The sequence below is a fragment of the Perognathus longimembris genome, unplaced genomic scaffold (assembly GCF_023159225.1).
Source record: "Perognathus longimembris pacificus isolate PPM17 unplaced genomic scaffold, ASM2315922v1 HiC_scaffold_159, whole genome shotgun sequence".
Classification (NCBI taxonomy): domain Eukaryota; kingdom Metazoa; phylum Chordata; class Mammalia; order Rodentia; family Heteromyidae; genus Perognathus; species Perognathus longimembris.
Genome location: NW_025956606.1, coordinates 34,504 through 99,955, shown reverse-complemented (window position 1 = coordinate 99,955; position 65,452 = coordinate 34,504). Strand labels below are relative to the sequence as shown.

General features: G+C 40.3%; 1 protein-coding gene and 1 pseudogene across 1 annotated transcript; both read left to right on the top strand.

Annotated features, from left to right (window-relative positions):
- Positions 1 to 7,378: 7,378 nt before the first annotated feature.
- Positions 7,379 to 27,013, top strand: LOC125344588 (ubiquitin-like modifier-activating enzyme 1). Its single transcript, XM_048337056.1, is given in 26 exon segments — positions 7,379 to 7,495; positions 7,630 to 7,685; positions 7,766 to 7,934; positions 8,025 to 8,159; positions 8,857 to 8,963; positions 9,212 to 9,302; positions 9,410 to 9,542; positions 12,444 to 12,541; positions 12,645 to 12,791; positions 12,920 to 13,096; positions 13,211 to 13,315; positions 13,401 to 13,481; positions 13,817 to 13,972; positions 16,880 to 17,045; positions 17,174 to 17,370; positions 19,291 to 19,355; positions 21,143 to 21,237; positions 21,240 to 21,337; positions 21,905 to 21,979; positions 22,416 to 22,605; positions 25,117 to 25,205; positions 25,399 to 25,491; positions 25,605 to 25,796; positions 26,251 to 26,352; positions 26,445 to 26,545; positions 26,878 to 27,013. Coding segments are annotated over 26 exon segments (3,171 nt in total).
- Positions 27,014 to 32,456: 5,443 nt separating this feature from the next.
- On the top strand, positions 32,457 to 33,158 carry LOC125344589 (annotated as a pseudogene).
- The last annotated feature ends 32,294 nt before the right edge of the window (positions 33,159 to 65,452 follow it).

The window sequence follows — 65,452 nt, the reverse complement described above, 5'->3', positions numbered from 1 at the left end:
TTTTTTCTGGTTTCAAGACTTAACAAGACAAGACCTTAAGTACACTAGGGTAACTTAGCAGGCCCTTGATTGCATGAGCCACACCTCTAACACCTGGCCTATTGCTGGTTAGGTTGAGATGGGAGTCTCATGTACTTGAAACTGCCAGGCTCCAGATTTCACCCACTTAAGTAGCTAGCATTACAGAAATGACTCACCAAAGTCCTGCAAGTTTTACTTGTTTGAAAGCTAACATACTCTTCAAGGCCACACTACAACAGGAAAATGAAACAACTTCCATTCCCAAGATTCTCATTTGTGCTCCTACTAGGACTTGAACTCAGGACTTCTAAGCTGTTTATCAACATTTTCTAAAGTGTAGAGCTCCAATCCTTATACCATTTCTGGCTTTGGCCAGAAATTGGCCTACGAGATAAAAGTAACAAATTTCATGCAATTCCAGTAAATTTATTTAATATAAAATATGACTTTAATATTTAAATGTAGGGTGTGTCACTTTTTTACATATTTCATTAAAATACAGTATACATTTGTATAGTACAACATACAATAGTAGAAATTCTCAAGTAAAGTAGCAATAACATACACACTATTCACATATTTAATTTCATAATCAGAATCCATGAAACTGTATTCACAATGTAAGATATAATAACTCATTCCCTATCAACTATATTTTATCCTCAGTACTGGGGCTTGGAGTCGGGGCCTGAGCACTGTCCCTGGCTTCATTTTGGTCAAAGCTAACACTCTACCACTTCAACCACAGTGACATTTCCTTCTTTTTCTGTTATGTGGTGCTGATGAACATAACCCAGGGCTTCATGAAGGCAAGGCAAAACACTCCATGGCAAAGCCATATTGCAGGCCCTGCCTACAAACTTTTAGAAGTGATATTTTTAAACTCAAAAAGTTACAGAAAGGGAAATATTAGTAGTGGAACGTATGTAAACAGTTACTCTTGTAAGGTTTTTAAGATGAACACACATGTCAAGTGTTTTCAAATGTTTTTCCTCTGTCCCCAATTTTCATAGTCTCTAATAAAAAGTTCTTCCACCTCAATGATTTTCTTGCCAAACTTTAAACTTGCTAAAATGGTGAGGTATGATACAAGAGAATTTTTGCCATTAATTGACTAAATGTCAACTGTGAAGATCTTCCTTGCCAATGTCAGTATAGAGTGGTTGGATTAGCTGAGAAAACTAAAGCAAATGTACAAACTTTTGGATTTTTCTGTGAGATGGGTCATTTAGCCCACATTAAATTAGCAGTGCCAGTTGTTATGTTCAGTGTTTGTGTTGTATTCCAAGAGTGAGAATAATCCTTGGAAACAAAACTTAAGGTGGGAAGGGGTTTTATTTACAAAAGGATTTTATTTACAACCTAAAACCTGGAACCTTATCAGCCTTCCATCTCCAAATGCTAGCCTGCAAATACCTTGTCCTGGGCTAGCTATCCAGAACTCAGAACTGAGACCAGTTCTGACCTGAACTCTGAACCTCCATACCTTAATCTCTAACCACCTCAACCTCCAAGCTTCCAGAGGAGCAAGCTTCCTTCCTGTAGGCCTCATTCTCCTAAGGCTTTAAGCCTCAAGCCTCCTCACAGGCTTTACACTTGTTTGCAGACCTCAGGCTCCAACTCATCCACAGGCCTCAGGCTCCTGACTCCCTCATGGGCCTAAGGCTCTAGAGTCCTCCGCATGCCGCAGGCTCTGGATTCCCCCTTATATTTCTGACCCCTCCCCAGGTCTCACGCTCTGGTTGGCTCTGTCCCACTCCACTGGCCAGCAGGGTATGGCTCATGCTACACTCCTCCACTGGTCTGGTTGGGTTCACTGCTCCACAACTCCAGCCAGCCTGGTTCCGCTCAGCTTCACTCACCTCCTCTTTCCAAATCCTGCTCTTATCTTCCGCGCCCCCCCCCCCCCATGCCCAAGCAGGCAGCCTATTTATACACTCGGGGCAATCCAGCCCTGCTTGCTCCAATTGCCAGACAAACTTGGAGCACCACCATGGCTGTCCAGGCCAATTAAAAGTGCCCTCCTGAAGAGATACAAAAGACCCAAGTGACTCCATCTTAAAAACGTAACCTGACAACTTCCGGGAAGACAGCAGAGGAGCAGCAGAGCCCTAGCTGAGCTCCTCCCGACATCGCAGTTTTCTCACCCCATAGAAACTTTTACTCTTAGAAAGACAGCCAGAGTAAGTTCTAACAGTATAGGGATTCTGGCCAGGAAGGAAAAATTGACTTTGCTCATCTGAAAACACCGATTTGAGCTCCGGGCGGTGTCCCGCCACCGTGCCAGTGCCGGTGCCAGCACAGCGCCTGGCACAGCAACCTGCACTCTGCACGGCTAAAGCACACAGCATAGACAGGGAAAAATCCTCCAGACGGCGGCTAAGCACGGATGACCTGAAGTCGCAGAGAAAGCGTGAGTACCCCACAAAAGATATTCTCATTCGTGCCTACAGAGCAGTTTCTGGAAGGCAGCCCTTCCCCCACCGCCAGAGCAAAGCACCATCTTTGCCACTGGCATAGGGTCAGACCAGATTTGGAACTAAAGCAGGCCTGGGGAAAGCGAGGTCAAAGGAGCCATCTTTGAAAAGGGCAAGAGGGATCCACCAGTGAGAGCCAGCTCTGCCCAGGAGAACGCCCCCTGCCCTGGCGGGAGGTGAGTCCTGGGCCTTGGCTTAGCCAGAGGTGCCCTGTCCTGCCCACCGGAATTTCTAAATTTAAAGCGAAAGTGGCTAGTAGCTACCGGCAGCACAGAAACACCAGAAGGGGGAACAAACAGTTCCTGGGACAGCTAAATGGTCCCATCACAGAGGAAGCCCAATTCCCATCCAAAACGAGCTGTATTCTATAGCCACCTCCTCCAAGGAGGCCGCCCCGCCCAGGCAGGCAACTCTCAGCCGGGTAAAACAGCCCAGAGGCGCCCCGCCCTGCTGAGTCCACAGCTATTCAAAGCCAGGCAAAGGCAGCAGCCCCACAGTAGACAGAGGAGCCACAGTTCCCGAGACTGCTCACGTCCCCATCTACAGAGGACGCCCAAGGCCTGCCTGCAAGCTGTACAAACCACAGAGACCCAGGATTGCACCAACAGGAGAGAAGGGTCAGGACAGATCCACCCCTTGCAAACTGAAATCAACTCAAACCAGCCAATCAGGAAAATAGACTGCAGACCATTGCAAGGAAACCAGAGACTGGGGAAAGACCACCCAAACAAGGAGGACTCCTTTTTTTTTTTCTTTTCAAACATTTTTAAAACTTTAAAGAAAAACATTTCTTTTTAATTTTTTCACTTCTGAAACATCGTTGGTTTTTTTGTTTGTTTGTTTGTTTGTTTTCCATTATTACCAGTTTGTTTTATCTTTTTTTGTTGTTTCTTTGTTTGGATTGTTCCTTTTTTTTTCATTTTAAATAATTTTTCTCTGTTTTGCGCATCTGTCTTCCAGTATTTTTACTTTATTTCTCTCTTTGCGTTCTCTTTCTTTAAAAATTACTTTCCTATGAAGAACACCTCCACTCTTTTCTGCTAACTCTCCATTGTCTGTCATTTTAACCTTGTTCTTTCTACTGATTGTACTCTTCTCCACATTTCCACGTCACTGAAACTAAACCAAAATCACCCCAATTCATTTTACTCTATCTCTTTACCTACAACTTACCCTCCTGACTTACTGCCTAGACCTCCAGGTTCCATTGACTCCTGGTTATTGGAAAGAGGATATCCCAGCTTAATCTGAGTGAATCAAAGGGGTTCATAGAGAAAGCCAGTCCTAAAAGAACTTAATATAAAAACAAGAATTGCATATAGGGTTGTAACAGTAAATAACTAACTACTGAATACAAGGCCCAGCATCGGTTGTTATATTGAATTGTATTCTTTAGGAACACCAAATCTAATTTTATAGACAGGTATAAAAGGTATCTGTATATAATTGTGAACTTTAAGATTTACACACCAGTGCTTGGTAAGGGCTGCTTTGGGTCTTAAACGGTGCTCACAGGTGCTGGTAGACTGGCATTCCCAATCCAAATGGGCAGAAGGAACACAAGAAAGATGGCAAACAATGAAGTCTTATCCCCACTCAAAACAAGCAGGAAGCAGAGCAGTCAATCAAAGATATAGAAGAGAACCCTCAAAATGCTCTACAAAGTCTACTGATAAACATGATAAATGAAAAGTTTGAATCTCTTCAGTCAATTATTCTAGAGCGTGAGGAGGCAAAGCAAAAAATAATGGAGAATTTCATGGCATCCACAAATAGAAAGATAAATGAACTTCAAGAATCAAATGAAAAGATAGCTACCCAGCTTAAAGATTTGAGAGACAACACTCAAAACCAAAGTAATGAAGTTAATGAAGTAAAGAAGTCCATACAAGACCTAAGAAATGACATGGAAATCATCAGGAAAGAGCAGTCAGAAGGAAAAGAGATTCGAAATCAAGTAGCTAGCCTACAGTCCTGACTAACTGAAGCAGAGGATCGAATCTCAGGAACTGAAGATTCCTTAGATTCTATGGAGAAAGATAAAAAATCAATACAAATCCAACAAAACAGATCGCTACAGGGGATTCAAGACATGATCAGGAAGCCCAATTTAATGATAAAAGGTATTGAGGAAAACTTGGAGAAAGAGTTTAATGGGATAGGCAATCTATTTAACAGAATATTAGCTGAGAACTTCCCAAGTATCTAGAAGGAAAGGCCTATACAGATAACAAGAAGCATTTAGAACCCCAAACTGACCAGACCAGAATAGGACATCCCACTGACACATTGTGATCAAAACAGGTTCAGTAGAGTCCAAGGAAAGCATCCTTAAAGCTGTTAGGAACAAGAAAACAATCACATATAAAGGAAAACCAATCAGAATTACCCCAGACTTCTCAGCAGAGACCATGAAAGCAAGGGGAGCCTAGAATGATGTATACCAAACCCTAAATAAAAATAACTACCAACCAAGAATTCTGCAACCAGCCAAACTCTCATTCATAGCCGACGGTCAAATAAAAGTCTTCCACAGTAAGGCCCAGAGGCCTGTGTAGAGGAGACTCCCAAGAGCCGAACAGAGAGGCCTGCACAGAGGAGAGACCTATGGAAGGGAAAAAGGAAAAAAAACAAAACAAAACAAAACAAAACCCCAACACCTTGGAGGCTGCAACTGCTCCTAGTTCCTAGGTAGCCCAGGACAAGGCACTAGTAGACTAATGAAACTCCTTTGCCACCATTAACTAGCCTCTGTGGATTTTCTGTAGGCCTCAGGCTCTTCAGCAGCCCTCTCCACTAGACAGGCCCAAATCTGGGCTTCTCGCATCTGCAGGCCAGGGCTGTGAGGGCACTGCTCTGCTCGTTTCTGGATCCCCGCCCTCTTCTACCAGTTGCCTTGCTCCTGCCCTCCTCCCAGGAGGGCATGTTGATCTCAGGGTGGGGCCAGAAGACCCACTCCCCTGGGAGGGGAGGGGGGGGGCAGTGACGTTAGTGTGGGTCGGCACCTCAGGTCCTCCCAATATCTTTCTCTTGCATCACTTATGCCCCAAAGGTGTCAGGTTTATGGCCAGCATGTCAGCTTTACTTAACAGGCATTACCCTCAGCTGCCAGATAGATTCCCATTAGTTCCACCCACCCATACAGACTGAATCTCTGAGGTACATGATGTCATGTGATTCCAGAGTGGGAGTGGCTCTTGGGTCTCCTGCTTCCGGCTTCCTGCGTCAACGGAAGTTGCAGCCGCCATCTTATCGTCAGTCGCGAGCCCGAGTAAGGACGAAGGAGGCGTCTTCTGCGGTAGGGGCAACGAAAGCCTCACAGCGGCCGCGGAGGGGTAGGCCCAGGCTGCCGCTGTTGGTGGGGTGGCGCGGTGTGTGGTGAGAAAAGTAGGGAGAGGGTGGCAGTCGAGCTTGATGCGGGCGACCTCACCCCGGCGGCCTCGGTACGAGGGCTTTCCTCCGCGCCCACGCCCGAGCGGGGGGTATGGGAGGCCTTGAAGGGAGGGGCCTGGCCCGCGCCGGCTCCCCTGTGGCGGTTCCCATGCTGCAGGGGCTGGAGGGGGCGAGGGAGGCGGAGTGCACCCGAGACTTGGGGTTCGCCTAACCAGCCGACATTTGAGGCCCCGGAGACGTAGTTCCATTGCTCGAGAGCCATCCTGGGAATCTTGCCACAGCCACGTGCATGTCCGCCCGCACCGTGAGCGTGCATTCTCAGACGCAGCCCGGGCGCTCGGAAACTCCGCCCACTCATGTACTTCATGTGCAGCTCCCCCCAGTGGGCTGTAGCTTCTCAGGACCATCGGCTTAGCCGACACACCTACTTGGCCATGGTAATGTGCCTTTAACTTTAAGATCCTCCCTTGAGTTAGTCAGTGGACCTGGTGAGGACACAGTGTAGGCAGGCTTTTTTGAAGTAACTCAGAGCACACCATTAATTTGTGCATTTGCAACACTTTAAGGTGTCCTGACAGGTATACCTAAAGTCAGTGAGATAAGAGGATTCACCCTCCAGTGCTTGTTTTACCCTTTCCAGGAGTGGCTCCTTAGTTAGGGTAGCCCTCTACTTCCCCTCAGTTGCCTTTTTTTTTTTTAAGTGTCTTGACTGCTTTCTTCCCACCCAGTCTATAGAAGTAAAGAAGAGGACCAGCTGGACTATGTTTATCTTTGGACTCTACCCTCTGAGCTTGCCTTTTCTTTAGCATTTTTCCTAAGAGGCCTTTTATATATGGACCCAGGTTTTCTATCTAGATGACTTCCCTAGAAATCTGACTTTTCAGAATTACTACTCCTCAGAGAGATAATTTCTCCAGGAAATGCCCAAATTCTATCACCCAGGAAGTCCATCTGTCTTTTTGATACCAGCTGTTAAACTCTTGATCATCTGAGTCAAGAGTTGTTCTCTATATACACACACTCAACATTTATTCTCATGCAGTTCTGTCTTCTTTTCATGGTCCTGAGATAGCCTTCAGTATCTCCCTGAAGCTCATGACCCAATGACCAGGTTTGAGATGAGTTACTTGAGCTTGTGGTCCTCCAGTATCACTCCTGCTGGTTCCTAAGACATCATTTCCTAACCCACCCACTTTAACAGGCTCACTTCTGAAACTTTTATCTGGGCCCTGCCCCTCCTTTTAATGGCTGTTTTCACAAGGGTTCTGTGTAAGTTGTCAGAGAAAATCAATTCCATTAATGGATCTAGCCAGTGTTTGATTACGGAAGTTGTGGGGTCTGAATTGTTCAGGCTAACCCCCCTCTTCTATATTTGTAAGGAAACTTTTTACTAGCATTAACCAGTGTCCTCACCTCTCCCAGAATTTGTGTAGATAGAAATGGTCTGTTCATGTGTACCTCAATTCTAATGTATCCTTACTTTCCAGATGTCCAGTGAACTGTTTTCTAAGAAACGTCGATTGTCTGGACCTGATTCCAAGGTGGGTTCTGACTGCTCTTCTACAAGCTTTGTGATGTTTGGAGTTGCACCTGGAACAACCAAAGTGAGTGTCTCCTGCTTGAATTCTGGCTTATGGGATATTTGAGGGGATGGCACTGATGTAACATTGTCTGACCTTCATCTATCCAAGCCATATCACTGTTTATCTCCCCTGAAGCTATTTCTCTGCATCCCTAGGAAATGCCAAAGGCCAGTGAAACACACATAGATGAAGGTCTTTACTCTAGGCAGCTGTAAGTGTTGCCAGGGATGGGATTGATTTGTGGGAGGAGGCACAGAGTTGATCTTAACACAGAGGTCTCTATTTATGCAGATATGTACTAGGTCATGAGGCCATGAAGCATCTCCAGACTTCCAGTGTGTTGGTATCTGGCCTGCGTGGCCTGGGTGTGGAAATTGCCAAGAATATCATCCTTGCAGGGGTCAAGGCTGTTACCCTGCATGATGAAGGCACTGCCCAGTGGATTGACCTTTCCTCACAGGTACTTTTTACTGCCTCTTCCCCTTCCAAAGATGCAGCCTATCATGAGTGCAGTTTCAGCTATTTCAATCCTGCCTTTGGCTATCCTCAGTTCTACCTTCGGGAGGAGGACATTGGTAAAAACCGAGCTGAAGTATCACAGCCCCGACTTGCTGAACTCAACAGCTATGTGCCTGTCAGCACCTACACTGGCCCCTTGGTGGAAGACTTCCTTAGAGCTTTCCAGGTACTCCCTTATTACAAAATGATAACCCCCCCTCTCATTCTCTGATTTATGTGTTCTCTCTTCTTCTGACTCTGATTTTCTGTTTTTCTCTCCAGCCCTTCTTGAACTCTTGCTATTCAATAGACTCCCCATTTCGCCATACCCATATGCCTTTATGTCAGACATTTGAAATTTATTCAGATTGGCTGACCCTTATTGTCCTGAGGAGGGTAGGACACATAATATGAAATTCAACTTTGGATTTGTTCTGGGGGGTTTGTTAGGAGATTCATGTATGTGTCCATATGTTGGTGGTGTATAACTGTTTATAAGAACTGAGCTCTGTATCAAAACTGCCTTGATGTGTAGTCCTGAGCTCTTGTAATCTTATGGACATGGCAAAGTCATTTAAACTCATCTGCCTTAATTTTCTACCATATAACAGAAACAAAGGTCTGCTTGTAGTGCTTTTGTGAAGGTTAAGCTAGGGTTATATTTTACAAGTGTTTATTAAATAAGTGGCATGCACAGAGGAACTGTGGGTACTTATCTGCCCTTTGGAGTCTCAAGTGTTTTATGGAAAAAGGATGCATCAACAGGCAATATCCTGGTGTTGATTTCTGTCTCCCTATCATTACCCTGTCAGTCTTCCTCTTTTTCCTTTCACTACTCGTGATCCAGGTTTCAGGTCCTCAGCCTGAGTCTCTTGTCTTTACAGGTGGTGGTTCTCACCAACACTCCTTTAGAGTATCAGCTGCAGGTGGGTGAGATCTGTCATAACCATGGAATCAAGCTGGTGGTGGCAGACACCCGGGGCCTCTTTGGGTGAGTGCCTATTCTTTCCTTTTTATCCATCCTCTGACATACTCCAAACCAAAGGCTCCCACTGCTCTCCTGTTACTTTCAGCCTGCCAGGTTTTTAATTCTGCTTGTTCACACCTCTGTGGCCTGGGTGTCATCTGATTCCCACCAGTAATGGCTAACTTTTCTTGGCAAGCATTCACTGCACCTTGATGGACCAGGGAATGCCATGTGCAGGATCTCATGCTCCAGTCCTATTGTCTCCTTTGAAGGCAACTCTTTTGTGACTTTGGTGAAGAAATGATTCTTGTGGATTCCACTGGAGAGCAACCACTCAGTGCAATGGTTTCTATGGTCACCAAGGTAAGGAGGCCAGCCATGGGAGGTTCTTGTTAGCAGGTGTATGGGAATCATTCTTCCTATTTTTTGACACCCTGTTTGCCTCTGAATGTTACTTCTTTTCCAACCAGGATAGCCCTGGCGTTGTCACCTGTCTGGATGAATCTCGGCATGGATTTGAGAGTGGTGACTTTGTGTCATTCACAGAAGTGCAGGGCATGAGTGAACTCAATGGCCTCAATCCTACAGAGATCACAGTTCTGGGTATGAAAAGCTGTAGGGATGAGAAATGGTTGCCCAAAACAGTGATAACATAATCCTTAGGTGTGGGTTGTCCCACAGGACAAGACAGAAATGTGTGTTTCTGGAATCTGAGGTAGGACATAGAGATGGATCAAGGAAAATGCAAGGAAAGAGGTATAAACTCACAGAATTACGGCCACTACTGTTTGATTTTCTGTTTTCTGTGTTTAAATAGATTTTTTTAGAGATTTGCTTTAAAATCATTAAAATGTGTCTACTATATACTTGGCACATTCAGTTGTCACTTAGTTGCTTTTTTTAAAGTGTGGGACACACCTCTGGATTTTATGGAAGGAGGATGAGCAGACAAAATCTGAGTATTGTAAATGACCTTAAAACAAAGTATTTCCATTTGCTTATTGTTCCTTTGGGCCACAAATTCTGTATTTGAACCTCTAAGCCTCAACAAAAGTTTTTTACCCACACTCCAAATATTTTTGTTCTTTTCTGTGTACTTTGATTTACATCTGAGAAAAGTGTTCCTTTAATGTCTGTCCTATTTTTTATTTACTGGTAATTCTTTTAAATTTAATATATATAAGATTTGTTTTGTCTCTCTCTTCTCTTTTCTCTTTTTCTTTATCATTTTAGCCCTCCTGGAGTTTGAATTCAGGGACTCACACTTTATTAGCATGTGAGCTACCAGTTCATGTCCTTGGGCCTGTCATACCTGTTTCTGGGTGAATTTTATTCTGGGTATATGATTCCAAGTTGACAATACATTCCTTAATTGCTATATTAAAATCTTGTTTGTATTGTCCTTTTCATTCTTATTTTTGTTCTTCTATAGTGATGATAGTTACTTTATTATCCTTCATTCTGAGTAGTGTGATTTTGGGGTATCTTACGTGTTTTCTTTTTTTGTTGTCATTTGGGCTCAGTGCAATTATTTTATCTGTGACTTAAATTTTTATATCAAGCTTGGGTAAATTTTTGTTTTTTAAGAATATTGGACATGTTTTCAGAGCATACTGAGGCTTTGGTTATTTGTTTTATTTCCCTTTTTACTTGTGTTTTGGATAATTTGCTCTATTTTGTCAAATTTAATGTTCTAATGGTCTAATAAATGTGCTAATCCTATTTAGTATATTAAATTTTAGTCCAGAAGACTTTGAAAACAGGTATTATAAATATATACCATGTTTTTAAAGTTAAGGAAAGTCATGATCATGTTAATGTAGGAACTGGACACATATTCACCTTACCTCCAGGTACAAGGAATGGAATGGTTGCCAAATGTAAAGAATCCTCGGAGAATAAGTTTGAAGTGACAAAAGGTTTAGAAGAGACAGTGTCCTCTAAATCTCAACACAAAAGCTGGCTCCCCTGAAGTACTTAATTATTGTAAATGGGCTAGTACTAGGTTATTTTCTTGGTATTTTTTTTGGTAGTACTGGGGTTTTGAATTTTACCCTCCGAGCCTTGCCTACTTTTGTTGTTTTTGAGCTAGGGTCTTGCTTCCTGCACTTGTTCCCTTTTCTGACTTTGTTCTATGGTGCTGAGTACTGTGAACCCTTAGATCCATTAGCCTCTAATTTCTTGGGACTGCCTCAACTCAAGGGAGTTTGCTTGGCTTTCCCCTCCTTCCTTCTTTCTGTGCCTCTGCAGTAATATGAGGAATTCATCCCCTTTATCTACCATCTCAGGATTCAGTATCTTGGGTTGTTTAACTATGTTATAAACTGAGGGTTTTTTTGTGTGTTTTTTTTGTTTTGTTTGTATCTAAGTTGCTAAGATAATTAGTGATCAGAAGTGGAAATTTGGTATCCACTCTATTCCTGTAGTTTGAAAAATTCAAGGTGGGCTGGGGATATAGCCTAGTGGCAAGAGTGCCTGCCTCGGATACACGAGGCCCTAGGTTCGATTCCCCAGCACCACATATACAGAAAACGGCCAGAAGCGGCGCTGTGGCTCAAGTGGCAGTAGTGCTAGCCTTGAGCGGGAAGAAGCCAGGGACAGTGCTCAGGCCCTGAGTCCAAGGCCCACGACTGGCCAAAAAAAAAAAAAAAGAAAAATTCAAGGTGCCTGTGAGCAATGAGGTCTTGTCTAAGTTGCGTTTGCCTGTTTAAGTATTGCTAAGTGTCTGGGTCTGACCTCCTAGGGATTTGAAGGTCTACTCTGAATATCAGGTTTGGTGAGGCTAAGAACTAAACAAGGCTCTGTGGTTTTGAGTTGAGCACCAGGTAGATGTTGGTAAAGAGACTATAGAATCTGAGGTATGAAGAAGGAAAGATAAGATCTGAGGAGTAGGCTAGAAAGGTAATTTTCTGGAGGTCAGACTTTTGAGTTGTGTTTGGACTTTCTGAGATACAGAAGAGATAATGCTGTCATTTGTAAAGGGTCCGGGTATCTGGGCAAAGGGAAAAGACTCTCTGGGTCTGTTAAATAAAGTCAGAATGGAGAAGGAAGAAGTTTGACCCAAGAAAGTTCTCTGGCTAGCACTTACTTCATAGGGTCTGTATGGGTTTTTGCCTAGAATCTAGGGGAGAAGTGAGAGTGTTGGCTAGTTTCTTTCCTATTGTTGCTACTAGACTTTTGATGCAGGATCTGTACATTGATAACTGTCTAGCATTTGAACCATGACCCTACCCTCTTTGCATTGTTTTTTGTTTGCTGGTGTAACATTTTAACACAGCATCCCATGGAAAAGGCCAGCTGGCCTTGAATTAAATAAGACTCAGCGTCCTGAGTGCTAGCACTGGCATTGTAGGCATGCATTCAGATGGGAAATGGTTTGAACATGCAGTGTATTATTAGATAGAACAGAATGGTTTAATTCTTGTTTTGATTTTGCCACCGATTTTACAAGGGAAAGAGTGAATAATCTGACCAGTTTTCTGTCCATTTTTTGTTATTCTCCAGGTCCTTACACCTTTAGTATCTGTGATACCTCTAACTTCTCCGACTATATTCGTGGAGGCATTGTCAGTCAAGTCAAAGTATCTCAAAAGATTGGTTTTGTGAGTATGTGAAGTGAGGATTGAAAAGCAAGATGGTGTTTTGGGCATTTCTAGTCCTTTGTGTCTTGTTAACATACTGGTCTTGATATCTCACTTTCCACAGAAGTCCTTCAGGGCCTCTCTGGCAGAACCAGAGTTTGTGATAACAGACTTTGCTAAGCATTCTCGCTCTCCTCAGCTGCACATTGGCTTCCAGGCTCTCCATCAGTTTTGTGCTCAGCATAGCAGGCCACCTCGGCCTTACAATGAGGTAAATGGAGGGTGAACCAGCAAAGCTGAAGCTTGAAGCTCTGTCATGCCTGTGCTTCTTTATTTCCTCACTATTCTTGATGCCATGGTAATGTGATGGGTTCTCTCTTGGTCTTTCTGGCCCACCAGGAAGACGCAGCAGAACTGGTAACTCTAGGGCAAGCTGTGAATGTTCAAGCTCCACCTGCAGTCCAGCAGGAAAATCTGGATGACGATCTCATCCGGAAATTGGCCTATGTAGCTGCTGGGGATTTGGCACCCATGAATGCCTTCATTGGAGGCTTGGCTGCCCAGGAGGTCATGAAGGTCAGCCTGGGTGGGGAAGGACATGACTTGATGTTATGTAAGAGCCCTCCTGATGACTAGCCCTTGTGTAGTCTACTATGTCTGTCCTTTTGACTGGATGGTCTTCCTCAACAGGCCTGTTCTGGAAAATTCATGCCCATCAGGCAGTGGCTATATTTTGATGCCCTTGAATGTCTCCCTGAGGACAAAGTAGACTTCATGGAGGACAGGTGTCTACCGGTATGTCAGTAAGAGAGGCAGTATATTGGGAGGAAACATCTCTTGGGAAGCTCCTAACTAACTTGCCTGTTTTCACATGAACCAGCGCCAGAACCGATATGATGGACAAGTGGCTGTATTTGGGTCAGACCTACAAGAGAAGCTGGGCAAGCAGAAGTACTTCCTGGTGAATGATGCTGTTGGACCTTCATTGTCTTCATCTCTCCTGATCCTTGATAACCCATTCTTTCTGGGCTTTGGTCCTGATTTGGGGGTGTCATTATAGTCTGAGTACATGGCTTTTTATGTGTGTATTTTGAGGAAAAACCCTAACAAATTCTTTGTTTTCTTTGGTCTGAAGCATCCTCTCTTTGGTAGCTAAGTTTTTATGGTACTGGCACCTACAAATATGGCACTAGATCCTCTTTCCTTCTGTGGACATCTGTAGTCGAAGAGTCAAGAGTAGTGGAAGGCCTTATGTTGCCTTCATTCTAACTAGACCCTTATTTTACTTCTTTCCAGGTAGGTGCAGGTGCTCTTGGCTGTGAGCTTCTCAAGAACTTTGCCATGATTGGGCTAGGCTGTGGAGAAGATGGGCAAATCACAATTACAGACATGGACACCATTGAGAAGTCTAATCTGAATCGACAGTTTCTGTTCCGTCCTTGGGATGTCACAGTGAGTGATGGATGATATGACAGAATCAAAGGCTAAAAGGCTTTTTTGTATTTTAGCCTTTCTCTGACTTCTTTTTCTCAGCCTTCCAGTCTTTAGGCAGATATTTATTCATTGCTTTTACATGTTTTTTCGTCAGTTTTCACAACAGCTTTCTTACTACCTGTTTTCTTGGATTTTTCCCCCCACTGCAAGTGGAGGAGTAACAGGAAAGATTGTAGCAACATTTAGGAGTCTTCCACCAAAGGAAGTGTTTTTACTTGCTCTTGATTTGTTTTACTCCACATTCTAGACTCTAGACATTTAACAGGCACAAAAAGAAGTTTGCTGGCTTTCTCTTGACAGGAAGATTGCATAATAACTGAGAAGTTCTCAAAGTGTATCCTGAGACCTGTGGCAGTTTGTAGCTCTCAATGAGTCTACATGTTATAGTGATATGTAGATTGTCAGGTCCTGCAGTCAATTGTATCATTACAGCTATTATGAGGCAGAGATAGAGTCTTGATTTGAAGCTAGCTAGCTCTGGAAAAGAAGTTAGACTCTTAACTCACAGAATAGGGCTTCTATGGTGGGGCTTAAAATTTTTGAGTCTAAAGAGAACATAGATAGTTGCATAATAGTCCAGGTTGCCTTCAGGCCCTTTTTTGAAATACAACTAAAGGAAAAAAGTGGGATGTGCCTCATGTGGCTAATCTGCTCATGCAGGTTCTGTGTATAAACCCCTCTACCACCAAGTCACAACAGAAGGAAGATAGTTACTGCTTTATCACTCAAATTCCATTTGTACAGTTGGAAGAAAACTCAACCTTAAGAAAGCATCTTGTAATCTATTACAATGCTATTTTCTAAAAGTATTAAGCTAATTTCTATTAGCATAATTTAGTTCTACAGCTTAGTTCCACTAAGTTCCACTATGCCATTTGCTGCTTACATGCATCCAATGTATCTTGTTACAGACTGAGTTCCTCATCACCCTCCATTGTTCTCTCAACCCCTCCTAAAAAAGTTTCAGCAGGTTTCACTGTTCTGTTTGTGTAAGTGTATATGAACTTCTTAGATTATATTCATCCTCATTTACCCTGTTTGCTAGTCCTCCTACATTCAAGGGGGATCCAATTCCAAAAGCCTATTGGAGATTAGTTTTACCTTTTTTTAAGTGTGTGTTTGTGGTTGTAACAAGCTTTCTACCATCGTATTTCCATAAATTACAATTTAATCATAACCTCTTCTTTGCTTCATTTCTTGCCTTCCCACCCCTGTTGTCAGCAGTCTCTTTCATTAAAATTTTTTGTACTGTCTTCAGAATCAATTATATTTTGAAATTGACTTATCTCCATTCCTTTATTCTTTCTATTCCCTTACCCTTTTTCTCAGCAATCTTAGAATTAAAATCACCTTGTTCTTGTGTATGCCTAAATATTTTGCATACATTTTTAGATGACTTACTCTTTTGTCTTTGATAAGTTTCTCACTTGGGCAAAAAATGTGCACTATAAATCAACTGTCAAAAATAATTTCTGAGCCCAGTGCTGGTGGCTCATTCTTGTAATCCTAGCTGCAGAGGAGGCTGAGAGTTCAGGAATGCAATCGAAGCCAACCAGGGTAGGAATCTCTGTGTGACTCTATCTCTGCTAGGCCACAAAACAGGCAGAAGTGTAGCTCTGGCTCAGGTGGTTTAGTACAAGCCTTAAGCAGTACAGTGCAAGTATGAGAGTGCCCAGCCCCTGGTTTCACACCCCAGCATACACCTACACACGCACGCGTGCGTGCACATACATACACATGTAGGGACATGAAAGTAATTTAGAAGTTGCCTATGGACTCTATGATCTCCCTCCTAGGGAATAATTAGCACAGGATTAGGCTAGTCGCAGCAGAGGATCACAAGAGCCTAATATATGCCCCTGTGAATGCATAAGATAATGCTAAGTGAAATGAACTCCATGTTATGGAAACAAGTGTTATATCACTGTTGTAAATACTTGCAACATGCCATGTGAAACCGTAGCTTCTATTGTTGATGATCCTCTTGTATCCCCTTCCTGTGGTTGTACCTACACTATCTCTGTATCTTATCTGAGTATGTTGGAAACTGTGTATACTGGTATTAGAACTAGGAAATTGAAAGGGAATACCAAAATTGAGAGACAAAGGATAATAAGACAAATGACTACAAGAGCAATACTTGCAAAACTGTTTGGTGTAAATGAACTGAACAACTCATAGGGGGAGAGGAGAATGGGGGAGGAGGTAACAAACAGTACAGGAAATATACCCAATGTCTAACATATGAAACTAACCTCTCTGTACATTACTTTGACAATAAATAAGAAAACAAAAAGAATCTTCAGAAGTGCAATAGAAGAATAGAATCACAAGATACAAAGTCATTCCAGTAAGTAGAGAAGCTTACTGAGAAACAAGACAGAGTAATTGGAGGTTTCATAGAGTGTGGTCTGGGAAAATGTATCTGGTCAAAGTCATGAACATGAGAGAATAAGAGGACATCTGAGGAGAGCTTATCCCAAGTAATTATGGGAGCCATTGGAGGTATTTTGGAAAGAGGAAGGTGACTTGGGCTCTGAAAGAATTCGGCTGGTAACAAATATGACCACTTTGGTTTTCTTTGGCTGAACATAATACAACTCTGGGTGACACTGACATGGAAATATTAGATGTTGGTGTGGTGAGTCTGATTCATTGATTCTTAATTGTGTGAGTGTATACTTTTTCTCTCCCCTCCTGTGCCACCTTTTTTTCATAGCTGCAGTCTTGTGACATTGTCATAGATAGTGTCATTTGTTTTTGGGGCTCTGCTAATCTTGGGACCATTATTAAGAAAATTTGTCCATGGAGCAAGTGTATAAGTGGTTACGTGGGAAATTACTTTATTCGCTTCTTGCCACACAGAAACTAAAGTCTGACACAGCTGCGACAGCAGTGCGCCACATTAATCCCCACATAAGGGTGATGAGCCATCAGAATCGTGTGGGTCCTGACACAGAACATGTCTATGATGATGATTTCTTCCAAAACCTGGATGGTGTGGCCAATGCCCTGGACAATGTGGATGCTCGTAAGTTTGGTGGTGGCAAGGATGTGGACAGAGGTATAAAGGAGGGCATTTAGGAATGATTATCTTCCTGTTTTACCCTCCAATATTCCTCCTGTTTGTATTCCATGCTTCCTGTCTCCTCTGTGAAGGCTTATATATGGACCGACGCTGTGTGTACTATCGAAAGCCTCTATTGGAATCTGGCACTCTGGGCACCAAAGGCAATGTGCAGGTGGTTATTCCCTACCTGACTGAATCTTACAGCTCTAGTCAGGACCCACCTGAGAAGTCTATTCCTCTTTGCACGCTGAAGAACTTCCCCAATGCTATTGAGCACACCTTGCAGGTAAATATTCTTGACAGTAGAAGTAGAATTGGTAGATTGGTGGTTGTTTTTGTCAACAAACCCTTTGTCACTCAGGTGTAGCAAAGCCAATATAGTATGAATCTAAATGCCCAAAATTCTGAGATTTCACTAGCAGCCTAACATTTTAGAAATGATTTTACTTGTTTTAAATTTGAATAGTATTAGGGTTTGATTTCAGGCCCTTGTGCTAACAGGTTGGCATTTGATCTTCCACTTAAGCCACATCTCCTCTTTTTTTTCTTTCCAATTCTTTATTTTGAAAATATTTAAAGGATATAAATTGTTGACATCTGAAAATTGAGAATGTTTCTATGTACAAAATGTTTCACTAAAATCAATTTCTGCATATTTTCTTTATTTTGATAGTACTGGGCTTTGAACTGTAATTAATGAGACAGGTACTAATCTGTGCTTTCCAGTCCTACTTTCTCTGCTAATTTTTGAGGCAGCATCTCTATTTTTTTTTTTTTTTTGGCCAGTCCTGGGCCTTGGACTCAGGGCCTGAGCACTGTCCCTGGCTTCTTCCCACTCAAGGCTAGCACTCTGCCACTTGAGCCACAGCGCCGCTTCTGGCCGTTTTTTTTTTCTGTATATGTGGTGCTGGGGAATCGAACCTAGGGCCTCGGGTATACCGAGGCAGGCACTCTTGCCACTAGGCTATATCCCCAGCCCAGCATCTCTATTTTTTGCACAAGTATAAGCATGGACATGACTTGAGTCCATATGGACTACTTACTACTTTTTCTTTTAGCTGGATAATCACAATGTTCCATTATACCCAGATACTTGTTGAGATAGGGTCATAAAAGGGTACTTATGTTAGCTCCAGATCTTGTCTGCACATAGCTAATAATGTAGTATCTGGATTACTTGTACTGTTTTTAGAATTTTCCTATACGAACTCTGCAGCTGATAGGTCATCCCGGTTTCCATACATGTGATACACGTGTAACAGCATATGTCATCTAGCTGGATATACTGAATACATCTTGGGAACTTGTACTAAACTTGTACCAAATCCTCATTCCATTTTTCCTTCAACCTCAGGAGGAAGATTCTGCTTTCAAAATTGTTCTGAGTGAAATTTTTGAGGAATGTTATGAGTGTAAGATAGAAGGAATAGAGAAAAATACAGTTCCATTGATACCTTAATCTTAGAGAATTTATAGTGCATTTACCAGTGCTTGTCTGTATATACATCTCTAGTAGACTTTGGTTCTCTTACTGTCTGACCAATATGATGGAATGTTGTGAAAGAGGTTTTAAAACATAAACTTTGTACATGTAAGTAGTATTTCTTATGAAGCTTCTCCAAAGCACGTGGCATATGTTATGTACTTGGCAGTAGAGATGAGCTTTAATTCTAGGTGCAGTTATTCATGAAGTTTAAATATTACTGTCACAAATATGTTTTTTAGAGACCAAGGCCTGGTTATTGCTTTGTGTGCCTCTTGAATCAGAAATGTAGATAGTGTGTGGAGACCTAGAATTAGAGCCTGACTGGACATTCTAGAGGCTACAGATCTTTTAAGCCTCACAGACCTCTTAAATTAAGCCCATGAAGATACTTGTCCTGTCTTGTGCACAGAACACAGGAACTGCAACAGTGGGTCAGGGCTTTAAGTTTGACATTTTCTCCTTTTTCAATGAGACATTTGAGATTAAGCCCTCACAGCAGTTTTCACATTAAGTACTGTGCAAGAAAGGTAATTAGCTTTTTAATTCTTACGTGAAATACAAGGACAGTTTGGAGACTGTTTGGGAAGCTTCAGTGATTTTCCAGCTAGAAGCACTGTGTGCTTTTCCTCCTAGCCTTGTTCACTGATTGCCTTTCTGATATTAACAGAAACTTACATTGTCTGCCATTGCTGTACATAATTCTGTTTGCTTTGCCTACAGTGGGCTCGGGATGAATTTGAAGGACTCTTCAAGAAGCCAGCAGAAATCGTCAATCATTACCTCATGTACGTCTAATTCGCCCTGCCTGTCAAAGAGGCATCATAACTCTTTTCCTTCCTGATAAACACACTCAGCATTGGAGATTTTTCTTTTTCTCATATGATTAGTGTTAACTGTACAAAGTGACCACATGTTTACTCAATGTTTACTCCTCCCCTTCTTGCTTCATCTCTTCCTGCCTCTCTTTTTTGTTTTTTAATTTAAATTTTATTATGGTAATGGTCATAGAGTTACCTAAATGAGATAATGAGTACACATCTTTTTAAACAGTGTTATCCTCTTCCTCATTTTCTCCCACTTTCTCCTCTCCCAACTCCTTGTCCCCCAGATTGTAAAGTTCATTTCCAACATAGTGTCTAGTGAGTATTGCTGCTGAATTGGTTCACCCTCCCTTTGTCCCAACATTTCTGTGATTGCCCTTCTGCCCCCCAAATCAGATAAACTTACATAGAAGACAAAGGGTACAGAAATAAAAAATGGTAACAAAAGGAAATAAACCAAAGGAGGGAAAAAAATGAAGTAACTGCTAACAGTACAGTAACAAATATCTGGTACTCATTCTATCGCTTAATACATATATAAAGACACATCTAGAAACATAATTTATGTATGTGTTTAAACGTGTGAATAAAGACATTTTTAGACACATACATCTACACATATACAATTAGTCTTTGTAGAGTTTTTGTGTGTATATTAATTCTGTTTACCACTTATCACCCCTTTTTTTCTTACTCCTCCTGCCTCCCTTGTCAACACTTCTTTTACATTCATGTCTCATTATTAGTTGAAATAGTTGAAATGACTGCAGTAAGCAGTAGTCTTATTTAAGGTCTGATCTTCTCATTCTTCTTTATGACCAGACAATATTCCATTGTGCATATAGCCCATTTTCTTTGTTTTTCATTTGTAGTACACAGGGTTATACTAGAGGGCATATACCTTGTCCTATTCCTGGATTTAGAGGAATTGGTTTCTGTGGCTTTGTGTGCAGAATGTTGTTGGCTATAGGTTTATCAAATAATGATATTCAGATACATTCCTTCTAGTCCTACTTTTCTTAGAAATCTTATTGTTAAATAATATTGAATTTTTGAAGGCTTTTTCTCTTTTTCGGAGTTGGAAAAGGGGCTTGTCGTCATGGCTTGAGATCTGTCCCTGAGCACTTTTGCTGCAGGCTAGCATTCTTCCACTTTGAGCCACACACCTCACTTTTAGTTTGTGCATAGTTAATTACATATGAGACTCTGAAGGGACTTTTCTTCCCTGGCAGGCTTCCAACCATAATCCTTATATCTCATCCTCCTGTGCTTATCTTGTCAAAGGCTTTTTGAGTGTAAGAATTTGATATGATTTTGCTCTTAGGTTTATTTGTTGTATGTTTATTGATTTGTGAATGATGAACCATCCTTGCATCTCTAGAATGATGTCCCAAATAGGTCTTGGATATTTGCCTCTTGACACGTTTGTTTTGCAAGGACTTAATTGGGGATATCAGAAACCTTGGCCTGTAAGTTTGTTTTACTTTTTGTCTGGTTTTGGTAGTAGGAATATACTAGCTTCACATCGTCCATCTGCTTGCTTTCCTTCTTTTTATGCTTTATGGAATAGTATTAGGAACATTGGCATTTCATAGACATTCTATATGAATTAGTGAAAGTCTGAGTATTATTTCATGGGGATCGGGACTGGGTTTTGGGTGTTTTTTTTTTTTGAAAAAAGTGTTTTCTTTCCCCAATGGCAACCTCTAGGAGTAATCCTATATTTGATTTCCTTCTCATATTCCTTATAGGGACCCCAAGTTTGTGGAGCAGACACTGCGTCTGGCAGGAAACCAGCCTTTGGAAGTGTTGGAGGTTGTGCAGCGCAGCTTGGTGCTGCAGTTGCCCAGAGCTGGTCTGACTGTGTGACATGGGCGTACCACCACTGGCACACCCAGTATTCTGACAACATCCGGCAGTTACTCTACAACTTCCCTCCTAACCAGGTACAGAATGTTTCTTGGTTCTCTTTGTTATACTGAGTTAGTCCTGGAAAGAGGAAGTTTAACTTAGGTTTTCAGCATGTCTTTCAGGATTTCATTTTGATCCCTCTGCAAGTCAGTGATTATTTAAGCTAGTCGTTTTTGTAAACATCCAGTTTTGTCCTGTTTGCTCAAAATAGTGCTTGCCTGCCATGTCCCTTAAATTGGGGCTTCATGCCTGATTAATAGAGCTTTGCATGCCATAGGTGATATATTTTGGAGTTAGACAAAACCAAATATGTTTGTAGACTCCAGTCTTAGCTTCATTTGAACCAAGGGGAACTTAAAACATTTTCTCTGATGTCTAGTGATGGTTGTTGATCTCATAGGAGATTTTTGAGGATTAATTTCCATCTATTAAGATTAACATGTCTACAAATTTTTTTAACAAGCTGTGTATATGACCCAATATAAATAATTAGAAATAGTAAGGACTTTAAAGACCAAGATGAGAATTCCTAGAGTGTTCTTTCAGGCAACCTGAGAAAAACCAATGACAACAATAACACCTAGAACTTGATTTTTTCGTAGCTTTCAAGCTCAGGAGTGCTGTTCTGGTCTGGGCCCAAACGCTGCCCACATCCACTTATATTTGATGTGAACAACGTAAGTTTCTTTAGTAGGGCCACCAGTGGTCTAGTGGCAGTTGGATGGGTGAGAAGTGGACAGAGACTGCTAGACTTATGTAGTCCCTTTTTAAAAGAAAATTATTTTCAAAGTAATGTACAGAGGGGTTACAGTTACATATGTAAGGCAGTGAGTACATTTCTTATCAAACTTTTTACTACTTCTTTCATTTTTCTTCCCCCTTCCCCTCTTACTGGTCCCCTTCCCACCTTTCCCCGAGATGTACAGTTGGTTTAAAGCATATTGTCTTGTAAGTATTGCTGTTGCATTGGTTCACCTTTTACCCTTCCCAACTTCTGATAAACATGTACAATTAAAAGCATGGGGAAGAAAGATAAATTTCATAGGGTACATTGGAATAACAAGATAAATTATTATCCACTTACTTCCAAATCTTGCTCTGCTTTCTCCTTAGGCCCTGCATCTGGACTATGTGATGGCTGCTGCCAACCTGTTTGCCCAGACATACGGACTGACAGGGTCTCAGGACCGTGCTGCTGTGGCCACACTCCTACAGTCCCTTCAGGTCCCGAAGTTTACTCCCAAGTCTGGCATCAAGATCCATGTTTCTGACCAAGAGCTACAGAGTACCTGTGCTTCTATTGGTGAGAGTGTTTGGACATGTCTGGAAGTCATCACCCTACCTGTCTTATCTAAGCTGCCTCAGTAGTCTCTGCCATTAGTGGTACACTGTGATACTGTGGCCAAGATTTTCTCATATACCCTTCACTTGAGTCTCCATCTTTTATATACTATAGGGATATATAAACTACTTAAGGATGAAGGTTGGTTGAGACAAACTGTCACTGATTTCTTCTTCCTCTGTGAGATTTCCTGAGAATTTCAATTCCACCATTTGTTTTTGAGTTGCACCCAGAATCCTCCAGCGTTAAGAGTCATAAGTGCTAGAATTAAAGTCATTGTGCAAACCCCCTCTACCATGTCCTTGCATTTTCATATGGATATTGGCCTACTTAGGTGTCCTTTCCTGTGTTTTTCCTTGATTTTTTTTCTTTTTGGAAAAGTAAACATTTGCTAGTGCTTTTCCTACATTTATACTTTACTTGCTATATGCCTTTAGAGATCACTCCTATCCTATTGGCATATCTTTCTCAAGTTTGTCTCTATGTATTATTTGCACGTGGTAATATCCTCCTTCTCATTGTTAATATTATATCCCTCCTTCCCCATCATTATGTATCATGGTACCTCCCCCCTTCCTTTCTTCTTTGCTTTTCTTTCTTCTTGTGCTTACTTCTGACCTTTATAGTTTGACATTGTTCTTTCCAAGTATCTAGTCTCTTGATATTCCTTTCTGTGTTATTAAAAACATACATCTTTAGCTAATTCCTTTTCTATATATATTGCTGAGTAAGAACAAAGTAAACATTAGCTTCACTCTTCTATGAATTGCACTGTCTCTGTCTCTTCATAACTTTCCCCCTTTATCCATTCGAAAATTTCACAGATATTTTCTTTGAATTTACCTGAAATTTCTTTCCCATTCGTCTGACATCTCATTCTGTCTTAGTTTCCCATGTCTTATTTCCCTGTTATTTTCTCTTTCAAGGTTTCCTATCCTATTACTCTTACTTTCTGATAGGTGTTTTTATTTTGTATTCTTACTGCAGCCAAAACACTATGATTTACCATCTCAATTTTAACTCTTAACTTTTTGTATTCTTCAGTGTTAAATGTTAACATTTTCTGTTCTGACTTTTTTTCAGCTTAGAACTGATACTATATATGACCATTAAACAGTTTCTACCATATTCCCCTTCTCAAAGTCCTTGGCAACTTGCATCTTCTGTCATTTCCTTTATTCTAGCTATGGCATGCAGGTGAAATCATACAAGGTTTTTCCTTTTTGTGTATTGCTTGTTTCATGTAGCAAAGTAGCCTCAGTTGTGCCTAGACAGATTCCAAGATACATAATAAACATACAGCAGAATACTAATACCAGGGAAGGACCTTCTTATACCAAGAATAATGACACTGACAAAGTCAGTAGGGATTGTGTATTCTGCTGTGTGCATATTACTGTATGTATACAATCTATTAATGTGTTAATGTTCTATTGGTACTGAAGAAGGTACCTATGCTACATGCTTTTAGCATCTCTGTTCAACAGAGACTCTAGAGTGAGCATCTGTTTGTGATTCTGACACCTAAACCACCTCTTGCTGTCCTTTATTTTGTCAGGATGATGTACAAAGGGGTTACAGTTACATGTGTACGGTAGTGAATACCTACACATTTCTTGTCATACCTGTTTTCCCCTTCTTTTTCTCCTTTCCTCCTCCCAGCCCCTTCTCCCACCTCCCTTCCTTAATTTCTCAAAAATCGAAATTTTAAGTAAAATAAACAGAGATCTTATCCTCAATGTCATTGTCACTCTAGTCTCCAATTCTTAGGTCCTCTATGATTAGTGACTGTAAAAGAATTTCTTCCAGCTCAGGTGATATATACATATACATCTGTTTTCTTTTGCTTTGTGTAATCTGTTGCTTCTTTTTCTCTAAGTTTTCCTGTCCTTGCTGCCATTTGAGTTGCTTAGTTTGCTTTCATCAATGCCCGTTGCAGCTATTAGGCCCTTTCCCACTGTATTTCCCCCCTCTTTCCATTCATTCTGTGTCCTCCTTCCAGCTTTTTTGAGATGTGTACCTGAATACATCTTGTGTGAGGAAAGGGTATAGGGTCCTGTAGTTTCTCTAAGATTGATTACGAAGAAGTCTTTTGCTTCTTTATCTTTGATGTTCTTTATAGCCTGGATATTAAATATTATTTACACAAGAATTTATGTACATATAATTTAGAGTTTTTGTTTCACTTTTGGGTGCCTTTCTCCCAACTTACCCTCCCACACACACACTTTTTGGTCTCTCTGGAATTGGTACCTCAAATTCTGCTTTCTTAATCATGCCTTTCTTTGTTCTTACTGTCCTTTTGGTTGGGGTGTTTTTCTTCTCCTTTCCCTATATTATTTTCAAGAAAGTCTGTGTCTTTTCTGACTTTTTAATCGGCCTGAATACCTGATGTACCCTTGATGCTTTCTTCTACTCCAGACACTTGCTTGGCTTTGACAAGGATGATGGTATTTTCCTTTCATTCCACAGATGATGTCCACCTGGAAAAGCTCATGGCAACCCTGCCAAGTCCACTTAAGCTCCCTGGATTCAAGATGTACCCTATTGACTTTGAAAAGGTACTGTATCAGAGAGATCTTAGAATACATAGGCGGATTGTTTAACACTGGGCTTTTTTTCAAAATCATTGACCTTGGGTGTAACCCACTTGTTCCATTGTGTTGGCACATAATTGGTTCTGGAAGATACTTGTCTTCCCAGATGTCTAAAGAAATCTATTTTTTTCTCCTCTGACTCTCCCACTGCCAACAGGATGATGACAGTAACTTCCATATGGATTTCATTTTGGCTGCATCCAACCTCCGGGCAGAGAACTATGACATTTCCCCAGCAGACCGGCATAAGGTAAAGACATTTCAGATCCCCCCTGCCAAACCTTGGGTTTCCCATTTGATGCCTCTCGAAGAGACTCTGTGCTCAATGAACACAATCTCCGCTGGTCCTATTCTATCTCACAGAGCAAGCTGATTGCTGGAAAAATCATCCCTGCTATTGCAACCACCACAGCAGCTATAGTTGGCCTTGTGTGTCTGGAGTTGTACAAGGTGGTCCAGGGACACCAACAGCTTGAGTCCTATAAAAACAGTTTCATCAACTTGGCTCTGCCCTTCTTCAGCTTCTCTGCACCCCTTCCTCCACCACATCACCAGGTAGAGAATCTGTCAGGCTAGAAACTTTCCATAATAAACATCATTCTAGGAAACTATTCATTGTTTGGGGAGACAGAGAAAAGCATTGTGACTAGTTAACCAGTTCTAGGCCTGAGAATAGGAGATGGGGCATTTATAACATGGTACTTACATGTGTATCCGAGAACATTAATCATACCTCCATGGAAAGTATGTCTGGATATTGTGTTCACAAAAGAAAGGAGGTCATGCAATTTAATGAAGCTAAGTGAAAATGTAGTGCAGCTGGTTGGTGAGTGTAAAAGATGACAGGGACTCAGAGATGTTTTACCTTGCTGGTTGCCAAAGGAATCTACTTGGTTGCATTAAGTTGTGGAAAACAAGGTACTGGAAAAAGAAGGAGATGTGATTGATCCTGTTTTAAGATATGAAGGCCATTTAGGATAACCCCTTGTCATACCTGTTTCTCCTTTAGTACTATGAACACGAATGGACTTTGTGGGATCGCTTTGAGGTACAAGGCATGCAGCCTAATGGTGAGGAGATGACCCTGAAACAGTTCCTAGAGTACTTTAAGGTAAGGCTCCTTTCTCCTTTATGTACCACTTCTGGGATAGTACTTGTGTACTCCCTCATTGAAATCATTGTTCCTCCTCTTCCTCTCCCCAGAGAGAGCACAGACTGGAGATCACCATGCTTTCCCAAGGTGTGTCTATGCTGTATTCCATGTTTATGCCAGCTACCAAGCTTAAGGAACGGCTCAATCAGCGGTGAGTTGTTATCTGGGCAGGGAGAAAACCTTGTGTGATATCCTGAACTCCCTGCTATACCTCTCAAATTTATTTTTGTCTAGTCCTGGGGCTTGGACTCAGGGCTTGAGCACTGTCCCTGGCTTCTTTTTTCCCAAGGCTAGAACCCTACCACTTGAGCCACAGTGCTATTTCTGTCTTTTTCTGTTTATGTGGTGATGAGTAATCAAACCCAGGGCTTCATGCATGCTAGGGCACATTCCCAGCCCCTACCTCTCAAAGTTTACTGTCTTTGCTCTGTCTGTGTTTCCCTTTTTGATTCATACTTCCTGATCTTCTGCTGTTTGATTCAGGATGACTGAAATTGTGAGCTGTGTTTCCAAGCAAAACCTGGGCCGCCATGTACGAACTCTGGTACTTGAGCTGTGTTGCAATAACCAGAGTGGAGAGGACATCGAGGTCCCTTATGTACGATACATAATACGCTGATGAACCCTGAACTCTGTCTGCTTCCAGATCCCTCCTACATTTGATAGAAGCTGATCCCAGCCAGGCCCACATGTCTACTTTCTAAGAGCCCTTTTCAATACTGCTTTCTTTTGTTCAGAATTGGAATTGATAATAAAGTGTTACCTACCTGTGGTATGTCCTTTTTTGTTAAGTCTCAGGGTTTTGTCCTTCATAGGAGGGCATGTGTGCAGTACTTAAAAAATGTGGAGACAGTTGAACTCAGTTCTGGTTCCACACCAATTTCATGGCTGGACCAAATTTAAGCCAAAGAAGAGAAAATGTGACTGTTCCAACAAACATGGGATGGGGTGACAATTCTTTTTACCCTTTCTGCTAAGATATGTCAGTAATAAGTCATTGGGTAGTACCACCCTCTGCACATGTGACCCCCGCTGCCTTTTCAACTTCCAGTTGTCAACCATGATGTTAGAAGAGCAAAGATTTGACCGTTTGTCTGAATTTCAGTTAATTACCTTGTAGATACAAGAGAGTAGATTTATTGCATTTAATTCTTTTTAACTTCCCACATGAATAATAAAGAGCATAAGGTCTGGGAGGAAGAATAAGGAATGCAATGTCTGTAAAACACTTAGCAATTGACATATTTGCATGATCATTTGCCTCAGGCAGGCTTACCCCGTCTTACCTCATTTCATGAATGGAACCTGGACAATGATTTATATATACAGGACTTTAAATTTTTGCCAGAGAGGTACACCTGCTTCTACATATATTGTAAACATAAATTTTGACAGCTCCCATTAAGTTCCAAACACTTCCCTCAGCTATATTCTCCCGTCTCATAGGATAGACATGCCTTCTATCTTCTAGAGAATCAGGCTGAGGAAGGTCACAAGAATTACTATAGCCTATAGCAAGGCAATCGTTCCCTGAATTAAAACATTTTTGAAGTGTATTATGGTAATCCAGTAAGAGCTTGTCATTATTGGGAAGTGATGAGAAGGTATTTAAAGAGAGAACCTAAATTTGGTTTTATGTAAATTTTTTTAAGTCTAGGGCTTGAAATCAGGCCTTGACTTTTACATACTTGGGAACTAGACAATGGAGACTGGAGGTACTGTCCATGCAGCTATATAATTGAGGGAATTAGAAAAGAATTTCTCATTTTGGGGAAGAGAGTTCCACATCCAAGACCCTTAACTCACTGTAAGAAAAAACTAGCAAACAACTGCACATGAACAAAATAAGACAATTATAATTTGAGAGTAAGTGCATTATTAGGTTTACAAACCCAAAATTCAACCAGAATTCAAAAATCGTGACATGAGAGCAAAAGAGTTGAATAACAGTGGGATTGTTACCTAGTATTGCAACTGTTCAGATATTTGCAAATCCAGTCATGAAGTTTTGGAGGACTCATATTGCCCTTTGTATACCTCCCTCATTTGATGTCATTTATGTGATATGTTGGGATGTTTACAGCTTTTTGTTTTTATGTGAGCCTCCTTCCTGAGTCTCCTTCTACACTACCAAATGGGAAGTAAAAACATAAAAGCACATCCAAATCACAACAAAAACTCACCATGACGCTGATCAATATATCTTTTATTTATAAAGTGCTTTGTTAAATGACTTTAAAAAGTCACAAACCACCAGATGTTTATATTATTCCTTTGTAAAGGAACAACCCTTTCCCAAGAAAGGATAGAAAAAAGAGGGGCTTAAAGAACAAAGGAGAGAACAGTTTCCTGTTATAAAGGAGAAATTGAAAATCTGGAAGTATACAAGTAGTAACAGGAGAGTAATAAAAACAGTGAGGAATGAAAAGACAATAAACAAAACCCATAGTTCCGGGGCTGGGGATATGGCCTAGTGGCAAGAGTGCCTGCCTCATATACATGAGGCCCTGGGTTCGATTCCCCAGCACCACATATACAGAAAATGGCCAGAGGTGGCGCTGTGGCTCAAGTGGCAGAGTGCTAGCCTTGAGCAAAAAGAAGCCAGGGACAGTGCTCAGGCCCTGAGTCCAAGCCCCAGGACTGGCAAAAAAAAAACAACAAACCCATAGTTCCCACCAATGACAAAAAGGAAGAAGATGCTTCACTTTTCTCTGTTACTGATTTTTGCAGTTAGCTGGCATATTTTGAGTGGGGCACTGTTTGAAGGCTGAGCTCACTCTTGCCTTTGAAAAATTACTCTGAACTACTGGTCTGCTAATGGAATGTCCTCTGGGTTCTCTGTATGTAGGTGCTGTGTATGTAGGCAACACATTGGTGCTGCCTTCAAGTTGCTCCCGTAGCTACACTGGAGGCATGCTGCTGGATGTTGCATGGCCATGGTAAATGCCTGAAAAAAATGGCTGCATTTCCACTAAAAGTCCCTGGGGGCTTGAGAGTATAGAACGCAATGCTGGCCAGACCTGGTCACTGAGGAATCTTGATGATTGTGGACATCCCCCTCTGTCTCAGATGCCATCTAAATTTACATGCAGAGTTCACTTTCCTTACTAGAAATTGAGCACATGCCCAGACAGAAGGGTCAGGATCTTTACCCATCCTACCATGTTGATGCAAATCTCTTCATCCTGGTCATAGTCATATTCTTGAACTGTCACTACAGCTTGGGTGTTTAATCACTTGAATGATTAGCAATACAAATGCAAATTTGAATTCAGCCCAGAGAGGCAGCTAAGAAAGGTGTGTGTCTTATTGATACATAAGGGAAAGACTTCTATTCCTTTGTCACCAGTTTGATAGCAAGAACAAGGTGATGTTTTATCCAGAGTGGTAGACTATAAATATGAAGAGCTTGCTCAAGTATTTGTTTTCTTCTTCACTTTAAGGTACTCGATGGAATGATTCTTGTTTACTGTACTTTTCCCAGTACCTGATGTTATCATCCCACCTCATTTTCTTTTAAGAATCTATCAAGTTCAGTCCTTCTAGATGGTATCTAGCCATTAGCTGCTTACTGCTTAGTGTTACACTCATTATCTTATGGGGAAAATGATGTCTTGTGTGCCATGATGCAGACGGTAATTTTCTCTTTGTCATACTTCAGATTTTAGGTTTAAGTTGGGTCCCTACTTACTTCCTTAACCACTATCAACTGCTTTTGCTGTATCCCATAGGTTTTGGTGCAGTATATCTTCACTTTCATTTGTCTGATGAAAAGTTTTGATTTCTTTCCTTATTTCTCTCTTTTACCTTGCACTGATTAAATTTGGTTTGTCAGTTTGATACATTATTGGCTACTAGTTCTTAATTTATGGCATTCTGGTCATTACATACACTTAGTATCATTCTGGTAAGATAAAATGGGGACAGAAAAAGGCCAGATCTCCCTCTGACTAAACAGGATTTTGGTAGAGAAATCCAGCCCTGAAGAAGATATCAGATAGATTATTATTGGTCAGAATTTGGATCCAAATAAGATTTATTACATATTAAGCTTCTAAAGAAAGCAAAACAAAAAATAAAAAGCTATGAACAGACTTTGAACCTGGTGACAGTGCTGTTTGGCAGCAGGATCAGCCAGCTGCTCCTTTTTCTTCCTATTTTTGGTTCTTTCTGCATGCTTTATTCTCCTGCAACTCCTGTGTTTACCACAAGCATAAGCACTCAGTTGAACAGCTTCACATTTGAAGGAATGAAGGCTTTGACAACAACAGAGCAAAGCAGGCATCCCACAACAGCTGCCATAACTATCCATAGGGCCCCAGATAATCAGCTATCAAAAGTTGTTGGTTTTTTATCCTATTTTTTTTTTTTCATTTTTCTGTCATGGGGTTTAAACTCAGTGCCTCTGTTCTGTCTTTGAGCTGCTTTGCTGAAGGCTAATTCTCTATAACTTGATCCACAGCTAAACTTAAATTTTCTAGTTGTTAATTTGATATAACAATCTCCTGGCCTTTCCTACCCAAGCTGACTTTGAACCATTATCCTCAGAACTCAGCAATCTGAGTAGCTAGGACTACAAGAGTCAGCCACCAGTGCCTGGCAAAATAATCTTTTTTTTTTTTTTTTTTACTTTTTGTCATGGGTATTGAAATCAGACACTCATGGGCAACAGATCCTTGCTTACTTGGCACACAAGGTCATGAGAGTTGGAGTTGAGGTTGATCAAGACTTGGGAAAAGACTGGAAACCTGCTAGCACCAAGCCAGTTCACAAAGCAGGTTCTCCAACTAGGAGTACAGAGAATTCTCCGGAGAGAACTACATGGGGATGAGAAGTAGGGGGAGGGGTGAACTAAACCTCTACAAAGACAGTATGGACTGTCTTTTAGAATTTTTACCTTTCTGAAATTTTTCTCTCTCTAAAACTGTAGCTTAGGGTGCCAGGAATTTGGCTTATCTGTAGAGTGCTTCCCCAGAATGCATGAAGCCCTGGGGTTGATTTCTCAGCACCATACAAACGGAAAAATCCGAAAGTGGCACTGTGACTCAAAAGGTAGGGGGGCTAGGATTGAGCACAAAGAAGCTGGGACAATGCAGGCCCTGTGTCCAAGCCCAAATACTGGCAACAAAAAAAAAATGTAGCTTATGCTACATTTCTTCACTGGGAGAGATTGCAGGGTTTCTCTTTCATAGTCTCTTTTTCCCTTTCACCTCTTTACCTTTTTCTTTCTTCTCTTTTCTCTATAATTTGCATTTCTTTTCCATTTTGATATCTATGCTGAACTATTCCTTTCCACCATTCCCTTGCCTTACAGCCCCAAACTTTTCCATTGCTGTTTAATCACTCTATCACCTGTCCCAGAATTGATGAACTCTATAAATACACTGAACATATTTTAAAACTCCAGGACCCAGATAAGTCACACAAAAAAGTTTTTTAATTCAGAATCAAATGAAAAGATACATGCCACACTCAAAAACCAACAACACAGGAGAAAACATGAGAATAATGGAGATGAATATCTAAACAAAGGGAAAATGAGTCAATGAGTGATATGATAAACGACTGAAAAAAGTAGACAGGGCCAGGTGGTGGGGGGTGGAAGAAATAAATGAAAGATCAGAAAAGAAGGGAGACAAAGCAAGATGAAAAGAAGAAAGGGTAGGATATAAAGATGATATTAATAAATAGAAAAAGTATAAAAACTCAGCAAGACATTGAGATAATATGAATAATGAACCAGGAAGTATGCATAGTTTTATCTTCCTTCTACAAACACAATTCATAGTATAGGAAGAAAGAATTTGAAAACCAGGGTACCAGGATTAGAAGAGAAAGCAGAGGAATCAGTAATCAAGCTATTTTAAAAAACCACTCAGAAGGTGGAATAAAGTGCAGTCGGCCGCTCTCTTGCTTTGATCCCGGAGCGGTCGCAAAGCTCGTTCTTACCCTACCCACAGTGTGGGGTCCGCCTTCTCCGTCCTACTTATCTAAAAATGTCTAATCCTCTGCAGGAGGTCTTCCTGAAGTCCTCTGAGGAAAGTTCAGGCCCCGCTTCGAACTGCTCCGGAATGAAATGGCCTCAACAATAGAAAAAGGGACTGAAAGAAGAAATGACAAGAAAGATTGTCAAAGAAGCAGTAATAAGGCACTATATCTGAAGAATGATGCTGAATTTTAAAAGATGTTTGGTATGACTAAGGATTTGAGAATATTCCTTACACGAATTCCTGACCATTTGGGCTCTGGAAAAGGTTTTCATTCCTTTAGTAGTGTGGTAGAAAATAATATTCACGAAGAAACAGAGGCTGTATTGAAGGAAGAAGAAAGACAACAGCAACAGAATTTTGGTAATAAAAGTAAAGCAAAACAATTAAGATGGATCACAAAAAGAAGAGAAAAAGCCAGAGTGCATTTAATGCGGTCATAAATGGAGGAACTGATGTCACCAATTCCCAAACCCTTAGCAATTTTTTGCCAGCTTCAGATGCATTACAACATAACTTTGGCACAAGCCACAGAAAAACCTCAGAAGAGAGACTGAACACTGCTCCTCTGAGAAGCACCAGAAAGAAATGACTCCTAATGCAGCTTTTGAACAGAGTCATTCCTGTAATAAAAATTACACTGAAGACGTTTTCCCAGTGACAGCACCAGAATTGGAAGAAACCATCTGAGATGAAAAGATAAGAAGACTTAAACAAATACTGAAAGAGAAAGAAGCCACTCTTGAAGAAATGCATAAGAAGATGCACCAAAAATAATGTCATGAATCCTATGTACAAATGTTGTAATAACATGACAGGATCTCCATAACCCAGACATCTCCTTAAGTGAATAATGGGCAGGCATTGTATATAGTGTGAATATACTGGACAAAAGAATGGTTAATGTCCTAAGCAGGACAATGAGAGATTTCATCACAGTAATGACACATATTTTAAAACACAGGAATTCTTGCAGGAAGTTTCTGTATAATATTTGGACAGCAGTTGACTGTGGGTGTAACTGAAACCACAGAAAACAAAATCTCGCTAAAAAGAGACTGTAAGTTACAGGTGCATTTTAGAAGTGAATACAAAACCTTTTTATATATTACAGAATTATAAGGAATACAGAAAATGTTAATTCACATGACTTATGAATAAACTACATGGGGTATCTGTACACTTAGATAAGTTTTTTGGTATGGAAAGAGTAATGTTTTTCCATTACTGTAACTACAGTTCCCCGAGTTTAAATATTTTACAGTGTTTTTGTTATTGAATCTAACCAGATCACTCAAGTGTTACTCCAACAATAGCTAATTGTTGTAAGCTATTGAAATTCTACAAGCCAAGAAAGGAAACTAGCTGTAAATCAGCTTTACCATAGGGATTATATTCTCTTATCCATACTCATAATGGTAGTACCTTCTACTTACCATTCTTGACATTTGTTTCTCAAAACAAATGACAGGACTTGAGTATTCAAATGTTCCTCAATAGTGAAAGAGCCTTTTTATATAACTCTTTCTGCAAAGTTATTTTACATAATCCCCAACAGTATTTGGAATTCAAGCTATTTGCTGATGATGTACTTTGTTTTCAAATGATGTTAAGTAGTAGCTCCTGGTTTGTGTTTTTGTTGTTGTTGTTGTTGTTAAATTGTGTGAAAGATAGATCTGAACAGCAGTCACATTTGATCTCAAATTGCAAAGTATAGTTTTTCCTAATAGAAGCATACATTGTTCTATCTGGTTAATCCTTATTTAGAAGAATCTGAGGTTATGTTAGAGATTGAAAAGAGAGTAGAGTAAGTTGATTACAAATGATTTACAAATCTCTGAAAATAAGAGATTAATAACTACAAGGACCACAAAGGAGAAAGTAGTAAATAAAATACTGAACAGGATTGAAATAAATACAACTCTATTGTTTGTTTAGTATCAGATTTCTTGATATATAATTCACATACTGTGAAATTCACCATTAAATTGTTTTTATTAGAGGTTTTTCCATCCCCAAACAAATCTTTTACCTGTTAACAGTCAACTCATTTTCTTTTCTCCTTGACCTAAGCAACAGTTGATTTCTGTAGAATTTCCATTTCATATTCATGGTATCATGTATTTTCTTTTGTAATTTTTTTTCACATAGCCTAATGTTTTCAAGGCTTCTCTATGCTGTAGCATGTGAAGTCTGTCATTATTTATTGCTGAACAATATTCCACCCTACAACTACATAGTTATCCCTCAGTATCTGTAGAAGATTAGTTCTAGAACTCCCCCAGGATGCCATAATTTGGATGCTCAAGTTTCTTATGTAAAAGTGGGATAGCATTGCATTCTCATGTTTCTATGCATTATAAATTTTAGGTTACTCACAATACTTAATACAATGTAAATTCTATGTGGTTAATTATACTGTATGTAAGAAAGAAGAGAAAATATCTGTACATGTTGAATGCAGACATGTATTTCCCCCAAATATTTAGTGTGTGGTTTGTTGTGGAACCCTCAAAATGGAGTGGGCCACTTGTAACACCTTTGGTACAGGTGTAATCATCTGTTAGGGACATTTTGGTTGTTTTCATTATGGGCTACTACAAATGTTGCTGTGAATGTTTGTATACAAGTTATTCTGTGAATGTATTTTTCAGTTTTTGAGTATGATATGTATTGGCTGGTCATATAGAATCTCAGTGCTGAACATTTTGAGGAAAAAAAAACAAAACCCACTCAGAACATAGCAAAGAGTCATTCAAGTACTAGACAAAAGAACAAATGTTTGTATAATTGGAATAAATGAAGGAGAAAAATAAAAATAAGAACTATTTAAGAAAATAATGACAAAAGTTCAGTGAACAGAAGAAATAGCGTATCATGCATCTGATAGAAATATACAGAACACTGGGGGCTGGGGATATAGCCTAGTGGCAAGAGTGCCTGCCTCGGATACACGAGGCCCTAGGTTCGATTCCCCAGCACCACATATACAGAAAACGGCCAGAAGCGGCGCTGTGGCTCAAGTGGCAGAGTGCTAGCCTTGAGCGGGAAGAAGACAGGGACAGTGCTCAGGCCCTGAGTCCAAGGCCCAGGACTGGCCAAAAAAAAAAAAATATATATATATATATATAAAAAGAAATATACAGAACTAGGGGGCTGGGGATATAGCCTAGTGGCAAGAGTGCCTGCCTCGGATACACAAGGCCCTAGGTTCAATTCCCCAGCACCACATATACAGAAAACGGCCAGAAGCGGCGCTGTGGCTCAAGTGGCAGAGTGCTAGCTAGCCTTGAGCGGGAAGAAGCCAGGGACAGGCCCTGAGTCCAAGGCCCAGGACTGGCCAAAAAAAAAAAAAAAAAAGAAATATACAGAACTAAAAATATACAGAAATATAAGAAAAGACAGGACAAGAGAAGAAACACATGGTTGTAAAACCTCTGGACTTGTAAAATAAATAAGTTTAAAGGCAGCAAAATCCATGGAGAAAATAAGAATGACTGCAGACTTCTCAACTGTAAATGCAAAAGGAGCCTGCAGAGATCTAATGCAACCTCTGAATGACAACAAGAGTCAAATACACTAGTTCATCCAGCATTGTATTACACTCATGGATACATCAAACTGATGAGGAGACTAAAACTTCATATGCTGTAAAAAATAAAAAATAAACAGCCTTGAGCGGGAAGAAGCCAGGCACAGTGCTCAGGCCCTGAGTCCAAGACCCAGGACTGGCCAAAAAAAAAAAAAATTCCAGAACACAAAAAGGCTTGGAGTTAGCAATACTGGACATAGCTAAGACATAAGAATGGACCCCAGAGCAATACCTGAAGACAAGATGAGATTGGTTAACATAAGAATGGACTCATGGCAGACATAGTAAAGCATTTCCAATTTTCCATTAAGTCATGTCCTTGCACGTCCTTGAAAACACAGCCAGAAGACAGGAAGAATTTAGCTGCAAGTTTGGCTCCTGACATCTCCCCCATCTTTGTTTAAAGAAGCGAACCCACCTGTCTTAGGTCGGGTGGGTCACCCAGCCTGCCTTACCCATCATCCGGATCTTCTTCAGAGCAAAGCTGAAGGCCCTGTCATAGGTTGGTCAAAACTGGAGACCCCCTCTTACCCGTCTCTGGCCACGGTTCCTCTCAGGGGAAATTCATTTACTTGGAGCTTGACCTTATGCAGCTGAGGGGCTAAACTCATGAAAGAGTTTTGCAATATGCATACAATGCAAGGAAGGCATAGGAAAACCATCAGCAAAAGTATCCCTGGGCTGAGCAATGTCATTAGCAGCCCCTTAACATTAGTCAAGGAAGGGATATACTGTTGAAGTTGTTCAAACAGTTCTTTTGCTGTTTCTGACACTTCAGAGTCCAGAGGCAGAGCTTGTTCTAGTCGAGCCACTTGCCTATGGAGTTGAAAGAGATCTAAGGACAAATTATTTTGGTGCCAAATACCATTTAGATGTGCTACAACTTGTTCCCATGGATAGCGTGACCCATATATTATGGAGGGTCACACAAATAAAGTCAAACCCAGCATGTCAGCACACCTGTTGCAAAGTTTGTAAAGCATGAATTTGTTCTCTCAGAGACAACACAGATTGATACAATGCTTCTAATTTTTGTTCTACCATATCATCAATCCTGCCTTGAAAGTGCAGGGCCTGCATAGTATTATGAGCAAGCTGATTAACATCGTGAGCTGTCTGCACACTTTGTGTTAAGGCCACAGTAGCTGCTGCAGAAGAGGTAGCTAAGGAATAAAGGCTACAACGCCTGTTATCAATAGCCCTATAAATCGTCTAGGGCACATGAGCTCTTTTAAATGTTTTAACACTTGAATACCTATTTCTTCATACCAGGCTTCAGATATGTTCACAGAAAGCATGACAAACGGAGGCTACTTAATAACACTTACAGAATCAGTAAGACCACTATACAAGCAATTTGTAAAAGAACAGTACAAGTAACATTGAAATACATGGCTCCTATAGAAATATTAAAAGGTCCATACCTAATGGCATAAGGAGGCATTAAACAACTCATAATATTTTTTATAGAAGAAGAAGTGGGCCAGGAGATATTATTTAGGGCAGCCACTAACATCCAGACATGGCGTTGAGGGTGTCCATTCATCCACCACAGACCTGGGTTGTACTTGTTGGTGAGATTGGCTCTGGACCAGTCCATCAGTTGAGAATTAGTTCCTGAAATATTGGTTATAAAAGGATGTTCATGTCTACACTTTATGGGGGTGCATTTCTCCCATGGATTCTACAATTTGAGAAGAGTTGATGCAGTGAGGTATCATGAAGGATGATGTAGAATTAGCATGTACAGGGAATCCAGTAGGCAATGAAGTCATTTGTATATTATATACATGACTGTTATCAGGAATCCAAATTCTATGATTTATGGATCACATTACACTGTAGCCTGGAATATAACTATTGGAGTCAGTTGTAAAACATAAAGGGGTTCCAATGCCAGAAGCTGCAAAATCTCCCATTTTAATGTGTTAGACAAAAGGATCTGAAGCTGTACCGTATGCTGATCTGTTGACATGGACGAACACCTCAGCTCCTTCCCAAGTCGCAGGGTGTACAATTGGTGGATCTGGCACGTAAGCCCAGTGAGTCAGTGCTTGTACCATTCTGATGAGCTTCCACAATCCAAAAGCAATGTTCAGGTAGTTAGTGGGCATCATTTTCATCCTGTGATGAAACACAGACATGTCCTTGACCCCATGTCAATATTGGATCGGGCCGTGCCAAGCACTTGTTAAAGGATCTTTCCACTTAATCTGGGCACAAGCTCTTTGCTCTCTCTTTTCCAAGAACCGCTGTGCTGCGGAAAGGCCATTACAGTCCAAATTTAAAAAATTTAGTACGAATAAATCATGAGAAAGAATATTAACAGGAGAGAGGGGGTATAATTCCCCCCCTTTTTATTTAGAAATTTGGTATTTTAACAAACTGTTGGTCCGTTCAACAATTCCTTGACCTTGAGGATTATAGGGAATTCCTGTAGAGTGAACAATTTGGTAAGATTTGCAAAAAGTTTGAAAAGCTCGTCCAACATATCCCGGACCATTATCAGTTTTAATATGTTTAAGAAGTCCCATAGTAGCAAAGCAGCGTAAGGCATGGGAGATACTATGTTTGCTAGCTTCCCCGATAAGAGTAGCCATAATAAAATTAGAGTAGGTATCTATGGTAACAAGGACAAGCGGAGCCGTCCAAAAGAGGGAATGTGGGTAACATCCATTTGCCAAACATGGTTGGCCACTAAACCTCTAGGGTTAATGCCATTGGAGGGCACAGGTAGGAAGATAGTACAATTGGGACAAGTTTTTACAATTTGACAAGCCACTTCACGTGTGATATGAAAATGCTGACATAAGGCACGACTGTTTTGATGGTGGGCAGCATGTGATTGCTTTGCTAAGTCAATTTGAGTGAGAAAAATTTGAGTAGCCTCATCTGTAATAGCATTGCCCTCACTTAATGGTCCAGGCAGCTTAGTCTGGGCACGTATAAATCCAAAAAAGCACGGACAGGTACGAGAGCAAAGAAGAAGTTGTACTGGTGAAAAAGAGTTTGGTTAGTAGAATTAGCTATTCCAAGAAAAGGGACAGTTTTAATGACCTGAAGGGCTTGAATAACATAATGACTATCTGAATATAAATTAAAAGCTTTAGTAGGTAAAAGTATAAGGGCCTGTAAAACTGCTTGAAGTTCAACTTCCTGGGCTGAAGAAAGACCAGTGTCCCAAGATTTAGTTTTACATCAATAGTAAGAGCAGCTGTTCCGTTACAAGATCCATCTGTAAACACTAAGGCAGCCATAGAAAGAGGTGATAAAGATACAACTTGAGGAAATATAAAGGTGCAAGAAGAGGCAAAGTGAAGTAATTTGTTGGGGGAATAATGATGTGAAATTGTGCCCTTAAAATTGGCCCAAGCAATGGCCCAGGAGTTACAATTAATATAAAGCCATTCTTGCTGTTGTAAGTATAGGGGATGTAAATAACCTGTGGATCTTGTCCAAGATACAAGATTCCATACAGCACATGTGGAGTAAGATGGCCACCAATTCATAATAGGGAGTTAACACTTTTGAAGGAGTAGCAGGCAAGGAAAGCCGTAAAAGAGGTCCCTTCTGCCATAGGACCACTGTTGGAGAATGAGGTGTAGTTAAAATATATGCTTCCCAAGGGGCTGAGCAATCAGTATAATTTACATGTTGGGAAGAAATGGCAGAATTTACTATGCTTAAGGCTTTAGCTGCTTCAGTTGTCATTTGTCTGGGAGATGTTGGGTCAGTGTCCTCCTTTAATAGATCACATAAGGGTTTTAATTTAGCTGTGGATAATTTAAGATGAGTGCGAAGCCAATTAGTATCTCCCAGAAATTTTTGAATATCATGCAAAGTATGCAAATGAGAAGTCGTAATCTGTAATTTCTGACTAGTAAAATAATAAGGACCTCAAATATGACCAAGAGGGATTTTTATTTTTATTTTCCCGGGCTGGCTTTGAACTGTAATCCAAGGAGTCTTAGCAATAAAAGCCCTATTTATTTCCAACTAAAGCAACAGGAGGACAATAGGAGTAGAATTTATCTGTACGTTGTTAAGAATTGACCTACAAATAGTTGCCAGAGTTCTGCTGTAACACTTAGGGAACAGCAGACTGAATGAGATCCATGTGCCATTAAATCAAATCATCAAATGAGTAACAATCAAGAGGGCAAAAGGTCAGGACAATGTAAAAAGTTTCAGCTTCAGTGGATCTGAAGTGGCTGTGTTTTTCATCCAAAATTAGCAGGCCAGAAGGAGAAATGGATTGCATCTGGGTAAGGCTGTAGTAGCACCTCAGAGAGTCCTCTGGACAGTCTGTCACACCTCCTGCTGGTTGCCTGTATATTTCTACACAGACTGGTTAAAGGCATTTTTAAACAGATTTTAGAAGTCTTGGGTTTTAACCATCTTCCTAGTCACAAAATCCACACAAATTGAAGGCCAACCAAGTCTGCTCTCTGTAGCAACCAAGACAGTCTGGGAGCAGACTGTGGAGGCAGCTTCCTGTAGCCACAGACTGCCACACTCCACTCAGCTAGCACAAATGTCAACCTGCATCCTATAAAGCAAAATGTTAATTTTGGGACAGGAAAATTTAGGTTAATAGTCACATTTGTACAGTTGTTCCAAAATGACTCTGGTCCCTTGATCTTAAAGAGTTTATGAGAGCATAGGGAAAAAATTTTTTTTTAAAAATGGAGAAGCAAAATCTTAGTCTATACCAAAGAATTGTCAGGATTAGATGTACACTTGATTCTTAGCATAGACATAAAGAATAACACACTGGTTTTACATCATTGTACTTATATCATGTGCTGTATGTTAGAACCTTTTGGAGTTTTTCTTAGACACATTTGCTTGCACCCAAACATGATCAGTTTGGGTTTAAAATCTGTTATTTGTTTTGTTTTTAAGTTTTACCAACCGATGCACATAGATAAAGAGACAATGTACACAAGCTTTGGGGCCCGCTTAGAATTGTTCTTTAATTGGCCATGTAAGTTTTCTAGAATTCCAGTGGCAAATGATATTATTTTGCCCATATTCTCAAACCACGTGGTTAAGTTAGTAAACAAAAATCCTTTCGAGCAAACCAAAATTTTCACAGATTATCCAAGAAGCCACATTTTCAGAAACCAGTTCCACTCCCATGGGGAGCTTAAGGGAGACAGGACATGAACAAGACACAGACAACAAGCTCACAGCAAGACACCTTCATCTTCCAGCATTTGAATTGCAAGACACCTTTGAATGCAAGGCCACAGTTACAGAGTACAGAGTGGGGGCAGGGTTACCAGGAGCTGGAGACTCCAAGTCCCTGCCCAGCCTGCAGGAATTTGGCATGCCTGTCACCTGGGGGATGGGCAGGCTTCCACTCCAACCAATCCTATTATCGACTATGTGCTCAATGCTAGAGAAAACTTATGATTTAGCCGAACAAGCAGAATTTAACTGAGTCTCCAATAACATCAATAACAAGAATAGAAAACCTTTCTTTGAGTCTTTCAAAGCAGATGTTAAACAAATATTGGAACCTTTGGAAGCTACCACTAGCCCATCCTATGTTACAGGCAGGCAGGCAGAGTTTAGAGAGAGACAGAACTTTATCTGCCTGAGTGCTCATAGAAGTTAGGTAAGTCCTGTAAAATATTCCAAATATGTAAGATTGGGCTCAAACTTGAGCAGCTTTCCTGAAGCATTTTAGACTGTGTCCCACTTGATGAGTGACCAGCGGAGCTGAACTAGAGATCAGTTGACTCCAAAGACCCACAATTGCTGATCCCCTTGACCTAGCCCAGTGGCTTCATGGAAAATCCATGCTAACACCACTGAGGTAACTTCTGACTGAGTGCTCTACTTCCATCCACCACGACAATGACAGATTTGAAACCCCAACCAGGGTGAGTGACCATTAGCCTGGAGCTTGAAGTTACCTCAGTGGGGTTAGCATTTCCCTAGCCTCAGGTCCCACCCCTCTGTGAGCAGCCTGCACCTAGGAGAACTGTAAGTCTGCCAGGACTGTCGGCGGGGGCTCACCAGTATCTACCTTTAAAGGAGTTTGTTGTTCTGGATGAAGCTGTGACAACAGGACTATAACCGACTTTAACATATTCTCAACATGGGTCAATCTATCTTTAGTAGGCCTATTGTATAATTTCTCCTCAGTGTCTGAGCCATCTGAGTCTTCCTTAATATCGAGCCCATCAGGTTCAGATCTTATTAATTTTCTCAGCTCTTCCTGGGCAGCAGCATATGCTCCCGGGGCTGGGCAACACTCATCAGATCCCTGTTCAGTTTCTCTGATCGACTGATTAAATCTAATCCGTTCATTTCTAGGATCTAAACAATCTCAGACCAGATTCCAGAGAGTAATAGCGTCCACTGGGGTTTTCTCAGGGCCATTCGCATCATGTTTCTGAATCTTTTTTCCAATTTTCTGCCAAGTTTCTAAGTTTATGGTTCCTTCCTCTGGGAACCAGGGGCATGCTTCCTCAATAAAGTGAAAGAAATGTCCTAAGTGACTTTAGGCAACTTTCACTTCCTGGGTATGAAGCATGCCTTTGGGGGCCTGCGTGTATAGCATGCAGCCTTTACTTAGTCCCATAATTTCTTACTCCCTACTATCTTTCTCTCCCGCTCTCCTTCCCAAGTGATTGGACATCCTTACCTGAGCAGGGGTCCTCTGCCGTCGTCCCAGGTGTTCAGGTCCCTGTTCAGACACCACTCTGCCGGAGCCAGCCAGCAGCGAAAAGAGAATTCTGAATGAGGGGGGGGCGAGGATTAAAGAAAAGGAAAAATTCAAGACAAGAGAAAAAAGAAAAGAGGCGAAGTATGGGGTTCAGGAGGTCTGCAACTTAAGATTGTAACTCAAGACTGCAGCCATGTTTATTCTTAATGTCCAGGTTATATGCAGTTTGAAAACCAGGAAATAGCATTCCAGAACACAAAAAGGCTTGGAGTTAGCAATACCTGACATAGTTAAGACAGGATGTGGTTGGTTAACATAAGTATGGACCCCAGAGCAATACCTGAGCAATACCTAAGACAGAATGAGGTTGGTTAACATAAGAATGGACTCATGGCAGACATAATAAAGCATTTCCAATTTTCCATTAGCCATGTCCTTACACATCCTTGAAAACACAGTCAGGGGTCAGGAAGAATTTAGCTGCAAGTTTGGCTCCCGACATTGTGGCTTTAATTTTAAGGTCTAAAGTTCATGTGTGTGAAGTGATTTGTGTAGTTTTTGGCCCACTCATTTTTGGCCTTTCAATTTCCATAAATGGAGATAGATATATTCTCCCCTGAAGGGGAGAGATTCCATGAAGGACTCTTCACCAGCCTCTTCAGTGCTAATTGCCCCTGGTCACTTAAGCCTGAGGCTCACTAATGCTAGGCCAGGGCCCCAAGCCTTCCTTTTCTTTTCTTTGAGGAGCTAAGGCCTAGGAAAGGCTACAGTATACGAGTGTATTTTTGTTGAGTTTGGTGGAATTATCCTTGTGTTTTCACATCTTCCTATACCGTGCATTCCTTCCACTTCTGTGCCTAATTTTCAGTTCTGTTTGCCTCTCCTAATCTCACCAACCACACCTGGTTAAATTCACTGTGGAATAATGACAAGTTGCTTAGGTTTCTGAAGTTCCCCATGCCACCAACTGTTGACAAAATCTTGGTTTATATCTGGAGAAAATTCCTATTTCACTTCATCACATTTAATTTTCTGTTACCTTCTTCAATTACATTAGTTTTTCCATCTGGTGTCGCTATATGTTTCCCTGTCTAATTTCTGCCAATTCTCTGTATGTCTGAGTCATCTCTGTCCTCTTCACTTTTTCTCTTTATGTGTCTTATTAAAAATTTCCCCAAATGCCAATCTCTTTCCCTGCCAATCTATTCTGTATGTTAATTTTATTCCATCTCTTTAATCCTACACTCATGAAAATAAATTATTAGTTGAATGGACAAAATACCAACACATGATTCCTCAATTTTGTTGTAGCATCATTGTCTCAATATTTGAATATCAAAAAACTACTCACATTTAATTAACTTGACATTTTCTGTTTCTGTTCACATGACAGTCTTTGTCCCATTTCATAAGGGATACACAAAAAAAAAAGTAAAGTTCCTCAAAACCTTAACATGTTGCTGTTATATCCAGAGAGCGAGAATAATACATGAAGGCACAACTAGAAGTGGGAAGGGGTTTTATTTACAAAGAAACATCATTTTCAACCTAAAATCCAGAACCAAAACAGCACTCTACCTCCAAATGCCAGCCTGCAACTACCTTGTCCTGGGCTAATTACCCAGAACCCAGATAGTTCTGGAGTCCCCCACAGGCCTCAGGCTCTGCTCTGCTCCTTTGACTGACACAGCTTGGCTCCGATCCTCTCCTCTAACCCGCTTGCTCCACATCTCTGAATGGCTCGGATCGCTCCTCCAAATGGTTCAGCCTCTGCTCCAGCAACTGGCACCAGGCTCTGGACTCCTCCACAGGCCCGGCTCTGCTCAGCTTCATTCTGCTCCCATTCTGCTCCCTTTCTGCTCTCCAATGGCCTCCACTCTCAAGCCTCTGTTCTCTGCCAGCTGAGACTCAGATCTCCCTGCACCACTCATCAGGACTCCTGTCTCTTCTGTTCACAAGCCCAGGGTCTCAGGCCTCTTCTGTCTGCAGGCCTGGGCTCCTGTCAGGCCTGAGGGGAACCCAGGCACTGCTCAGGCACCTCCTGACACCTTCCTTTCTACATCTGTCTATCTCTGTCTCTCTGTCTCTGTCTCTCTCTTTCTCTGTCTCTCACTCCCTCTCTTGTTTCTCCCTCATTCTTGCAGCCCTCTGATAATTCTCCACCCCCACCCTGACCATCTGCAGTGGAGGGGGTGGGGTGGTTATGGCCACATCAACATGGGGATGCTCCACAGGTGGGCAAGGCAATAACATCAACATGGGGCAAGGCAATAATGTGAACATGGGGCAAGGCTTCCAGCACTCCCCCCCCCACCTCAGGTCATTACAGTTGGCAGCAATCCAATGAATTTATGCCATCCATTACCTATGAGTAACTGTCATGCAGAATTCTATACAAATTTCCCTGAGGGACCAATAGCCAGCAGCATCCAGCAGATATTATGGAAGGGAAATGAAGGATTCTCTATGCAGTGATATTCCATATCCATATCTATATTTAATATCACCATGAGGAATATGTTCAATTGGCAGACATTATTCAATAGCCTCTTGCAGAGGCTAGAGTACAGTTTCCTCCATGCAGGTTTAGTTGAAGATCACAAGACACTCTCCAAGAGGCAGTGAGCAGGATTTGAGAAAGCATTAAGATAAATACACACAGGCCTCTGTCCTATCTTTACACAAGATTACTGCAGAAAGTCAAACATGCAGTACTCAATGCGTTTAATCAAACAGAAGATAAGCAATTGCAAACCCATCTATTTTCCGCTGTCATGAGGCATTGTCTGTGAACAGTATACACTCTCCGTTGCTTGACATAATCATAGTTCTCATGAGGCCATCTCGTTCCTACCCCAGGGTGTTCAGGAAAGGGAGAGGTACCTTCATGGAACTTTGAGGGTGGCATCACCACATACTTGCTGCCTCTCCACTGCCTCAGTTCCCTTTCCTCCATTTTGCTTCAGGTTTACTGTTGGTTTCAAGTATTACCACTCAGCTTGATTTGTGATAGAAGGCACAGGCAGGAAAGGAGTAAGGGACATATGAGCCACTAGAATTCTGGAAGCGGGGTCACAAAACAGGGGAATGCACATAGACCTCACAGACAAAGGCTGTAAGTAGAAAGTGTACAAGGTGTGGAGAGGAAGTGAGAGTGGGTTGAGGTAGCATGGGAAGCTGGGCCTGAGACCGGACTTCTGATGGTAGCTGTGGAGAGGAGAAAGGCTGGGAGCCCTCCTGGTTTGTTGGGGTTGGGCAGAGGAAGGGGAGGCTGGGAGCCTCCCAGGGATGTGAGGGTGGAGAACCTGTGGGAAGACAAGTCCATCCCTCCCCCTGGGGTCACTTGGGGAAAGGAAAATAGGATATAATAGGGCAGCTGTTCTAAAAAGAGAGGGAGAGACCTGGAAAGGAAGGCTGCAAGAAAAGCCTCCAGGGTGGAACAGTGTCCCTTCCCTCTGCAGGCTGGAGATGAGCCGAGCCCTGTGGAGAGCAGAGGCCCAGGCCCAGGCCCAGCCTGAGGCACAGCACAGAAGCCCTAGTGCAGGTCTGTGGAGCCCCAAGAGACTTGGGGAGCACCGAGGCCTGTGAAGGGCCTACTCTGAGAGCAGAGCCCAGAGACCTGCAGAGAACAACGGGCTGCTGAGAGCCAAGAAGCCTGCAGAAAACAGAGGCCTGTAGAGCACCAAGAGGTCTTTGGAAAGGGGAGGTCTACGGAGAGGAAGAGAGAACTAAAACAAAATCTAATGTCCCCCTGTTGGCTCCTGCATCTGTGCCTAGTACTGTGGTAGCCTGGGCAAGGCAGTTGCAGACTGACTAATAAAATTCCTTTGTCCCCTTTAATGGTGCCCTTAGATTTTCCTCCTCACAGGTCATTACTAGGGGAGGGGAAATGAAGGGAATGGAAAGAGAAGGGGAGGGGAAGGGAATGAAAGGAAGGGGATGAGAAGGGGAAGACCTTAGGGAGGTGGGACTCCACCCTGGGAAGGCAAGGGAGGAGAAGGAGAGGACTGAATGCATCCTGGAGCCTCCCGAGCCTGTGGAGCCAGCCCGAACGGGAATCCTGACTGAGGGCCGTGAGGATTAAGGAAAAGGAAAAATACAAGACAAGAGCCAAAGATGGGGTATGGGAGGTCTGCATTTTGAGATTGAAACTCAAGACTGCAGCCAGTTTATTCTCAATGCCCAGCTTATATGCAGTTTTGGAACCAGGGAATAGCATAGGGTTGTTAAAATTCAAGAACACAAAGACTTGAAGTTTACAACATTTGATTACAGTAAACATAGAACAAGGTTGATTAACATAGGAATCTACTCCAGTGGACATAGCAAGGTGCGGACATAGCAAAGCAATTCCAGATAGTGGCTGTGAACAAAGGTCCCTGCATCTAGCATATCCTGGCAGTAACAGCCCAGCCAGAGGTCAGAATGAATCTAGCTGCAAGTTTGGCTCCTGACATTCTGGCGACATCGGCACAGTCAGAGGTCAGGATGAGCTTAGCTGCTAGCTCGGCTCCGGACACTGGAGGAGAAAAGGAGAAGCTGGGAGTCATCTTGGAAAGTTTCAAGAGGTGGGTGTTCTGCCTGTAGACACGAAGACCTAAGGCATTCTGTCCTTTTAAATATTCTTATAATTTTTTTAACAAACCCGTACACTTAAATAGAGAAAAGTTTTAATTTTTGTGCACGACGGAATCACATTTCATTCTGGCTCTCAGAGCTATGTCCCCCTTTTTGATATTTGACAGGCTGGTTGCAAAAATAACACCTCATTTCTCCCTTGCCCTGTTAAGGCAATGCTTCCCACTCATAGTGCTCTCTGATTAATGCCTCCTCATGCTGACTGCCGAATCCTGAAGGCATGCCACTGTGCTGTTTGCACAACCAGATTGCAAATTAAAGTTATGCTTAAGGCACAGTAAAGCAAGTGCACATAACAAAATGACCTCCTAGTACTCTGTGTCACTGAACTAAAAATTAAGCCATAGCCATTGTGTACCCATCCCAAATCTGTTCCCTTTTCCTTTCTGTACATAGAGCCATCCTGAATTGTGATCCTGCTTGATTGACAAAACAGATTACTATGGTTAATTTTCTCATTTACTTTAATCAGGAAAAGGATTAAACACAAGTGCAAAGCTAAGAATAAAAATGAATTTCAGGAGAGGGAGTTGATGTTTAAAGAGCATTAAAAAGTAATGCGTTTGGAGTTAGCCTTCTTTTATTAACAATCCTTTTAGTGATATTAATATAAACTTTGAATTTGGCCTAAAAGGACCTTCCTTTAAAAAATTTGGAGTTGTGAGATTTTCACTCAGTAACCTGTGCATGATGAGAATCAGTATATAACATGAGCCACATCCCTAGATCCTTATTCAGAAAAGTGAGATCTTCATTTTTTAAAAAGTGTCCATCCTCTATTTAATGCTTCATATGTAATTGGGTCATACAGAGAGTCACACATTTTTTTCTGAGATGGAAGGAGCCTTAATAAGGTTTAATCAAGGCCTGTATCAGACTTAGATTCTGTTAGCATCCTGATTGTCATTGATTGGATAGCTGGTTTTTAAGCAAATTCCTATCTTATCTAGGCATGAATCAGATCATGTTCATTTTTCTGAGGTGTTGCTCATCTTTTTTGACATTTCTCCAGTGTTCATCCTCTACAATTCTGCAGAAATTATGTATGTAAAAGCATTGTTCTATCTTTCTCTGTCTCCTCTGCATCTCTCCCTCCCTCTCTCTCTAATTATCTTTCTCTTCCTCTCCCTCCCTCTCCTCCTCTCCTTCTTCCTCTGTGTTGCTTTTTTTTTTTTTTTTTTTTTTGCTATTTCTGGAGATGGAAGTCATGTTTTAGTTGCTGTCCCTGTGCATGTTTACTGAAGGCTAGCACTCTACCATCTGAGCCACATGTCCACATGTGGCATTTTGGTCATTTATTGGACATAAGGGACTCAGGGATTTTCTTTCTTAATTTGCTTTCAAGTTCTAATCCTCATATCTCATCCTCCTGAGTAGTAGCTTCCTGAGTAGCTAGCATTGCAGGCATGAGCCACCATTCCCTGGCTAATTTCCCTAGTACAGTGAACTAGAAATAGAGGATTTCTTGGTGTTATTTGTGTTTATTGCTTTGGGTACAAAAAATGATGTGTGAACATGATGCAAAAGTAAATTTAGCATCAAATGCTTGTGTTAATGGTTTATACTAGTGAGTGATATTCTGTGAGGAATGTTATAGTCAGTAATCATTCTGTATATTTATGAGGAATAATCTTAATTTGAAGAGACCATACAAAAAATGAGTAAGCAGTCAGTTATAATGCTGCATGTCTGAAATTCCAGCACTCTGAAGGACAAGCAGGAGGATTTAAAGTTCTACGCCAACCTTGACTAGATTGTTATGCTGTCTGAAAAAAGATTTTTTTTTTTTTTTTTGGCCAGTCCTGGGCCTTGGACTCAGGGCCTGAGCACTGTCCCTGGCTTCTTCCCTCTCAAGGCTAGCACTCTGCCACTTGAGCCACAGCACCCCTTCTGGCCGTTTTCTGTATATGTGGTGCTGGGGAATCGAACCTAGGGCCTCGTGTATCCCAGGCAGGCACTCTTGCCACTAGGCTATATCCCCAGCCCCTGAAAAAAGATTTTTAAAGCTGGAAAAATATAAGTATATGCTTCTTAAAAGTAATATTGGACTTCAAGAAAACTTTGAATGTCAATAAGACCAATTCCTATGTATTTTCCTATTTGCACCTTTTTTTTTTTTAACATTTACCTTTCTTTCTCTCTGTATGCCTACATATGGGTTGGTTTTTTTTTTTTACATTCTCTTACAAATGTAAGCTCTACATACTTCAGTATGTTTTTCATCACATCTTTTTTCATCTTTTTTTTATAACTGAAGTAGAACTATAATGATCTAGCTTTTCACATGATAATATACGTTGTTATAATCATTCTGTGTCTTCTTCCAGAAAAATAGCCACTCCACTGTATAGCTCTGAAAGTGAATTGAAATCTAAGTGTACTGGGTCAAATTAATAAAAGTGCTAGTTTACTAATATATCCAGAAAAGTTCAATTGAATAGTACTAGAACAGCAGTGTATTAAATATAATTTAATATTTAATATAATTTAATTTCATTAAATATAATTTAATGAAATGTATACTCATTTCCTTAGATGTTTCAGTAACTTCTAGTAGTTTATTGAAAGACTATGTATGTTTCTTTGCACAGATTTGGTTGATATTGTATAGCATAAATAAGAGATACTAAAATGTTAATACTTCCAATAATATGAAGCATGTTTTTAAGTAACACTAGGTATTTATCTACACCTTTGTCATTCTTTGTTTAAGACGTTAACAGAAAATTTTCTTATTTTCTTTCTTATTACCCTTGGTGCAAAACCTGGAGGGCCTGTCTGTTCACTGGCTATCATAAAAGAAACTTCCTGCCATGTAGCCTACCTTGTTACATGTCTTCTCAGATTGATCTCTTGGTTAACTATCACTACTGCACTTGGGATTCATTCTCATATTTTGTATTATGTATGTTTTGTGCTGTTTTGTTTTTCTTTCTTTCCCCATTTTTTCTTATCATTTACTTGCTGTCCCAGGATGGCTACTGCTCCTTTTCATAACTTTATTTCTGTTATGCTAAAATTGGGATTTGGGGGAACTATTTTATCTCAGTATCTGACATATTGCCTAGGAACAGTGTTTTCAATTCTCACAAACTTTAGAGTAGTTTGTAGTGTAGGAAACAAAGGAATTATTAATAATTAAGCCATTTTTCTTGCTTTCTCTGAGGAAAGGTTGAACTATATGGTAAGACTGATAGTGTGTGTTAGTAGTGTGTGTGTGTGTGTGTGTGTGTGTGTGTGTGCTTTGCTGGTCCTGGGGTTTGAAATCTGCCTCATAGCTATTCCTGAACTTTCATGCTTAGGTTACCATGCTTCCACATTAGCCACAGATGCCCTTTTATCTTTTTGGTAATTAATTGGCAAGAGGACTCTCATAGCCTCTTCCATCAGGGGTGGCTTAGACCTTGAATCCTCAGATCTCAGCCTACTGGGTACCTAGGATTGCAGGTGTGAGCTACCGAGACCTGACTAGTAGTGTTTCTAAATGAAACACAGTGATATTTTAGAGAAAACATAAAAGTTTAATTGTTCCCAATGAATAGATAATTAAAATATTTATAGTAATGGGATATCTTGTCATGAGAATAACATTTCTCTGGGATATTTCCTGACATTATGTTTTACTTACTATGGACTATAATGGTTAAAATGCAGAGTGGTAGAAACTGGCAGGTAAAACTTATCTGGCTCTATTGAGTAAAATCACAATGTGTGACCCTGAAAGAGGGAGACAAGCTTTTTCTTAGGCTTTCCTTTTAGAAATAAAATTATTGTTGATTCAGTTAGGATTGATTCTCATTGAGCACAGTTTGAATGGTTATATTGAAACAAAATTTTTAATACCTCTCCTTTCTCAGAGTACTAACAGAAAATCAGAACTTTAGGGAAAGGAATCACTGTCTGCTCTTGTTGGTACTGCTGTTTGATTGCAAGACTTTGGAATTGCGCAGCAGATGCTCTAACAGTGGAGCCACAATCTCAGTCCTTCTTCCCTTTAGATAATTTTCATGTAGGTTCTAGTATTTTTGCCAGATGCAGCCTGGGACTGTTGGTCATTCTACCCATGCCTATTCCATTACTGGCATGACAACTGTGTACTTCAATGTCTGGCTTCCTTGTTGAGATGGGGGTCTAAATAATATTTTGCCTTCACATTACTCAAATCATAATTCTCCCAGTCTGTGTGTACCTGGTATAAAGCCCACATTACAAATACACCACTTAGTCTGGAAAGCAATATGTTTTGGTACTGTTTGTAATATTAAACAATGTTGTATAAATCTCTTTTTCTTCCATCAGTAGTATATGTGTAAATAATAAAAATGATAGGGATGGACAGTTAGAAACATTTTGATTTTTAGTTATATTTAAACTAATAATGAATTTTTTTCCTTACTCCAGAGTACACACAAGTACTCCAAATGTTGGAAATGGATTAGAAGCAAAGTTTTTTTTTTCCCTTCAATTCTTTATTGTTAAAGTGATGTACAGGTGGTTGCAGTATTACACATTATGCAGTGTGTACATTTCTTATCCAAATTGTTACCTCCTCCTTCATTTTTTGCTTGCCTCCCCTCTCCTCATTTCACTCCCTCCCATATGTTGTACAGTTGGTTTACACCATATAGTTTCATAAATGTTGCTGTTGCATTGGTTTGTCTTTTTATCCTTCATCTCTCAATTTTGGTATTCCTTTTCCCTTCCCTAGTTCCAATATACATATATACATATACAATATCCAGGGTACTAAAATCAGTTACAGTGACATCAGGGGTAAACCATGGGATAGAAAGACAAAAAAGGACAGAATTTCATGTGGTATGTTGAAAATAACAACAACAATGAACTACTTGTTTTCATAATTTGGAGTTCATTTCACTTAGCATCATCTTATGTGTTCATATCTTCATTGAGCTATTGTAATCCTCTGCTAGGACTATCCTAGGCATGTACTAATTATTCCCAATTAAGGGAAACCATACAGTCCATATTTTTGGGGTCTGGCTCAATTCACTTATGATTTTTTTTTCCAAATCCTTCCATTTCCCAAAGAGTAAGGCAATGTCATTCTTTCTGATAGAGGCATAGAATTCCACTGAATGTATGAACCACTTGATCTACTTATCTACTGGGCATCTGGCTTGGTTCTATATTTTAGCAATGACAAATTGTGCTGCGATGAACATTGTTGTACTGTTCTTGCTTGTAATTTTTTGGGTAGATGCCTAAAAGTGGGCCTCTTGGGTCATAGGGGAGCTCTATCTTTAGCCTTTTGAGGAACCTCCATCCTGCTTTCCAGAGTGGTTGAACAAGTTTATACTCCCAGGAACAGTGTAGTAGGGTTTCATTTTGGCCATGTCTGCTCCAGCATCTGTTATTATTAGTTTTCCTGATAATGGACATTATTACTGGGGTGAGGTGGAATCTCAATGTTGTTTAGATTTGCATTTCTTTTATGGCCAGTGATCTAGAGCACTTTTTCATGTGTCTCTTGGCCATTCTCATTTCCTCTTCAGAGAAGTCTCTTTTTTAGGTCTTTAGCCCTTTTTTTGAGAGGGCTATTGATTCTTTGAGGGTTTGTTTTGGAGGAATTTAATTTTTTGAATTGTGCATATAATTTGGATATGAGGCCTTTGTCATTTGCATGGCCGGTAAAGACCTTCTCCAACTCTGTGGGCTTTCTGTTAATGTTACAGGCTATGTCCTTTGGATGTAGAAGCTCTGAATTTTGGTACAATCCCATTTGTCCAACCTTTCTTTGATGTGTTGCTATTCTGGGCTTTTACTAAGAAAGTTCATTCTGTGCCATGGAGCCCAAGTGTTTCTTCTATTCCTTATTGTAGTTTTTTCAGGGTAACTGATTTTTCCTCAAGGCCTTTGACCTATTTTGAATTGATTTTGGTGTGGAGTGATATGTAAGAATCTTGTTTTAGTTTGTTACAGGTGTTGAACCAGTTTTGCTAGCACCATTTGTTGAAGAGGATGTCTTTCCTCCATCCTATTCTTTTAGCTCCTTTATCAAAGATTAAGTAGCCATAGATCTGATGCTTCATTTCTGGGTCATCAGTTGTATTCCACTGGTCCTCAGACCTGCTCTTCTGCCAATACCAAGTTGTTTTTATTACTATTGCTTTGTAATACTGCTTGAATTTTGGTATTGAAATTCCTCCAGCACTGTTCTTTATGCTTAGTATTGTTTTTGCTATTTGGGGTATTATATTGTTCTATATGAATTTCTGGATTGAGAAGCAATGTGTTTTGTTGGTGTAAGGAGGTTATGCCATATCAGAGGAAAGTTGAGGAATACTTATATGTATGGATTGTCTTTACTTCATGGATTCTTTTTGTTGAAGGTGATGGTAGTACTGGACTTTGAAATCAGGACCTCCAGAACAGCCCCTTGTTTTCTTTAATACCTGACTTTTGAAATGGTAACTTCTCTGTATAACACCTTAATATTAACAATAAAATTTTGCTAAAAATAATTTCTTTGAAAGTAAGAGCAATAAATTTTTGTGAGGTTTTATAAACTTGATACAAGAGTCATTTACATGATTATATAGAAAGTAAAATAAGAAGATACTTGATAATTTCCATTTTCTCTATCTCTGTTGTATTCATGCCAGAAATATTTATTATGCATGTAAAACTGAAGAAACAATCAGATAAAAGGAGTCTGCAAATCAAGTGGTCTCACATAAATTAAATGTTTGCTGTAAGGGAAAAAAAGGCCTAGGAATTGTTTTATAGATTAAAAGAGACTACAGGGACTACAGGGACTACTACTGTAGATTTTTTTAATTCAGAGAAACTTAAGTGATTCTAGGGGAATCTGAATATAAACATACTAGAAAATGGATTGTTTAAAACACTCAACAAGTTTATAAATCAAATTCTAAGTTTCTTCAGTTATGTCCAGGAAATATCTGATATAGGAATATACATAGTTATATATGTATGTTTATACTTATATGTGCATATGTATACATAGGTATGTATATACTATATTACACATATCAGCTGACATGTATTATATATAATCTTAGGATATGTAGGCTGTATTTATTCTGTATACATATCATTACCTGATATGTATATATTATAAACACACTTGAGTCTTCCTCCTGTGAGGGTCCTGGACTTGAATTCTGTGTCTGACTAGTGTTCCTGAGCTTCACTCTGCTGAAGACTAGCACTTTATTACTTAAGCCAAAGAACCATTTTCCTGCTTATTCTTGGTATAGAATCTCATGGGCTCCCTTCTGGGCTGGCTTCCAGTCCAATCCTCAGATTTCAGATGCCTGAAAAGCTCGAGTTTTGCTGGTGAACCTCCAGTATTATTTTTTTCATACTATCAGGTCACCCACGATTCTTATCTACTAATTCAATCAGTGAAAATAATCCAAATCCGACAAGGTGAGCTTAATATTGAGGTATGTACCTAAAAGTCATTTAATAAGTAACTAATATTTCACTTTAAGCACTTTTAATTTTTATTTATTTCTAAGGATGATGAAATTTTAAAAGATAATGCAGATGAAACTAGAAATCTGAAGGCCCACGGAGAGCTTCTAAAGCATGGTAATTTTCTTTTCTTATTTTATGCTGTTATGTATTATTAGTATGTGTTAGCATTTAGATAAACAAATTTTGATAAAATTTTGCCTGCAATTATATTGCCAGTTTGTTAGAAAAGTAGAAAACCCCCTTGAACTTTTCTTTTTGACCAGTCCTGGGGTTTAAGTGCATTTTAGTCTATTCTATAGCCTTCATTGAAATTCAAACTGGAGTGCAAGGCCAAAAAAACAAAAAACAAAAAGAAAACCAAAAAAAGTTAACTCACAGACTTAAAATCAAATAGGAAAAAGAAAAAAAAATCCTTGAACTTGATATTTCACACTGATATGCTTGTCTGCTAGTCCCTGAGCTTTTATTCTCAAGGCTAGGGCTCTACCATTGAGCCACTTAAACATGTCCAGCCTTTGGTAGTTTATAGGTCTTTTGAACAATCCTGCCTGGACTGTGAACTGTGATTCTCAGATCTCAGCCTCCTGAGTAGGATTAGAGGTTTGGCTCTTTCAACCAGCCCTCATAAATGTATGTTGTTAGGGAATTTGTCACTTTATAAGTTCTTAATGTTTATTATGAAAGGACATATGATAGGTAGATAGATAGATATAGGCTGATTGATAGAAATGGGTAGAAAGAGAAAGGCAAAGAATGAGAGAGCAAGAAAACTTGTCCTGTTCGCATTCCTTTTGGCATTATTGAAATTTGAACCCAGTATTTCTTATCCCTAGATAGGCATTCTTCAACTTTACCTAAATCTCCATTCTTTATAATACATTTTTTAGGTAAGCTCATGTTTTGTTTTTTTAATCTGGATACCATCCTCAGAATCAGATCCCTCTGCTTCTTGATTTGTTTGTAGCTGAGACCAAAAGTATGCAGACTACATACAATTAATTATTTGAAGTGAATTTGCTAACCTTTTTCTGGGCTGATTTGAACTATGATTGTTGTACCTTCTACCCCGAAATAAGTAAGATTATAGCTATGAACCATGTCCCTGGCCTCTTTCTTTGTGCCCAGTAGTTGGCACACAAAATTCAGGTGCATCTTAATAGTGGGTATGCTTGCTTACAGCTGGTGCTCTGCTACTTAACTCAAGTCTCCAGCCTCCCTTGTTTTCCTAGTTAATTGGAAATGTAGCCTTCTGAATTTTGCCTTTTGCCTTGGGAGGCTTCAAGCTTCTATCCTAATCACCAAGCATTCTGATTAGCTAGGAGTACAATGTTGAGAAACTTGCTTAAGAATATCTGCTTTTTTCCAAATGGAATCTTACTACCCTCTCTCTGTGTGTGTCTCTTCACATTTCTCTCTCTCTCTTTCTCTCTCTCTCTCTCTTTCTCATTCTCTCTTTCCTTCTCTGTGAATTTCATGAGATTTGAACTCAGGGCTTATTTGCTGTCTCTTTAGTTAGATATGGAACCAGTGAATAGCCAGACCACCATTGCCTATGAACACCTAAAACATATTCTGAGAAGGAGTCTCAAGCCTCTCCTAGATTGCAGAAGCATCAACATGCAGGGTATTCCTGCTTTCTGGGCCTACATTATATCTGTAGATGTCTTACTCCTTACTGCCTTGCAGCCTGTGTTCCAGAAGGAGAGAGTCTGGTGTTTGGGATTTTCATGCACAGTATGTGGAACATCACACTGCTAAGTCCACTAGAGAAAAGGAGAGATAGATGGGTGGATAGATGGATGAATGGGTAGATGGATGATAGATATCCTGAGCTTGTGTATGGCACAAGCTGTACAGGTTTTAGAGACTGAGTTTTAGAACAGATGGGAACAGTTTGCACAAGTTGGAGAAAAACTTTATTTGGAATCATCCTATGTGTAAGGAGTATGAATGACACCATGGTCAGTCAGTGCTGGGGTAGAAGGCATTTTGACAGAATCAGATTCTAAATCTGGCTCCTGCCACACAGAGAACAAAGTACATCAGAACTCAGTGTAGACAGTCAGCAATTGGCATACCCTAGGCTTGCCTTCTCCTTTAGGATATTTCTAGGCTTTGGAAGAGAATGGAAGAGTGAAGTTCCTAGGAGCTCACTAGCACTCACATAATTTGCTGTTTACACTGCCAGTGGTTATGACAAGATTTTCCGCAACATCTGGACTCTTTGCCTCAGGCAGTTTGTGAATCATCCCTAGCTGTCAGTAATCATCAGTGACCTAGATGAAAACATGCTTAGCAGCAGGACCAGTTTGGAGTTGAGTCCCCGGTGCTCACCCTGGAGATCTGTACAAGGTCAGGGAAGACAAATTAATTCACTGCAAAACAGGACCTTGCAGGTCACATTTAAAGGGCTTGTAGATTTCTGTCTTTTGTTCTGTTAGGTACAGGAACTCTAGCATTCCAGGAACTGCCCCAAGATCATTTCTTCTGAGGAACAACCCATGCTTCCAGAAAGGAATGGTGGTTGAGCAATAAGCTGTGGATATCACTGGTTAGAAGTGACTTCAGGTGTGTTTTGTGGAGGAGGTGAATTAGTAGTGGCCAACATGACTTGGATACACTATATCTTATGTTCCTCTTCTTGAGAGATATAGGGTGTACTATTCCGCTCCAGTTCAGTAGTATCAGGGGTAGAATGGGGAAGTCTAGAGTCCTTAACACTACAAGAGTGACCCAAGTATTTTCAACTGGCTTACTGATCACAGCATTTGCAACCTCAAACAGGATTACTGAGTGTCATACCATGGGCCAATACATGCAATCAGTGACTTTGGTTGATCTACTGGATTGTTGGTGTTTTGGGTCTAATCTTGGCATGATTTCCCAATATTCTTGCCAGACAATCAGAAAAGAACTGTGGCTCAGTCCTTTGCACTACAACAAGAAGATAAAGGTTTCTGAAGAGGGAGAAGAGAGAAAGGATGACTACTTTGATAGCTGGACATGCATAAAATCTTCTCAGGTACTTGACACCTGTATATTTGAGGCTTGTGACTAACTGGGGATAGACAAGTGCAGTCTATCCAGGGCCTCTAGGTGAGATAAGAACTTGGGAGAATTGCAGTGCAAAAGAGGCTAAGACTGATCTAATTCTGCTGAAGCTTGCTTAATGTCCAGAGATACTCAGACAGAAGCCAGGCTGAATCTTTAATATGTTCTCCCTGCACATGTTCCAGGAAAGATTAAATCCATTGTCTGTATTCTTTCTATCTTCCTAAATTTTGGCTCTCCCAAAGTTCTTTCCACCAATATCTAAGAATATTTTTGGTTGTGGTAAATGATGACTTGTGAGTTTGGGGAAGATGTGTTATGAAACAGTTATTTCCTCTTGGAACAGGAAATTTAAGAGATCATAAGTCCAATAAGGAGTTAGCATGTCTTAGCCAATGTCCTGAACAATTAAGCCAACTTTCAATTGTACCGTAGTAATTAATATGTATTTTGGTGTGTTTTAGGGTACTTCTGTATTTGACTGTAAGATTAAGGAGCCTCAAATTTACCTAAATTCAAGATACATGTGTTCTAGAAAACTATTACTCTACATTCAGGAGATGAAAGTTCAGTATAAACTTGGCAAGTAAAGGAAATTCATGGAAAGCCCATGAGATGGTGACTAATTATGCAGATGGACAGATAGATGGAGAAAAGAGAATTGATCATCTAAGACAAATCAACACTGCCATTTTTGTCTGACTTGTGTGTATAGTATATGTATATATGCATATATGTGTGTTTATGTATATATGTATATATATGTGTGCATATGTATATATACATATATGTGTGTGTATATACACTCATGTATATATGTATGATTTGGTTGAGAAACAGTTTGTAATGACTCTTCCTGGAAGTGGTGATAGGCTCTGCCTGTAGCATTCTAGGGTTGCAAAAGACATGTTGTGTACTAAGGTTCAGCTTTGAAACACATTTTCCCTCTTCTCAGCAGATAGGATTGGTGAAGCTGAAGCCAGAAAAGAGTCCAGGTAATTTGAAGGAGGATCGATAATAGCTACTAGATCTACCTAGTGATCAAGTACCTAAAATAATCATCACTTATATGAAGGTATTCCAACTGACTATACCTTCTGTGTACTAAGCCTACCCAGTTCTGTGCTAGGGGCAGGATGGCATTTCCAAACTGACATCAACCTGGCATAGTACTTCCATAGCTGCATAGTGTGGTCTCGATGCTGAGCTTCCTTTCCCTATACTTGTCTGAAATGCATGTATAAGGATGTAAGTAAGAACTGACACATTTCAAGGGTACGTAGACGGCTGTTTCCCTGTTGTATGTATGGCCACAGAAGAATGACAAGTGATACAAACCTTCAGTGAAGACTTGGATTATCACTTTAGGAATAAATAAGAACTGAATAAAATGACTTGTACACCTTTGGTTGAGAAAGATGCCTAGATGAGGCAAACAAGAGTGTTTAGGAGAACTGACTCTGTGAGTGAAAGCCATGGAATGGCAATAAAAAAGACCAGTAAGGTTTGACATTTTCTCTTTACAGCACCAGTCTCTGTACTTAACTTGGTCAATGCTTCCTCATGCCAACCCTGTTATATTACATTGTCCCTGTGTTCAAGTCTGTTCTTTCTCTCAGATGTCCTAATATGTCCTGTTTCTCAGATCAGCAGCCTGGTCATCATTCACCTCTGGCTTCTTCCCCAGCTCACTGTTTCTTTCGCCTTTCTGTGTTTTCTTACCTAGTTTAGTAGTGCAGTGGATTGACACCCCCCCCCCCTCCCGCCCCGGTGATGATATCAGGAGGGGATCCTGGACAGGTCAGGAAGCTTTAGACCTAATGCTCTAACTGTTAAGGAATGAACACCAACTTCATTAGGGGTGATTCTTGGAGAGAGCCAAACACAGAATTGTTCCCATGAATAGTGCCAAGATTGAATTGATAGTGTAAATTGCTCTACCTGGTAACTTCACTCTCATTCTCCCAAAAGAAACAGTACCGTAATAACTGCAACAATAAACCACTATCTTAAAGGAAATAGATGATACTAGGTTGAATCATACTCCCTACCCAACAAATGACACAAAGCACATTTTGGGACCAAGGAAACACATGTTGGCCATGACACTGAGAGGATTCTCCTTAGTGATGTTTTGCTCTGGAAGTTTTGGGTTGTGGTTAAACGAAAATATAGAAACTGTCCTGGAGTGATTGATGGTTGAACTAATTCTCTACATTCCAGACTGGTGAGAGGAATAAGAGAAATCTTTCCTACTTAGGCTGAGACAACCTGCTTGCTTTAAGACAACATTAGCCTGTAGATATGACCCTGTTAAAAAAATCCTCTCATTTCCTCAGGTACAGTCAGACACTTAGCCAATAAGGATGGGTAAAGAGATTTCCCTAATTACAGATGCTATGGCAAGATGATCTACAATCTTCAGATCAAGGATAGTTTGTCAGGAGTATTACCAGATGGTTGGGAACTCTGCTTTTCCCACTCTTGTGCTCCTAGGTGTTGACCTTTAGTCAGCTGTAGGGACATCTCTAATATACTCTTTGGAACTCCTTAAGGAGAGAATGATTTTCCCTATGGTGCCTGATGCTTACCAGGACTTCATGTAATGGCTTCTAGACAGGGATGCAAGGTATTCTATGCTTCAATCTCATGGCTGGACATGTTTAGCCCTGTGAATGACAAAAGGATACATGTGGAGTTAAACTAGGGTAACACTGTGCCATGGAGACTCATACCCCAGTCACAAATTTCTAGATGATTATCACAGCCTGTATACTTAGGAATTCATATCTTAGAGCAAAGACTAGTAGTGTGGAATGGGAACTCCAGACTGGACCATGTTGCTTTGTTGACATCATGTATATTTTTTGAGTGTAATGGCTAGTGAAACTATCATTTGTCCTTGCAACTCTTCCCCAGAACACGTAAACAACCAGGATATGCTCTGAATGAAGGGAGTTGTTGTGGTTCTTCTTTTCCTCTTTGACCTTGGGTCCCAGAATCTTCTCAGCTCACATACTGCATACAGTAGGGGCCACACAAAGACCCACACAGAGATTTTGCCCATGTTTTGGTGATAATAGCCTTCTTTCATCATCTGGTCTTTGGAGACACCTCATTCTCCTGCTCTCATATATCCTAAAGTATACATGTGTTTATATCCCAGGTCCATAAACCAGTAATTCCCAACATGGTGTCATCTGTGTGCTGTAGGTATAATGTAGACTTCCATGTCAGCTTTGCCAATAGACATCGTTAGGCTCTCATAGGTGGGGCATTCATGCAACTGAGCTTCCATTGAAGGATTTTCAGGCACCATAACTTTGTCTGCTAAGTCTCCTAAGGCTATTGATTGGCATGATCTTCTTTATGCCTTTTTTTATGCTGTTTCATGTACGCATTATGAGCTCCAGCAGCCCCATTATATTCAGCTTCAGTCTTCTATCTGTCTAGCTAATGGCACCCTGTTTCTTCTCTGCCTACACCTTCCTGTGGCTACTAACACCCAGGATGGGGTGTTAAAAGTCTGTGCTGTTTGTTTCATCCTTAAAGAAAATTCCTGGGTCTAGGGGATCTTTGCCTTCTTCCACTGGCTTTCTTGGTTCTTTGATCATAAGATTTGCATGTGATTAAAAATCAGTCAATATTTTACTGTGCACATCCCCTCCTTACTCCTTTTGCTCTCTTTCCACACATTGTCTGAGGGCTGTTCGCACTCATAAATCCTTTTGGTTTTCTCCTTTGTGTCCTTCTGAAATTTCAGACCACTATCACCATGAGCACAAACTCCACCACAGTACTATATAGAATCAGGCACATTCAAATAGACACCAGACTTAAAATAATGCTTCATTACCAAGCAAGTTTGACAGCATTTGCTGATTATATGTCTCAATACAATTTGAGTACCAAGTCTCTTGCCCTCTTGTGTACTTTCAGTTCCCTTACTCAAGATTTTAGATTCTCATACTAGAGATAAAAATATTCCATGACTTTATATTGTTGCTAATTACAGTCTGTGTTTTGATGTGTATGGACAGTCATGGTAAAGTGTTCTTGTTCCTATGTGTCATTTGCGTGTTGTCGACAGCACATTGCATATATTCTGAACTCATGTTGTGTGTGTTCGTGTGAAGATTTCTTGGAATTTTTGCATATATATGTGACTTATCTCTCAGAATTGTTTAGGATTAAGGACAGAATAGGATGTACAATTACTGCACCAGAAGGGAACAATTTTATGGAGGTTTGTACACCTCTCTGGAGTTATGAGAGTTTTTTTTTTGCCATATGACTATGCATGTTTGTGTGTATGAATGAATGTGTCTATTACCTAGGGACTCTTTGCAACTGTACTAGTGACGAATGTTAGTCACATACTCATAAAATGGTGCATATCCTCAAATGTGATAATGGGCCAAGACTGCTGTGTTGTTTGTGATTGCCACATCCTCAGTCATTGATAACCAGTGTGGACTGATACATACAGTATCTAGAATGGTTGATAGTTATAGACTCATCTGGGTCCATTGTCCTCTAAGTGGTTTTCTGCCCTGGCACTAAGGAGCTACTATCCCCTTTGATCATGTTTTAAAAGGCTAAAGGCCACACTCATGCCCATTGTACCTCAATAGATGTAGAAAAGTTGGCTGATGAAATTCAGTATATATTTATGATTGTAAATTCGGTAACTAAGTCAGATATTGGTAGAAATTATATGGTGGGAACATGGACCCATTTTTGTTAACCTAGAAGTTGGCATAATCGATAAAGTAAAGGGGGGAACACTTAATTCACTCTGTAATCGGGAAAATGCGAGTGATTCCTACTTTCATATCTTTATTCAATATTTTAAGAGATGTCTTGACCACAGCCTGTTGAGAAGACAAAGTGATTTCATCATGATAGAGAAACAAGATGTCAAGTCCTTAATGTCTGTAGATTATCTGATTTTATATCTGGAACAACAGGAATAGTTCCCCTGAACAATTGCAGAACAGCTAACATAAAGACAATGATGCCATTCCACATAAATATCTTAGTGTTGTCTGCAAATGCACCTAGGAAAGGTTGAATCATGAATGAAAATTCTTTGTCTGGTCAAGAGAAACCAACCATTGTCTTGGTTGATTACTACCACAGCCATCTCATTGATGAATGAGATGCCTAGACCAAGACTCTACGGTGAGCAGTGGTGTTTCTGCTTGAATTGTTGTGGTCAGACATATAATTGATAGTTATCCCATTGAGTCTGAAAATTTCAGATCGATGGTAATTAGCCCAAGCTTTTGACTGTTACTCCTAGAACCGGTAGCCATTTCTGGAATACATGGACCTACACAAAACCTACTGTCTTCTCCAGGAAAATACTTCTTCCAAATCAGCTGATAATGCTGATCTGAACCTGGTCATTGATTACTTCCTCCTGTTAGTTGGGTTTGTCATGAAAGAACACAAAAGTACATTTCTACATGCCGTTTTCCAAAGTCTTGATCATGTTTCCAGATTGATTTCTTCCCCACATTTTAAACTAATTTTTAGGGAAAGAAGTCTTCATAAGTCAGTGAGGATGGTCAATATCTAAAAGAAATTTGAATTTTGAGTTAGGAAAGATGCTGACAGATTCTTTGGATGGAGGTTGGCACAGCTGGGACTGTAAATCTACCATGTGGGATCTGAACTGAATAGAATGTTCTGCTTTTGTGTGCAGATATTGATGTTCTCACCAAGGAGACTTAACAGGGACATTTTGCTAATCAGATCTATCATCCAGACTTATAATAATCAAGTGAGTGCCAAGTGAACATCACCAATGGCATCACCAACTTGGGCACAGGGGTGAGGTGCTTGTGTGTCAAGCAGTCCTAGCTGCTTTTGTAAGTATGTCTCTAGAATGTGTCTGAGTCCTTGAGTTTAGATGACATATTATTAGGGTGTTTTTTTTTTTTTGTTTGACTCTGAGGCTCAATCTTCACACTCAAGGTATTCTTATCTCTGAAGAATTATTCAACTGCATAACCATCAATACCACAAAAGATGACAAATATAGGATTGCATTATTTAATTCCAACACATCTAGCTCCATTTGAGGATAAAACATATAGCACTATTACACTGGATAAATGTTTTAGAAATATATTACATATGCATATTTATATATGTATACATGTATCTATATGTAGGTATGGATGTGTGTACATATACATGTGAACACATGTGTGTATATGTGATATATGTGTACAAAAATAATATGGAACCAAGGATTTTTAGAAGGAAAGTAGCTTAAGAAATACTTTCATAGTAAAACTTATTGGGTAAACTTGATCAAATACATTGTATTATATGCCTGATTTATCACCACAAAGTGAAAATTTTTTTTTTGTGGCCAGTTCTGGGGCTTGAACTCAGGGCCTGAGCACTGTCCCTGGCTTCTTTTTGCTCAAGGCTAGCACTCTGCCACTTGCATCACAGCGCCACTTCTGGCCATTTTCTATATATGTGGTGCTGAGGAATCAAACCCAGGGCTTCCTGTATATGAAGCAAGCACTCTTGCCTCTAGGCCATATTCCTAGCGCCCCACAAAGTGAATTTTATAGGATGTTCTGTGAGTAAAATTTTTATATTTTTTCTCATTTTTATTATAAAGATGATAGACAGAGAGGTTACAGTTATATAAGTCAGGTAAAGAGTATATTTCTTTTTGACTACTTCTCTCCTTCCTGCCTTCTCTTCTAGATTTTCCCTCCCATTCCCCAACACAGATTGTAAATGAACTCATTTTCAACATAGTGTCTGGTGAGTACCAGTACTGCATTTGTTCATATTTTCTCTCAAATTCCTATCCCCCCCTTAACCTCCCAAAGACAGATAGCAAAACAAAGATAAAAAAAAAAAAACAAGAGCAGCAAGGAAAAAAACAACCTATTGTTCCATTTCTTGTAGTTCAGTTTTGTAAATATTATTTTATATGACCAGATGCACATAGGCATTGTACCTTTCTGTTCTTCTCCTGAGAGTATCCTTCTTTAATTTCACTGTGTGTGAATGCCTGGTGCTAATACAGTTATTTAAAACATTTAACTAAACAGGAATTGAAGGAAGCCATTTCCAATGATGCAAAGAAATTACAAAAGCAAAACCATCTAAACTTTGGTGTACATGAAATTCAGTGTTATAAAACAAAAAGGTTTTTCTTGTAAGTTAAGAAAGACAACCTGGATATAATGGAGCATCGATAAGAAAGCTTAATGATATAGAGACACCTTCTAGAGTTGCAATGTGATATTACTCAAAACCTCAAAGATCTACTTTGAGATTTTCATAGCAAATTATAAAATCCAAAATGGATCCATTTTGACCTCATAAGAACAAGCAATTGTGAAATAAGCAAAATATTCAACTGCTCTTTATTTAAAAAATAACACAAATTATAATAATTGAAGCACTTTACTACTGAGATAAGTAGAGATTTAGACAAGTGGAATATAATACAGTAACCAAAAATAAATCCTAGTATACACTAAGATGATATTCAAACCATAGTGTCCACACCATTGCATTGAAACATGGCAACCGTATTGAGTATATGAGGTTAGACTGAATATCCAAAATTTTAAAAGAAGTAAAATAGGTTGGACAATTGAC